This window comes from Ixodes scapularis, unplaced genomic scaffold (genome assembly GCF_016920785.2).
Source record: "Ixodes scapularis isolate PalLabHiFi unplaced genomic scaffold, ASM1692078v2 ptg001087l_1___fragment_2___debris__unscaffolded, whole genome shotgun sequence".
Classification (NCBI taxonomy): domain Eukaryota; kingdom Metazoa; phylum Arthropoda; class Arachnida; order Ixodida; family Ixodidae; genus Ixodes; species Ixodes scapularis.
The window spans coordinates 41,110-112,440 of record NW_024610098.1 but is presented as its reverse complement, the minus strand read 5'-3'; the positions used below and the strand labels follow the sequence as shown (position 1 = coordinate 112,440).

The following is a 71,331-nucleotide window of genomic DNA, read 5'->3' as shown; positions in this document are numbered from 1 at the left end:
TTGTGTTAAACGGTTTATCCGATTGCCCGTTCGCTCGCGTTCGCGATTGTACATCCCCCTCGTCTTCTTTTAGCTCAAGACTAAATGTCTCATGCCAGTGGTGTTCATTGTTAGTTTTTCAACAACATCCTTCAATATATTCGACTGACTCAGTTTTCTCGTCAAATCAAATTGATGCTGTTCTGCGATGCTACACCGAGCCGATGATACCTAGAAATGTAGTGTCCTTCGCCATTGAATTACATGTTCACTTGCTTCCAAGTTCATTGAAACGTCCGAGCAGCCAAAGTGCTCGAGTAGTGGCATGGTTGTTTTTTCGGTGGCCGCAGCAGGACCACCGCGTGAACGCACTAAGTTCACGCGTTCAAGAAGACGAAGAAGCAGACGACGAGGAACCAGACGACAAAGCGATTCTAACGCGATAAGTAGACTGGAACTGCTTTTCAGCGCTTGGTGACGAACTTGAGCATCGCAAACCACACAATCTTTGAAGTGCCAACATGCAGGAGAATCCAAGTTTATACCGGGACGTACTAGACGATGATGTACACTGATGTACGTGTATCACAGCATTATGCAACCGGGATGCCGGAAAGCGACGACTACAGTAGCATGGCGGCAGCACCCCTACCGGATTGCGTTCGCCTGCGCAATTCGCTTGGTGCCATTGGTCTATCCTCCTGATACCTCTTGTACAGCCAGCAGTATACGCAGGTAGATGTAATTTTTAAAAACTTTGCGCGCCTTTAAAATGTTTAAAACCGCATGTCCAGACAACTGTACTCTTTAGAGGAACCGTATAGGCTGTGCTTGCAGAGCCAAAGTATCGTGTTCCTTTTTCCTTTCGCCACCAACTCCGTATTAACGGAGAAGCTATCACGTGCACGTAGCTGGATTCGATCTTCGTGCGGAAGAGCGACCTTGCAGGCGCCGAGCTTCGGGTGGATCATATTTCTCGCTTTGCGTTTGCGAAATATACCATCCTACACTACAATAAAACAAACTGGAGGGTTCCTAGACCATTCAAAATTATGTGTAGCCACTAGATGCATTATAATCACGTTGTTTTATAACGCTAGCGATGCTTTAAAACATGTTTTCAAAGTCTGGGAAGAAAACAACACGGAGGACGATCGCGTAGCTCCCGCCTCCGAGGCTCTTGCAGAAGCGACGGTCGCTTCCCGCAGCGCGGCCTTGGACCCAACATGGCCGCCCTGGAAGCACCATTGCGGTACTAAAAGCAGCAAGAGGAGCATAGACAGGCACTCTAGTGCACTTAGCTCTCCACTCTGTCCAAATGATAACGCAAGCTGTCTGCCGTTTCGAAGAAATAAATGTCGGGAAGGCGACCCACGGGAGTTTCGCCAGGCACGTCTTTTAAGTAACTTTTATGGCTACATCTATTTTGTTTAATAGTTTAATTCGTATTGTATACAGTTAAATACGATGTCTAGCCCACTATGAACATGGCTTTCAAATCCGATAGAAATCTTTCAAAGTGCGCTGATGTTTCAATGTACAGCCGGCTTTACGACATTATTTTCAATAGTTCTTTACTTTGACCGCTGTTTCACCAGTTCATCATTACTGGGTGAGCTCAAGCACAGGGGCTTTGGTGCTACATGCTGAACATAATTCCTGCAGAGGTAAAACGCAAATCGCCTTCGGGCAAAGAGAGTCAGAAAGAGGCTCAGGAACACAGAAGGGGACGAACACAACACAACGTCTCAATTAGCGAGCTTGTGATGATTCATTCCCCTTCTGTGTTCCTGAGTCTCGGGTTTTATTACCATGAATCATCACCAGCTCGCTTGTTTTTTAAGTAATATTGCAGAAAGAGGCATTAATATTGCGTTTGTCAAGGAAGATGATTGCCTCTCACTTGTGAAGTGGCTCGACAAGAAGGGGGCGATTTTAAAGTCCACGGTGGATTCTGCGGAGCTCACTGAATGTTACAAGCGCTGGTCGCAGACTGGTAAACCTTACATTAACGTCCCTCGGCAAGCTTTGATCAAAACTTGCAACGAAAACATGGGTGGACTGGACCTCTGCGACCACCTGCTGAGCTACTTCCCTCTGAGGGCTCGAACCAAGAGGTGGACTGTGAGACTCATGTTTCATTTTTTCGACCTCAACATTGTAAACTCGTAGTTTCAGTATCGTGAAGAGCGTACCCAAACTGAGACCCCCAAGAAAGACTTCCTTCAGTCTCTCGATTTCAAACTCCAAATGGGGAAAAGACTGCTGCAAGGCGCTCTCAACTCCAGAAATGATATCAACCATGCAGGGAAGTATTCATGAGATGTCAACATTTGTATCAACAAAAGAAAAGACAGTCCCGCTACCTGGAATCGTTTTTGTGTTTGGTCGCTCGAAGAAACTGTTTTTCGAATTCCATAAGCGCTAAAAAAAAGCACCTTGCGAAGTTCAACATGGCCCCAATCTAGTCCAGAAAAAGTAGTTTCCATAGCGCTGTACGTTAGCGCGGAAATTGCACGTATTTTTGTTCAAGGAAGCTGAACGCCAAAAAGGCTGCCTTTAGTCACATTCTATTCACCGAAACCCAATGTACGGTATCCTGTATATTCCATAACAACCAATCTAATAAACCGATCGAGCAAAATTAATATTTTTGCTTTCCCCCGGACACACGAAAATTGCACCACTAAACAAATATTCTGCTGCCCAATATTTTTCGGGTCTCAGAAGGATAAAGGTGTACAGTCCATGTGACGTCAATTTTTCCGCTAAATTTAGCGGGAAAACTGATCCGTGTATAGATCACGTGATATCAATTTCCTCGCTAAATTTAGCGGGAAATGCACGACGGACGGACAGTATTTTGGGATTGGGGAGCTAAAAAGCACTTCATGCTTTCAAAGAGCGACCCGATTATCAGCTGTCAAGAGGAAGATGATAAGGCTGATATATGATGGGCGTATTGATGCGTGAAAGGGGACACTCGTTCAGGCAAAAATGCCTGTTAGTAAGATAGCTTGTTAAAATAATTGCCTAGGAAGAATTTTGCCAGCCGTTTACTTCCACTGTTTCTCCCATGTAAATTATTTTGTTCCGACTGATGAAAACGACATTATCACGAGGCCGTGTTTGCTGCGATAATACTATAGACAATTGTTTTCTTGAAGGAGGATCTAAACACAAAATCTAAACGAACGGGCAAAAGTAATTGTGGGCTGATATTGAACGTTCCCATCTATCAAATATCACCTATATAATACATTGCGCCACCTAAAGACTAGTAGTAACCAAAACAACTGAGAGGTATATTGTGCTCCCTCCCTCATTAGAATCGTTTTTTTATTATTTAAGTAAAAAGTGAAAGCCGTTTACAACTCCCTGTAACGCCGAATTCGAGCGCAGCTCTTGAGGAGGAGGAGGGAAGTGTACTGAGGGCCACGTGTTCTCGGGGGGGGAGGGGGGGTCACGTGACCCCCCAGGGCACGTGACCTTGGTGGGGTCACGTGGGGGGAGTCATGAGCACCCCCTCCGAGGTCACGTGACCTCGGGAGGGGGTCACGTGACCGCGGGGTGTCACGTGACTCCCCATGTCACGTGACCCCTCCGGTCACGTGACCAAACTTTTCCCGCTAGATTTAGCGGGGAAAGTTTTGCGCTAGATTTAGCGGGGAAAATTTTTCCACTACATTTAGTGGGGAAATTTTTTCCGCTAGATTTAGCGGGGAAAATTTTCGTCTAGATCTAGCGGGAAATTTTTCCGCTAAATTTAGCGGGGAAAATGTTCCTTTAGGTTTAGCGGGGAAATTTTCCCTCTAGATTTAGCGGGGAAATTTACCCATAATGCACCGCGCGGTTACGCCGACGCCGACGGCGAAGGCGACGGCAACGGCGACGCCGCTCAAGCCGGAAACGGGCGCCTAAGAGCTACGCTCTAAAAGTTATCCTTTGATGATAAACATTCTTAAAACCCAAGACGGAGGCTGCAAAGAGGGGATAAATACCAGATCGCCGGCCTTATTGCGTTATCTTCTTTGATGATGTTTAACGAAAATAAAATTAAAGATTCGGCCATGCTGTTTCAACGACGAGGAAGAACATTCTGGCCAGTCCTGAACGAAAGCTAACCTGCAGTCTACAGCGTGCCAAACAACACGCCAGTTCAATGCCCTTCTATATCCGAACCCGAGAAGACCCTGTTCAAAAGTCCGCGCCCACTCCTGTCCTCCATTGCGTGCTCACATGCTCTGTGCATGTACTTGGCACAAGGCCTGAGTCAGTATTCGGCGTAACTCGGTTCAGCTCGGATTGGACACGAGTGCTGACGTCAGCGTTTCGTCGAAAAGTCGGATCCAATCACGCGCTTGGTGTTTAAGCAAGGGCGGATGCCAATGTAGCTTGATGGGCTTTTGAAAAAGGTATATTCAAGGGAATAAGATCAAGGACTGATACTTGACTCGATGCCTTGGCGTCATTTCTATTCCTGTTTGAGAGGCATTCAGTGGTTGTTTCGTAGTCCATATTACAGCTGAATAAATCATTCCCGTCGCAGACGGCCTGCAGTGAAGATGACTAATTTCGTGTTTCTTCGCGTCACTGTGATTAATTTCCCCATTTCACTTCTGGATGAGACATGCCCTCAGATTGAAGGCCCTCGCACCGGTAATTATGTTTCCGTTTCTGTGAAGAACCCAACGCAAATAAAGTTAACATCAATGTGCAAACAAAGAAATCATACAGCCGATTCATTGACGACGCCTTTTCCAGACTTAGTCGCAACCAATTGGGAAATATCCACAAAATCGGTAGATTTTCCTCTGCAATTCAGTTTACTCGTAAAGCAGACAACAATAATTATTTCCCTTTTCTGGAGATGACCCCATATAATAGCTAGCGAATGTTTAATTTCCGTCTGAGAACATCTCGTCCAATGCAAACTTCCGCACGTCAGTAAAGTTCAATGCCAGTGGTTCCAGCGTAAGATGTGAGTGCAATATACGTTTTGTTTATTACTTATGCGTCACAGTAAAAATAGTAAAAAAAAACAAAGAGTAAATTATTGCCACTAGATATGTTAAGAACGTGTTTGATGTGATTCACCACACCCTCAATTCATCAAAGGCGTGCACGGTGCTCAAAACATACTAAATACTTTGTCATATGCTCTTCAAACGCAAAACCCTAATTCATCAACGTGCCACAGAAGTATAAAATATGTAGTGCAGGATTGCTACCACCACTATGAGACTACACTGAAGCAAAGTTCCGCAGACGTACGTCAAAGGCTCAAAGCACTGAAGTAGAATGATAAAAGGTACATATATACCCAAAAGAAAACGCCGGGATCGTCAACCATTGCTGGTAAACCGAACAGAGCTTTGACTTTGGAAATGCAATGACAATGGCTCGGGAGTCAGGAGGGAGATCGGGCAGAAAATAAATCTAGCTGTCGTGGTAAACCAGGCTGACAGGTGGTATATTCTGTCCCTGTTGGGATCACTGAGGACCAAACAGTTCTCAGCCTGCCATCATTTATAAAAGATGTTTCCAGACGAGGATTAGAGGCATCCCATCAACTTGTTTACTGTATTATTACAATTCAGATTTATTTCCTTATCAGAAAGTTTTGAGTGTTATGTGCAGCTTGAATGCATGTTTAATGTGCTATTTTTCATAATGTGCTCTAACACATCATTTGCAATGATGTGTTTTAATAGTTTCCCCCTTTTCAATAGCGTCACGTTTTAACTTTTTTTTTCTTGAGAAATACCTTATATGTGTGAGCTTTTTACAATATTTGATGTAAGGTTTATCTTAGGTTTGATAAAAATAAGACACAAAATATGGAACTCAAATATACTCAAGTATGCAAGTACAAGTGAAACCATATAGCGCGAAAACGCTTGTTGTCCTTATTATCAGCTTTCTTCCTAACTTCAGATTTCGCGGTCCGTAAATTCAGAAGCTAGGAAAAAAGCTAATAATAAGGACCGCAAAATGTTTGCCATTACCCGGAAGTATTTTTAAACATTACGTTCACCATTGTACGCTGATGCAGAACGTTACGTCTGTGCTGGTTTAAGGACGTTCACTCCATTCAGCGCAGATGTCGGCGTGCTTACAGATGTTTATCTGGAATTGGGCACGCAACGCCGAACATTTATCGTGAGGCAGGGGAACCTATCGAGCACGCTGCGGAGTGCATCACCGTTCATCCTAACACACGCGTTCTGGCTAGTTCGGAACTCAGTTTTTATGCCTCTCCAAAACATCTGTTTGTGACATGTCGTCCCCGCACAGGAGTAGGCCTGTGGTAGTTAACATTTTGTTTATTTGTTCCGAATCATTTCAGAGATTTTCAGGAAGGAGTTCACCATGAACAGCTGCAATCTCCCCCTTTTGTTGGCTTTCCTGGCAACTGGTAAGTCTGTTGTGACATTCTGAAAGTACTCTCAGACAAGAGCATTTGCAGCATAAAATCATACGGGGATGGAATATTGACAGGGTCAAGTCCATTACTTCTGTAGCTAGTGCTGAATTGTTAACCCCCTGTTGCCAGATTCTAAATACGTATGAACTCTTCCATTGCTGCATTCGGGCAGTGTTAAAGAGATTTAACTTGCCAACTAAAGCACCCACAATTTGTCAAACCAATCCCTAGAGATGTGCTCAGCCAGGTATACCTTTCATTGGTTCGGTGCAACCTTGCAGTCCAGCCAAATGATTTTGTGTTTGTTCTTTTATTTTACTTTCTGTTGGGTAAGAGGCGTAAACAAAGTGTGACTACGTTCTTCCCACATAATATGTTTCCGAATTCCGTCGACAGGGAATAGCAATCAATGCTCGCACAGACGGCTTCTTTTTCAAGTATAGTAAAACATGGCTGTCTCTCCTCATGCGCTAACTGTCCATGTCACCGTGTTTAAGGCGTTACTGATTCAATGTGAGATTGACGATAACATAAAATGTTTTTAAGCGCTTTTATGACCTAAAAAAAAGTTCCTTCCAACACGGGATGCACCAAAAATAATCCGAATGCTGAATATTATCACATAAATAACGTCGAAATTACTATCTATTCGAGACAAAGTTCGCACTTCGAAAGTTGAAAACAGTAAATATTTCAAATTTATGTTTCCTGTCAAATCGTCGGGTTGACACCAGAGGCAGAGAAAACACGTGGCTTTTTTTTTTTATTGAACCTAGGGCGCCCAAAGTATTGTTGTAAGCTAAACATCTTGACAGCAGTGGACTAGAAATTATTGTGCTGTAATATAAATTGTCTTCCTACAAGTAGTCCGGCAACTGGTTTTTCCGCTGAAATTCGTCCTTAGACAGTGGTGTGTCAACAACATTGTCATTTTTGTGTACATAGAATCCCCATTGCAATAACCATCATGCATTTTGTGTTCGAAGCTTTAGACGTACCGACTTCTCGGTCGATATGCCGGCGTCCAGGACCACGACATAATATTGGCGACGAGGATGCCTCGGGACCTCAACTAAACAGACAGGGACATTTCGAAGAAAGAAAGTCGAGACTGGCAACGTTTCCTGGAGTGCAGCTTCGCTCAATTTCAGAAAGGTCTCATTAGGGGTCATTTCACAATGAAGAATACTAATGAACTCATGTACATCATCTGTTTACCGAAGCGCTTAATAGTTATCGTGGAATTGTTCTTCAGACATGTCATAAAAACCAAAATCCACATTTGGCTGCAGTTGGCAACGTTGTCTTCGCCCTGTAAAGCTGGCGCACCCGCGTGAGTGTGGTGTCGTTCGGTTGCATCAGATGCCGTCTACAGCATCTACGCCCCTGTAGCCTGCGCTCGCGTAGTTAAAAATGCACTCGAAGCTTGTTAAGGCACGACCACATTGGCGTCGCGGAGGCCTGCGGCGCGACGGTCGGTGGGGCCGGCTGCCGACCAAAACCAGTTTTCGGCTTCAGCGGCGCGACGCAAAGCACCGCAGAGCCAACCGCACCTTGCGCGGTTCAGAGCTCGCCACCGCTCGCCGCAGAAGAAAGGAGCCAATGAGAGGTGGCGTAGATAGTGACGTTGCGATGCCATGCTAAAGCTCAGCCGGTCCTCCGCGCGTCTTTCACGTTCCGAAGGACGTAGCGTGGTTTCGTGTCTTCTGCTATCCCTATTTTCCCCGATGCCTTCCCCAACGTAGCGGTTCCTTGAAACTGTGCGACTGTCTCCCTTTTTATGAGACAGGACGCAGCCAGACTACCTAGATAATGACGCTATGAACAACCGCTGGGAAATTATAGGAGAGGTATCCGGTATTACAAGTTAGTTTCTCCGTGACACTTGTTGCATGTCGTCTGTGTTGGGACGGATGTCGTGTTGATTTGGTGAGACTCTCGAAAGTAACCTTCATCTCTGGCGCGCCGCCGGGGCAGCAAAGCACTGACCTGTCTTTCGGTGCTTCGGTAGAACCAACTCGGCCGGACCCAAAACCTGCGCCTCCTTCCCTTCAGAGCGCGGCGACGTCACAAAATCAACGAGCAGACTGGGATAATCACATTCACGCTGATCATCATGGACCCCTACCATGTAGGCAGCGAGTGCAGTTTCGATGCTGATGTATGCGAAAGATGAGAGCCGAAACGGAAGTGTCTAACGAAGAGCAGACGACGAAAGAGCGGGAAATCCGACGGGAGGCACGATCGCGGGATCCAGTGCTGCCACGTGGCGCCCGCAAAACGGAGGCCAATGTGGACTCCTCGCGTTGGGACGTTGGACGGCGGTGCTGCCCAGAGGCGCCGACCAGCGGCGCCGTTCACGTTAGTGTGGTCAGGCCTTTAGCAAGACGCTATTGAGGCAGACGCCTTGCGTGCCTTGCGTCAAGCTTACGCGCGCGCGCGTATTCCGCGAAGCGCGGATTACGCCACTGGCGCCGTGTGTGAGCTCTACCCTGAAAAGCAAAAATAAATAGTTGTGTATTTTATGTATTGACGACACCGACATCCATCGGGGTCAGCAACTCGCCAAAATGACAAATTTTGTTGACTAGATAGTTTTCAAACTTTGTTGGCTATTTTTAATAAATATTTAAACGGAATTACACTGTATCATTTCAAATTGTGGGCTTTGCACATGATGCTAAAGGCGACTGCATTGTTGCCCTTTAATAGCCTACTCAGCACTGTAAAAAAGCGCACAAATAAAAAATAAAAAAGCTCGCAGCAGGAAATTGAGATATCGAACGAAAGATGAGCGATGATGATGTGACATCCATCTCTGGTGTATCAGAACTGCCTTCATCTTGTATCTCTGAATATGTAATTTAAATTCTAAACAGTAAAATGGTTTCGCCTTCCCGCTTGCCAATGGCGTCCGAAGTACAATTCTCTTGGTTAGAAATTATAATATGAAGGATATTGTCTATATAATCTTCGTTTACGAGTTGGCGATATTTCCCACCTTCAAGCCACCTATTCCACGCGGTCCGATGTATTATCAAACTCAAAATCAGTTCACCTTACCTTATTAGAATCGGTTTATATTCACCCGCCCGCAATCTTGCATGTTTCCAGGGGCTGTGCTCTGTCAACAAAATGATGATCGGGACAACCCTGGCAGTGAAAACGATCAAACCGAGTGCCATTCTCTGGGACTCAGTGGCCGGCTGGCGATCGTTACCGGAGGCGCAAGTGGGATCGGCAGAAGCGTCAGCATGGTACTTGCCCGAGAGGGCGCCACCGTCGTCGTGGCAGACAGGAACAGTACGGGCTCCAATGAAACCCTACAGATGCTCCAAGGTCAGTCAAGTGGCTTATATATTTCCACACGCTTTTCTAGCACTTATTGCCCAGTCAAATAGTCATTGGACTATAAACGATTGCGCGGCATCTGGTAGCCCGAAGAAAAAACCTACTGCGCGTGCTCAGAACGCGTTTGACAGCTTAGTTGATAAAGATGGCGGCGCACGGAAGGCGCTTATTAGAATTGTCTAAAGACGTTCTCAATGTCTAGCACGAGGAGACAAACCAATGGATCGCGCTGAGTTTGATCCCCGCCGCGTCGCGAATAGTTCTGAGTCAGCATCGTACAGACGTATGGTATCGAACTGCCCCCCCCCCCCCCCCCCCCGCGTCATGCATATTAAAAGCCCATGTCGTTTTAAGGTGACTGACTTTTCGCTGTTTAATCATTCATTCAACAAAGTAGGCATTTGATTTTTGAGAAACGGCTCAGTATGGGCATCTCCGTAGTCAAGCACACGCGTGCTCGGCGAGTTTGAAAACGATCAAAACACGCGCTATACGCAAGAGGGTAGAAAGTTGGGCGAGTTGGTGATTCATAATGATTAAAAAGCGTAACAGGACAATGGACACAGAAGGAGACACAGGCACAGCGCTACTTACAACTGAACTTTATTTCCGCTGCAGCTCGGTATATATTACCGGAAACAACACAAAGAAGTTAGGAAGATATAAAATACACATCGTAAAAATCTTTAAAAACAACATAAAAAGTCCAAAAATTCCAGCATCACTCATCGGCATTGCCGATGAGTGATGCAGGAATCAGGAATCACTCATCGGCAATGCCGATGAGTGATGCAGGAACATAAAAAGTCTAAAAATTCCTGCATCACTCATCGGCAATGCTGATGAGTGACGCAGGAATTTTTAGACTTTTTATGTTGTTTATAAAGATTTTTACGATGTGCATTTTATATCTTCCTAACTTCTTTGTGTTGTTGCCGGTAATATATACCGAGCTGCAGTGGAAATAAAGTTCAGTTGTAAGTAGCGCTGTGTCTGTGTCTCCTTCTGTGTCCGTTGTCCTGGTGCGCTTTTTAATCATCGCTATACCCACGCATGATTATTATGGCACCAGAAAACTCTTCTCTGTCATGTCATTTTCTTCCTATATGGCGATTAATTTGTGTATTTTAATGTTTTGTGAAATTTTAAGGCTGTTTTTCAAAACAAGTAGGTATTTATTTAACCATCATTTGAAGATCAAAATTAGTTGCACAATACGATGTTTTGGGTCCATTCCTCTGATATTTCCTTTTCACAGCCTCGTACAAGGGCGATCACCAGGCCATATTTGTGGACGTTTCCAACTCCAACGCTGTCAGCAACCTTTTTGAGGAGATAGAGTCGTCGTTCGTGGGCAGGAAGATCAGCGTTGTGGTGAACAGTGCCGGCATCCCGGAAATAGGAGTGCCGATAGAGGAAACAACCGATACTAAATTTGACGATGTAATTGCCACCAACCTAAGGGTGAGTTACAACAAACTGATGAACCTTCTGCGCCACTTACTTCAATTAAGTCTCGCATACTGCTGTATTGCACTGATCGAAGAAATTGTCATTAGACAAATATTCTGAACATCTTAAGACTACTAGTCATCGCACAAAAACAAAATAGAGTGCAGACCCATCAGAAGGTTGACATGACATTGAGTTGTGTCACTGGTTTTGTTTTATGACGCCTCGGGACATGCAGGAAGTTATGATTTAGGCATCGACGCTTCTTGTGTTCTTAAAGCCACTCCTTTTATGAATATTAGAATACCACCAACCAATCATTACAAACCCCGTACCGCAATCCACGATCTCATTTCTTTACATAGAATATTGCCATGAGGAGACCCAATGTCCGACAAATGTCCATGAGAAGGTCGCTGGGACCACATGCTTGTTCTGGGTACCCGTTTCTGCTACGTGGGCACACATTTGACTTTTTTCACTCGCAGGGAACGTTTCTGATAGACCGAGCGGCAGTGAAGCACATGCTGGCCAACAACGTCACAGACGGCGCCATCGTCAACGTCGCGAGCATCGTCGCCAAAACTGGAGCTCAGCAACTTTCCGCCTATTCTGCATCCAAGGGCGGCGTAGTGTCCCTCACCAAGGCAGTGGCCCTTGAAGTGGCCAACATGGGCATTCGTGTCAACACCATTCTGCCGGGTCCCACGGACACACCCTTCTACGCCAACTTTCCAGCAGAACTTGTGGCCGAAATCGCCAGCTCACCTGCCCTGAAGCGGATGGCGAGACCCGAAGAAATATCTGAGACTATAGCGTTCATGTGCAGTCCGAAGAGCAGCTTCATGACCGGAGCGGCCATTGATGTGGCGGGAGGAATAATTGCATGATCTATCCCTCACAAATAAAAGATCCGTCATGGGCGTGAATATGAGAAACAGTCCATCTGTGTACATCCACCCACCATAGATAAGTTCCGCCTTAAGGTAAGGACACTTGACCCATGGATGGGGGGGGGGGGGGGGGGGGGGATGAATGGATGGATAGATGGATGCATAATAACGGTGTACATTTTTATAACGGCGGTAGTTTGCGCCACTAGCCTAAAAACAAGCAAGAATCCTTATTCCCCCTTTCTCCTTCCCTGCCAGTTCATTTTTGTAACTTTCACAAGGCAACAAAGGTGATCGCCAGAAACACATTCGTTAAATCGTGCAAAACAAAATCAACCACCTTTTTCTTTCCCAGGCAAGGGAGTCGCCAGTTTTCCCCTCCTCATTCCTTGTCGGCGTAAACTAACTCCAATCGCACTGGAGGACTGATTCAAAGCATTGGGCCGGTGCCGCTAGAGTGGCAGTCCTTATTTTCTTCTGTCCCTCCTGACCCCCAGTTGTGCTAGTTAGTTCAACTTTGTTCAATTTTCCCTAGATAATTTCTACCAGCACTTCAACCTCCTCTTCGTTTCCTCTACTCTTTCGATAATCCAACTTTCCATCCTCTCCAATAATACCCAGAGTCACCGATATGTCTGTAACTTTTTCTGCACGGGCAGGACTAATCTTCTTACATTTTAGAATAAGAAGCTCAATTGTTTCCGCCCGCTTTTATTTAAAAAAGCACTGACACATCAAAATCTTTTTTTTTTTTTGTATATTATCCGAAACGATTGAAAACGATGCCTGGACATTACCCTCAAAAATTCGAAACTTGGGAGTTCAGTGTTTGTGAAGTAAAAAAAACAATTTCCGAAGGCTGAATTTGAAGTTCCCGCGCGATCCGCGCCATAGCAGTGACGTCAAATATTGAGTTGTCCTGCGAGTCGGGTTTCTTTCACGCGACCCGGCGTACCGGGAACAACCGGTTTCCTTCGTGTGTGCAGTGCCGCCTATCGCTGCGAGCAGACGACGCTTGATGTTCAAGTTTGAAGTTCTTTTAGGGCACTTTCAGCGATCTCAAATTCTTTGAAACGGTGTGAGGTTGAAGAGAACGAGCAGTGTACTTTTGTGAGCGACGCGAGGGGTCACGTCTCGCCGGTTCTGCGCGAAAGGCTGCCCCGGCGGAGTCACAACCAAAACTACGATTCACAGACACCAAACCCCGTTGTTTTGACCGTTTGACGATTTGCTTTTCGAAGCCTGAGAGGTTGTCGGGCACCTAAAAAAGACCGCTTTGTCCGATTCCCCGACTCACCGATCATTCTCTGTTATGTGCGTCGAGCGCTGCCATGTTTTCTGAGGGAGTATAAAAATCCAGAAGGCGACATGCCGCCATGTTTTCTGAGGGAGTATAAAAATACAGAAGGCGACATCACACCGGACTCCGATTTTCGGTATTTCAAAAAGATGGGTCGTAGTGCGTTCGCAAAAGCATTAAAAAATATGTTTTACGATTGCCATTATAAGTTTTATAGAAATGTCGCCTACGAAGCTTCTAAATTTAATAATATTTGACGTCACAAATCAAAAGAAGCGAGGAGATGAAAAGAGGGAGGGAAAAACGCCAAAAATAAAAAGATGCGCGTCCGTGTGGGAAATATTTGTGTGTGTGTGTCAGTGCCCCTTTAATCCATTTGGTCCTATAAATTTTAGTTTTTAAGAATCCCGCCCTTGCCTCAAACAGCGAAGCGCCTCCTCTTGAATTATTGAATAAACATTCCCTCTTTTCTTTTCTCTTTTTTTTTTTTACTTTTGTGATCTATAAGTCCAAAAGCTCACTTCTCCTGTGTTTTTTTTTCAACCATATCCATCTCTCTGCGTTCTGTATCTTCCTCTGAACGCGCTTGCTCCCCACCCCCTCCATTGCCTATTTGCAGGAATTTCCTTCGAAGCTTTCGTGTCAGTTTCGTTTATTTCGTGTTCAGGCTCCTAATATACCAGTATTTATAAATTATATACACCTACCGCGTGTCATTATGTCTGTTAGTTTTTAGCCGAATTTTATATAACTCACTGCCTCCCTACTTTCGAATCATGGCCAGCCCATATCACCCTGCAATCCCCCGCTTGGAGTGTTCCCAAGTGTACCTAGAGGTATCCTGCCAGAGCTCTTTCGTGCTGTCTCCTATCTCGCCTGAAATTCAGAAATTGTGCACAAAACTGCGTCATCAAAGGTCAGTCCAGGTACTATTATTTATTTCCATACTCCCCGCACAACGTTGTATCTATTAAAGATCCATAAAGCCTTGTGTTCTATAAAGGCCAAAATCCTTTTACCCTATACAATTATATGTCTCTCGTATTTCTCTATGTATTTTTCCTCTGTTTATTCCGAACTCACTTTTATTCGTAGCTATCGCCAATTTCGCCCCCTCTACACTATAAACACCACAATGGCGGCGCCCACAAAAGATAGGAGCAACAAAGTGTCGATAGCCTAAGCGATGGCTTACTTAGTGGTTATATTTGAACCTCGTATTCGAACATTTTGACGTCCAGTGCTGTATGAAAACAAAAACAGTTTCAATTCAAAACTTACTTTAATGTATGTCCTTTGGCGTATTTTAGAACACACTATAGTTAAATTCAAGCCAAAAAAGTAAATAACACCAACGTTAATGTTATCCCAAATGGCGAAGTGCGAGATCCAAGAGTTCGTTAAAAACAAAAGGTGAGCCTTCACGCGATTTGGACAACGAGATGTCCGCAATATATTCCACAAGTTGTTGTCTCGTTACTGTTAATGGTTTGAAACGGCTAAATTACCGAGCTGAAATATCATACTGTCACAACGCGGAACAACTTGTACCATATGAGAAAAGCATAACGAGGTCAGTCGATGATGGTGATGAAAATCATCATTCTTCTGCATGCAAACGAAGTTTCGCTGCTGAGTTGATCTAAAAATGGTGACTTAGTGCTACACAGGTGCTGGCAAGTTTACACGGAATGATCCCAAACCAGGTCTGTATTCGCAGCAGCGGAAATAACATACTGCCGTTTTATTGTACATGCGAGCCCGGCAGCCGTATCTATCGAACAAGATAAGAATAACCTCACATTTTGCCCCAACGCACGTACTCTGTCGAGGTTTAACGAAAAATTACGTTTCGCCTCGCTGAAGCATCTGTTTCTAACATCTGTCCCCCATAGGTAGACTAGACACGTGGAAGCTGGCATTACAGCTATCCTATAGCCTCAAACTATTTGAGATCACTTTCAGGTAGTGCCTCAACAATGAACGGCAGGAGCCTTAGCTTCTTCGTGGCCTTTCTGGCAGTCGGTAAGTCTATCTTGGTACTCATTCTGACACTTCAGAGAGTAGACACAACAAAGTGCACACGGAGGGTGAAAACACCCTAGAATAATCAACGCCCGTGCACTAGTGTTGCACGTCCCTACAAGGCGATTGATTGCAGACGCAGCTTGTACACATGTGCTTCGTTGGCGTTCAATAGACCGATCTCACCAGCTAGTTTGAGTACGCCACCGCTGCCGATATGCATCGTGGGAGCTGTAGTCTTTCTGCACGCGCCTGCACGCGCGAAAACTCTGCTGGAGGTTTGCGCGAGCAGACCACGAGGCGGCATGAGCTGTCGCGTGGACTGGCGTCTGCCTCCTACGAACTACAGTTATGGTGGCGTCACGCATGCGTGGAACGCTTGGTGAGATCGGTCTATTGGGCCGCGTGTCTAGTCAATGGGGAGTTTGAAAAAGCCGTTTTTTCACGCCCGGTGTGGTTCGATAGGCCCTTCGGTACGAACTGCGCATGCGTGTGCTAACGCAGAAGACTCGCACAAGGGTATTTCGTATACCAGACGGCCCATTGTACCCTATTATATGTGCAAAAACGGTTCCTTAAAACTCACTCATCAGTCGAAGGGCGCTCGGCATCGGTCTCGGGCCCAGTACTCCTCCTGCACGATCGAAGCGATCCTACACTTTATTTCAGCTTAAGCCCAGACGCAGCCGATGCTCAAGCGCTTGCACTTGCAAGTGCTTGAGCTTGCAAGACAGGGATGGCCGCCCTGTCTTGCAAGCGCTTGTAAGACAAGGATGGCCGACGTCAGGGATTGAAAAACCATGCTAATTAACAGAATAATTACTTAAAATTCCATAATCAACCCTTAGATGCTTAAGCATTTATCGCCTTGGCGCAAGCTGCCGTTTATAATTTGGGATGGTTTGGATTGGACCGTGGGCTAGGTTCCGTGAGGTCGCGGAGCTGTTTCCGCCGGACCCTTCTGCTCCTCTCCGTTCGTTCGCTCGTCACGTGCACTTTCCCTCTAATACGCAAGAGGGAAAGAGCCTTCTCCCACGCTTCCAATGACGAGCAGCTGCTGGCGCGTTCTGCTCTTACGATGGCACCTGGGCATATAGGCACATGGTTTCGTTTCTCCCGTATGCACAGCGCAAGTAAGATCGTAAAGGCCCGTTCACACTCTTGCGACCGAGTAAGACCGAGAGAGACCAGACCGGTTTTTAAGCCTCTTGCGACTTCTTACGACCAGCTCCGTTGCATCACATCCGGTCCTAAGAAGTCGCAAAAGGCTTAAAAACCGGTCTGGTCTCTCTCGGTCGTTCTCGGTTCCAAGTGTGTGAACAAGCCTTTAAACCAGGCGCGGCGACGGCCTTGTTTGCGCGAAACCGCCGGCATTCGAGAGGAAAGCATGGCTCTTCGAAGACAAAAGTTTGCGGACCGTTACGAAGTTGGAATTGCCATCTTTCGTTGAGTCGGCAACCCCCGCGTTAAACGCTAACGCATTTACTCGAGAATCAGCGTAACGACAGTCGCGATTTCGCCATCCTTCTTTTCTTTCTCACCTCAGAAATAAAATATGCATCGCCGAACGTTGAGTCTCCACTCAAATGTAACGCTAGTGGGGCGGACTGGAGGTCAAAGTTTTAAAACAAACAGTTATCTTATTCAAGTGTTATAAGTGATTTCCTCAAACGTTCAATTGGAAAGTGGGGCCCACTCCTGATATTTTGCGCCATTCAACACCATGAATTTGCGACCTCCGTCGGCACCCCCTTGCCCGTTGAAAATTTTCTAAACTCGCTTATAACATTTTAAATCCAAAAGTTTATCCTGAAAGTTTGACATCGCTCTTCTCCACCGCCTCCCCCCGGGAAATTTAAAACTTCCCGCCGATGCGTGCAGAAATTTCTGGAAGTATTCTAACGATCACTTGGAGCCACCTTAGCATGATGACGTTACCTGGAGGTAGAGGAGGCTCTTCACCGGCTTTCATTATTCTAGGTGGTGTTGAGATAACTCGGAGCTTTTTATCGGTGGCTAGTGTCGGACCGTTGATGCCCCGATGCCGGGCCGGTCAAGCTGCCGCGTACCCAGAGGTCGGCATTTTAGGTCGCTCTCACTGACCTTCATCCTCACAGCCAAACTCACTTAGGCCCCTCACTCAACCTCACCCTCGCAGCTACACTCTACCTCAGCCCCTCACTCACCCTCACCCTCATAGCCACATTTACCTCAGCCCCTTACTCACTCTCACAGCTATACTCACCTTCAGCCCCTCACACACCCTCACCCTCACAGTCACACTCACCTTCAGCCCTCCACTGAATCTCACACCCTTACGCACTCATGGCCCTCGAGCCCATGACGCCCCTCAGGCACTCACCGCCCTCATGCCCTCACACCCCTCACGGCACTCACGCACTCATCGCGCGCGCTTGGAAGAGACGCTGAAAGTCCGGAGCTCGCTCTTGCGGCTTTTCTCACGTTTGACACTGAAAAAAAGAAAGGGAGTACTAACTTCCGTCTGCTTTCTTCCTCCACTGCACTCTAGCTGCCTTTCCGTTGTTGTTGTTGTTGTTTTCTTTTTTTTTTTTTTTTCTTTTGGGGCTTTTAATGTTAGCGCCCATTATTCGCCGCGTTCTGCTTCCGTCTCCATCCTCCTGGTTGACGAAGCCAAGGACGCACTGCATTGGTGAGCTCTTCACCGGACCCGAACCGCAATACCATTCAGATGTTCCTTTGTCTTAGGGAATAGCCAGAACTATGATGGTGCGAGATCCGGGCAGAAAGGCGGGTAAAGCGAAACATCTTGGAATTGCAGCTTCTCCTGCGCGGCGTTGGTCTCGCGAACAGCCGCCCTCATTCTTCTACAACGGCATGCAGGGAGTGGTGAATCGGAGGCGGAACTGTCGCTGGAGGGGACTATATCGAAAATGGAGGTTTTCCTACAAAAGAATAGATTCTAATCCTTCGTTTGATTGTAGAATCTTCAAATATATGATTGAATAAAAACGCTAGAACCCAGAAAAACATACTAACTGAACACACTTCGTACAATCAGTTCCTATCTCCCTTCCCTCGTGTTAATTGTCTTTTACATTTTCAGAAACTGTGATCAGCCAAACAAACGGTGATTGGGACAACCCTGGCAGTGCAAGTCACCAGACCGAGTGCCGGTCTCTCGGACTCGACGGCCGTCTGGCTCTTGTTACCGGCGGTGCCAGTGGGATCGGCAGAAGCGTCTGCATGGTGCTCGCTCGAGAGGGCGCCACCGTCGTCGTAGCGGACAGGAACAGAACGGGCTCTGATGAAACCATACAGATGCTGCAAGGTTAGGTGTATCTCTCACAATGCTCTTACTGTGCAGAATATTCAACTTACACTTTAGAGAGAAACGAACGGTTCTTTACTCTCTCGAAGATTCATTACCTTCTTTGCAGACGGAACATTATTTTGATTACCAACATTTCAGCTAAATATCGGCTTCTTTCTTGCAAATTGTCAGGCAGAGGGCTGTTGATTAAAAATCTTAAAGAGCGATGACCGGTAGTTGCAAAGTCTTTACTTTAAGACCAGGGAGACTTGCGGCCGTTTGAAAAAACGATGAAATGTCAGAGTGATCGGGATCGGCTAAACGTGCGATAGTATCATATGATTCTACCTTATTCCAGGAAAATGTCGTTTCAGTCAAAACCTCCTGACAGGTGCCATATTCATGGTAACAAAGCATGGCGCCTGCTTTCCTTGTTTTTGAAACTACGAACATGCTCATGCCCAGCTGCAGAAATCGCACGTGGGGCTGTGGATTTGTAAGCATTAAAACGTTTGCAGCACGCCATTGATCCAGCAAAGGACTTTAGACTGCAAACTGCTATGGCTGGGTTCTATTTGTATGCCATTTTTTCACAGCCTCATACGAAGGCGATCACCGGGCCATCTACGTAGACGTTTCCAATCCGACCGCCGTAAGCAAGCTCTTCGAAGAGATCGAGTCGTCGTTTCCGGGCAGAAATATCAGCGTCGTGGTCAACAGCGCCGGCATCCCTGGAGTGGTAGCGCCGATCGAAGAAATAAGCGACGCCGAGTTTGACGATGTAATCTTAACCAACCTAAGGGTGAGTCCGGGCAAACCGATGACCGGTGTGCTGCACATGACTCAGAATAGGTTCTGCGCCTTCCTCCTAACGCGCAGACTGAATAAAGAACAAGCAGGCAAAATATCTTCGGGTCATCTCGTAAGTATCAGGCACGAGAGAACAAAGAAAACGGACTGTCAGAACGCAAGGGTAATTGCCCCGAGCTATATTGTAAGTTCTATTTTTTCAATGCTTGTGAAGATGCAGGGTGTCATCGCTTTACACATATACGCCGCTTTTTGTTTTGTTGGCGCAGTTATTGGATATGGGTGTTATAATATCCGCTTTTACAGCCCACCGTTAGGCACACCTATCGCAAGCTACGATCTCGTTAAAGAAACGGACATATCGCCCTAAGAAATATCTATGGGAAGTATCAATGCCGCACGGATGTCTAAGATAAAATTGGCGCTAACCATATGATTCGCTTGTATACGGGCTAAACCTAAAAAATAAAGTGGTAGTGCTGAATATTTGCCGTCCTTTTCACAAAATGTACAGGAGCGCTGTGTCAGTGTTCAACTGCCACTAGTTCTCTGATGGGAATTACGGTAGTTTCAGCCGAACGCTGAGACAGCAGTCGTGTTTAATCTGTGCCGGTATTCGCCTTGTTTAAGCGACAACAAAAATTCAGTGCTGCTGGTCTGTTCTCAAAGGGGTGACTGTAATGGAAACTCATTCGATTTCTCTCACACGCAGGGAACGTTCCTCATAGACCGAGCGTCGGTGAGGCACATGCTGTCTAACAACGTCACGGACGGCGCCATCGTCAACATCGCGAGCAGCCTAGCAGACACTGGCTTTGCCACACTCCCCGTCTATTCAGCCTCCAAGGGCGGCGTCGTGTCCCTCACCAAAGCTGTGGCTCTTGAAGTTGCCAGCAAAGGAATCCGCGTCAACGCTATGCTGCCGGGCCCCGTCGACACGCCCTTCTACGCCAACTTTTCTGCAGAGCTGGTGGCCAAAGTTGCCCAGTCATCTCCCCTGAAGCGCATGGCACGGCCTGAGGAAATATCTGAGACGATTGGGTTCATGTGCAGCCCCAAGAGCAGTTTCATGACGGGCGCGGCTGTCGAAGTCACCGGAGGAATAACATCATCGGCCTCTATACCCTGATAAACAAAAACAGTACACCTCATCTTCTGATATTTTTCAGCACTGTCAAACAACATTAAAATAAAAACTGAGATGCGCATCCCGACGCCTTCGCTCGTGTCCACGAGAATATGGTGAAAGGGAGTGCAACAGCAGGACCAAGTATGACTTACGGGAGCCAGCAGCAGTAGTCAACTGTCGGCGTGCGCAGCTCGCTCTCGAATGACAAACCGTAGCTCCCCTCATGATCTTACGTCACGTGGCAGTTTATAATGCAACAGAAAAGAGCGTAGTTCTAGTCGATGTATGGCGACACTACTTCGCACAGCGGCCAATAGATACCGTGGCTGTGACGAATACAGATGTTTTCAGTTTTACGAGAGTTCATGGTGAAAGCTCACAAACATTGCGTCCCGTATCAGCGCGAGAATACGAGCCCTCATTCTGGTTCCTTGTTATTTTGGTGATGATGATGCTACAAAGAGATGAAGGGACCAAAAAGGTCAAGCTGGTTCGTAACACTCTTTCTCACCGTTCCCCGGCTGGAAGAAGATGTAATATAAGAGGGGGAACGAGAGAGGTGATGTTGGAGGGCAGGGTGGCGCAACACAAAACATAGTCATACAAGAAAACTCTGCCATGGCTGTTGGCTGGTCTCCCATAGGAGGCACCTGGAAGTTGATTGTCCGGGAGTGAGATTCAGGCGAAACGTATGTCTTTAGGCGGCTCATATGAACTATGTTACTCTGTCGCATGCGGTAACCGTGTGGCGGAAGTAGAGCTAGGTGAAAGGTGTCAGTTTTCTAGTGATGTGATATAGCCCTATACATTTACGTTTAAACTTATCTGCTATTCCTTGTTTTCAAATGAGCACCTACACCCACACAAGATTCCAAGCTTACGCATATGCTAAGAAGGGTGTAGCACGATTGCCCGGCGTGAAAATTCCCTGCCGCAAAAGCCCCACGTCATTAGCCCCACGTATCAGAAACCCCAAGTTCGATTACACCGTCCCGCATATTTCCCGCATGCTCGCCAACAGCTCCATCCTCAATGTCCCCGTCCGACCCTCTTCGCGCTTCAACTAGCGTTGTTTCCTTTCTTATCATAATTAATATTTCTAGGATCTACAAAGGGTCCCTTAATCGAAATGAACAACAAAATGAGGCTACCATGAAGCGCCGAAAAACTTAAAATGACGTACAAGTGGTCAATTGCATAAATCGCATCGCTAGCAAAGCACTCCGCTGTCATGGAGGTGTACTTGGACGTAGAAGTGCAGATTTTGTCTACCTAGGTGGATAAACTTTTTCAGACTGACGTAAGAAGAATGAAACTGGTGTTCTGTGCTGTGATGAGTAAGACGCCATGAGCTCCGGGTTAAAAGTTTCTGCAGAACCTACTTCGTCGGAACTGTGAATCCGCGCGTGCTTCAGAGTCGACGGCCGTTTTGGTTCAATATTTATTAATAAAAGCTGTACCTTCAAATGTTTTGCCATTGACCGATATGTCCTACTTGTTTTCAGTTCTAACGTCGCAGGACACGAATGTGCTTAACGCAGGCCTAAAAAACGGAAAGCTTTATCCAGTACGGCATGATTGCGTTACGCAGGCTCGCGTGCACACTTACTGTCTTTTAGTTAAAAGAAGAATGCTCCGCCATCACGGTGTAGACCCGGTCACCTGACACGGGAGATTCGTGTCATGGGCTTCTGAAATTGGAGCTTTTGAAAGCGGGGCAAATTAAAGGGGCGTTTGCTGCGGGGCATTTAACACGGGGCTTTTGACCTCGGGTACTTTCGTGCACCACACGTTGAGAAGTATGTGCTGAATCGTAGAATCGTAGCGAGTCTTTAGGGTGTAATGTTAGTGAGCAGTTTGCAGTCGTGGAAGCTGGCGGTTCTTTTCCGTACGGCATGGCAAGGGCATCACTAGGGTCAGCGGCACCTGGAGTGGTGGCCCGCAGCGACAACCAGCACCCCTTCCCTTTCCACTGCCCAACTGCACTCTTGCCGCATCACCCCCCCCCCTTTTTTTGTGACGCCACTGCAACATGGTTTCTGATAAAGGTGTCCCTATCGATTGTTGCATACACAAATATGGTGTCTGCAAAAATGTTCCAAAAGCAAGGATTCCTAATGATAAAGAAAACTACACCGCCTTACCTATATTAACAATTAAATTAGACGCTTCGTCTCCCATGCGCGAGACATCAGTACGTGTTCAGGGTCACGAATGAGGGGAGCACAGAAACCAGAAGGCTATTTAAGGATATCCGCGTACACCTCGAAGGGGGCCTCGGTGTGCATTGCTGGCGGATGCGCCACTACGATTGCGGTTTCGTGGGCCCCACCTGTGTTCTCGCACCGAGGTCACTGCACTCTGAGAATCAAAGCTGTGACCCATTTTCCAGCAGTGATCTTCTAAGTGCAGTTTTTGACTTCGTTGCATCTGTGACCTTTTCCACGTCCCTCTTGTGTTCCTTAAAGTGACACCGGCCGGAAACAGAATACCGGCTTTATTTGAAGCCGGCATTCCGTTTCCGGCCGGTGTCACCGAATCTAAAATTAGTCACAATCGCGGCGGTTCACTTTATACTCCACGCCACACTGGGACTCTGGAGGGGTTGTGAACCTTTGTTTTTGATATGAGGTCACGCAGCTTGAGGTGGGGCTTAAAAGTTGTTCCTACGCCTAGAGGGAGGCGGACGAACACCTTTCAAGCAACCACCTCAAGCTGTTTCAGATTTGTTTGTTTAAAAAGAAGTGGTTTCAATTCTTACCTAATTCAAACGGAAAACAAAAGGGTCGTATTTCCTCTATCCCAGCTAGTGGGAGGAGGGGGGGGGGGGGGGGGGGGGGATAGGAAAAAATGTCCCCGGAAAATGTCCCCGGAAAAAAAATCTCCGGACAAAATGTCCCCGCAAAAAAAGGTCCCAAGTGAGAAGTAGGAAAAAGTGTCCCCAAAGGATTCTCTATCTCTGGGTTTCCCTGATCCTCATGGCCTTCGGGCGGTCCGGTCATATGTCCTTGGGAAAAAACGCACCCAGTGACAAGTAGGGAAAAACGGCCCCAACACATAAGGAAATATACGATTCCACGAGGTACACATCGCGACACTGTTAGCGCGAACACGACATCGGCGCATTTTCACCTTTTACTTAGAGTACTAGTGGAAACAAAATTTTACCGTATATCCCCATGTGAGCACTTTCAGTACCCCTGATAACCTTAATGACGACCTTTCGTTTCTATGAGAAAAATATTAAAAAAAAAACTACCAATCGCTTGTCCGTGCTAACAGTGTCGCGCTTTTTAACTATTTGGAAATGGTACACAAGTACCAATCAAATTTCCCCAAACACAATAATTTGGTTTTGGCTAGAATTGTTATAATTAAAAAACACAAAAAGAACAATATTTGGTTTTGGCCGACCAATAATTTGGCTTCCAAAATTCCCCACAATAGATTACTTCGGTTGCTTAGTGTGACTTCCAGTCTCCCTTTCTACCTCTAGGTGGGTCAGCTCATTTGTGACCGGATAATGCCAGGACCACCTCAAGGCCTGGAAAATCGGGAAAACCCAGCATAGAGAACCCTGTGGGGACATTTTTTCCTACTTTCCACCTGGGGTCTTTTCTTGGGGGGCATTTTTTCCGGGGCCGTTTTTTTTTCTGGGGACATTTCTTCCGGAACCCAGCAAGGGGATCCGGCCAACTCGCCGAAGCCAACTCGTCCACAGCCAATTCATCGAAGAGGTCAATTCCTAATAGGTCAATTCGAATAGGTCAATTCCTAATAGGGCAATTCGTCAAAGGGCAACATGTAGAAAGGGGCAGTCTGTCGAAGGGCGATTTGTCGACACGGTTTAATGACGGTCCGAGGTGAAAGCTCGTGGTTTTTTTGTTATCTTTTGACCTAAACTTTGATTTGTGTTTGGGCTACGGACAGCGTTCTTTATTACTTTATTACTTACTATTACAGCACTCTTTCTCAACTTATTACTTCTAAGCTGCAAGTTATCTTCGACAAGAAAGATCACACTCGAGTTTAATTACCGTGCGGATATTTTACGAATTACTATAGTGCAGTATTTGCTTTAAAATTTCAGGACAAAATTTTATATTTTGTCTTTGAAAAAGCGGCGACGAATTGGCCTCTTTGAGGAGTTTTCCTTGGACGAGTTGTCCTATGACGAATAGGCCTATTTGACGAATGGGCCGCTGACGAATTGGCCGTCGACGAAATGGCTTTCGATGTATGAACCTAAGCCAGACTTAAACATGGTAAAAGTCCGTTCCCACACTTGCGACCGACTAGGACTGAGACGACACCGGTTTTTAAGACTCTTCTGACAGCTTACGACCGACTGTGCTGCTGCGGAGACGGTCCTAAGCAGCAGCAAGCGGCAGAAAAACCGATCTTGCCTCATTCGGTCGTAGTCAGACGCAAGTGTGTGAACTGAACGCAGTCGGAGCACGTGGAGGCTCGCTCTGCAAAGAGTTGGGTTGTGTGTATACGTTTATACAGCCTAGAACTTGGTCTGCCTCACAGGGGCGACGAGCCTCCCAGCTGTAGATGAGAAATTTAGCCAGTGCGGTACAACCGCTAGCCTGGGGTCTTTAACGTGCACCACGCAGTAGTGATACATGACCGCACGCCGGTACGATGCTCATCCAGATCGAAACGGGCAGGGGTGGGGCTCGAGGCTCGCTCTGCACAACACAGATATCCTGTGTTCACTTCCCACCCCTGCCCATTTCGGTCTGGATGAGCATCGTAGCGTCATGCGGTCGTGTATCACTACTGCGTGGTGCCCATTAAAGACCCCAGGCTAGCAGTCATATTGAACTGTTCATTGCTTATCTAAAACGTAAACCAGTGTCGCCGCAGCTCAAAAGCATACCGATTACAGTTTACGATTTATGAACACGAACATCTTTTTATTTGTACACAATAGCCTTGATCATGACCCAGTTGTCTTCTTTCAAAAGCCCTAAAGGTGCCATCCACACTCCATCGCGTATGCCGCGCATGCGCGATGGGGGTTTGGGCAAGAAGCTCGCCGTCGCCCATGAACAAACCATTGGAATACGATGTTGTCGGTATGAGTCCCGGTGTCCTTTTTCGCGTTGCAATTGGCGATTCCATGTCTTCCTGGCCATGCTTGATTAATTTAGTGGCCTCGACAAAATTAACGAGGCTGGTTACACTGCAAACCATCGCGTGAATAATGTGACATGCGGCGATTCATTCAGCTTGGACACTGCAGAATGGAAACTAAAGCCAGATTCGCATGAGGAGATTCTGCTCGCTACTTTCGGTCGCGACATCGCTCGGGCTGCAATATCGTGAACCGTAGCTGAGACGGTCGACGTCGATACTAAAAATCATAGGCAGAACCGGACAAAGTGAATTAGGCATAACAAGTCGGTGATGTGCCACGGGTAAACAATGATAAACATCTCCTTCTATCTACTGTTTACACCGAGCTTACTTATCAAAACGAACCTTCAAACTTAAAAGTCTTTCGAGGCCTGCACTTACTTCTGATCGAAATTACCGGGTCAACGTTCCGTCTACGAACGCTGTCGTTTGAACGAGCAGAATACAACCGCGCGGGTGTTCGGCAACGCTATATGCCAAACATGCAAGCAGAAACGTTTGAAAAAACAGACGACAGGTCGATCAATCAGGCGTCCGTTTTAACTTGCAGACGACCTGAACGTAGTCCGCAGGTGGTCCGTACAACTTGGTGGTTTTTCTGCCTTTATGTAGGTGCAAAACAAATAAAAATGACGACCACAAGTATCCGTGAATTCAACCCCAAGCTGGTTCCTGCACAAGTAATCCTGGTCCGACGGCGTCTGGTTTTCCTTTTTCACGGCACCCATTCACGTTCTCGGACGAACCGAGTAGACAGAAAACACATGAAAACTGACCTTCAAAACTTTCCTGGCACTTTTGGTACAACCCCAGCCACGGCGTTTTGACGAGAATGCGAGTTTTTGTATGGTTTCTTCCAAAAGAACACAGGAACGCACGTCCCGCATGGTGATTTCTGGTGATTTCCTCCCACAGAGTCCAGACCGGAAGTGCGCCAGACGCACCACCACCGCGCCGTGACGTAACAGAGCTGAGTTCGTGTATAATTAAAACGTACTCTTCACACATTCAACTCCTCAATAAATTGAAACTTTTCTTTATCATTCTTATACACCCATGGAGCACAAAAGGGTGTCGTGTGTGGAAAGCATTCGAAACCACTTGAAGCTCTCTCTATTCAAGCATGACAAATCGTAACGCACGCAATGTGCACGCACGACCCACTTTGTGTTCCCCAGGTTTATCAGAATGGTCTATACCAGTTAAAGCTTCTCAGTTTTAAGTGCTTCCCTTCAGTAAGTCGCCAAATTGAAGGGCTGCAAATATTAGTTACTTCAGTTAGCATGTTGGCAATTCGCCCTAACCTACAAAGGTGGTGGGTATTGCTCATCAATTTTCAAAGGAAGCGGCGTTCTGGGCAGAACCTTTAAAAGTTCCTATATCTCTAGGCCAGGGGTCGTTTTGCACAACTAGATGCGCCTATATATATATATATACAGACTTGTACGTAATCCGTTACAAGTAACGAAATTACTTGTAATCCCTTACATTTATCGGTAATTTTGTAACGGAATGATTACATATTTTCTAGAGTAATTTTAAAGTAATTCCCTTACATTTTTGACGTAACGGATTTCTTGTAATCCGTTACATTTTTTTTTTTTGTCAGAACCAACCCCCCCCCGGCCCCCACTCTTAATAAGGTTTCTTTTTTCTGTTTTTCATTTTTGTAATGTCGAACACTGTCGCGCGAATCGACCAGCGCAAAGGGAGGCTTGGCACTCTTCAGTTCCGCAAAGCCTTTTTTTTTTTTTTTTTTTGCAACACCAAGCCCGTGAACCTATCATTTTTTTAGACCATAATATCAATGTCAAAAAATGCAAATGAACAATTCACGAAAAAAAAAAGGAGGGGGGGGGGGGGCAAGTATTTTCGCTTTTTTTTTTGAGTCCCCTTATTTTTTTCTTTGCGATCGAAGACGGAGAGAGGAAGACACCAAGTGATTGTGCGCCTCTTCGAGAAGCTCGAGGCGTTAAGTGCACTGAAAAGAATTAACAATGTACTTCTCGGATATAGTGACTACGACCATTTTCATAATGTCACAACAGGAGACAACGCTCCGTCTACCCTACCCTTTTTGTGAGTCAGCTTTTTGCGAGCACTTAGAAAATGGTAACGGTTTTTTGTTTTTTTTTTCCTGTTTTGCCGGGCTCTGGTTTTGCCCCAGCAGGACGCATCTTATCTCAAGCAGATAGTTTTACAAATAAAACATAATGGTAGCTGACGTAGACTTGATATTATGGGCTTGAGGAGAGAGTGAAACACGTGAGTGGGGCCATAGCGCGGCTTACTTAGTATTCTACACTTTGCTGCCCGTGGCATCAGTGGACGCCTATCTGGAGGTACACACGACCAACGTGCGTTTACATTTCCCTGTTGTAACCGACGTTCTAATTAATTGTTGTTATGAGTGTCCTTCTTTTTCTTTTATTACTTATATTTATATACTGGAAACTTTGTTTTATTCATCGACGTCTCAAGTGAGGCTCGAACCGTTCAGAACCAAAGGAAGAAGAATATCGAGCCAAACCTTATTTATTATTTAATTATCACCTTACTGTTGCAACTATGTTTTGCTAGTGATGACTTCTACAGCTTCGCGATTTAGAGAATGGAGAATTTTAGTAGATCGGACCGATGACTCCGATAACGATATCCGATACTTCGCCGCCGTCTTTGCGTATGCATCATATCGTTATCGGGTACCGTTATCGCGGGTATCGGAGGTATCGGAAGGATCTACTAAATTTCTCGAATAGCAGGCAACGGCTGCAACAACGAAGCTTTGCTCTACATTCGAGGTAAATAGTACTTCCCTTGCTTCGCTGAAAAAGCTCAATGCAGAGCATGAAGCATTTGTGAGGAACAATATGGCACTCCCATCCAGTGCCTCAGCTCAAATGGTGTTCAACGTAGCAGTCGACATATTGAGTAAGAGATAATGCAAAATGTCTGACGAGGCATTCGAGAGCCAGCTGTTGCTCAAAATACTCAAGGCCATTAAATGGAACAGGTGGCAAGAATAAGAACTTGAATAACCCTCTTCCCTTTGTTTCTTACTTGATAACAATAATGTTAAAAGTAACGCCACGAAAGTAACGGATTACTTTTTGGGGTAACGGTCAGTTACTTTCATGGGAGGGTAATTGTAATTGTAAAAAATTACAATTTAGCCTTGAGTAGTTGTAAATGTAATTCCTTACTATTTTTCAGTAACGCGTACAAGTCTGTAATATATATATATATATATATATATATATATATATAGGCGCATCTAGTTGTGCAAAACGACCCCTGGCCTAGGGATATAGACCGACACGCGGAGCGGCTCTGTTTACCAACACGGCCGGAAGGCCGCGCATGCGCGGTAGCTATGTGGGCAAAAGCATCCCGGCTCTCCGTGTTTTCGCCATTGCGCTCTATGGCGTGCGCTCGTTGTTGACGTTGCAGGGACGCTTGTATCTTTATTTGTGCGTCGTATTTCCTCATAACGTATGTCGTATGCTATGCCCGACTATTTGAGCTCGTTGCCCAAGCCTGAACGGTAGCGGTATCGAAACAAACTGTGCGTGGACGGCGTTGCCTACGAGGATCCGTACGCCGTAAACAAGGCCTAGGTGTTGGACTTCCGACGTAAAGTTGCTGCCACGGAAGTCGACGGCTCAGGTCGTCGTTTATTTAGTTTTCGCCAAGTCAGTTCACGGCCGACAGGGTGCAGGCCTACAAGTCTCTCAAGGCCTACGATTACATCGAGTCGGTCTCCGCACTGCCGGCGGGATCAGCAGACTGTGGGTCTGCGGAAGTGTGTGTATTCATTAATTGATTAAATACACAGAGCGTCTTCAAGTCAAGGTATGATATTTTTCATACCCTCGTGACCACAAGGCATTACAACCAGTAAAGGTTTGTCCGTTCTGCAGTTTTGGCGGTAACAGGTTACAAGTAACGGCGTTACCAGGAACGCGTTACTTTTTTCAGTAACGTAGTTCCCTACTCGCTACGTTTTTGACACAGTAACGGGTAACGTACTTATGCTACTATTTCAAATAACGTAGTTACGTTAGTCGTTGCTACTTCCCATGTCTTAAAGAAATCGCACTTCAATTGTTTCCGTGTTTTAGGCGTGAAGCCATGTTTTCTTTGCGATTTTTCTCGTAAGTATTTAGGTGAAACCGTAAAAAGAGATAAAGTATTTATGTTCAGCTTCTGCTTGATATATGACCTGTATCGTCAAAACCGTAAAATGTGTTAAATCATAATTTAAAAAAGGAACGCAGAAGTAACGTGCCTTACTTTTCATCGGTAGCGGTAACGCGTTTCTTTTATATTTAGGTAACGTAGCTCAGTAACGCGTACCTTTTATTTGCAAGTAACGAGTGACGTATTTCGTTACTTTTTTTCGGTAACGCCTACAACTCTGCCGTTCTGTCGCCGATCCCCTTCTGCTCGGTAGCACGTGCGTAGCGAGCCCCCGACGAGCGCTTGGCCGGTGCGTTGTGCGCGAACACCGTGGGAACAAAATCCGGGTGGTCTTGATCAGACGACGGTTTCCCTGCACATAAGCAAGCCTCGCGACGGAGATTGAAATGGAAGCCGCACTTGCCTCCAAGAAAGTGTTTGCCGCACAAACGGTCGTTCGCGCGAGGCGACCATTCTTTTCGATCCACGGATATTATCCACCTTCTATGCCTTTCAGAGTCTGCTGGGAACTTGTGGAAACTCACTCCGCTGCTTTTCTTGTACATTTCGGTGCAATTAACGACAACACAGCTTCGCTACATGCTGAAATGCTATGACGCCCATGCGAAACGTGCGCGCTTTTGCCCACACCCCCCGGCTCCGGCGCGATCGCAGCGCCGCCGCAGCTCCGTGACGTCAAACCCGCGTGTCGGTGTATAGGAACTTTTAAAGGTTCTGCCCAGAACGCCGCTTCCTTTGAAAATTGATGAGCAATAACCACCACCTTTGTAGGTTAGGGCGAACTGCCAACATGATAACTGAAGTAACTAATATTTGCAGCCCTTCAATTGGGCGACTTACTGAAGGGAAAACTTAAAACTGGCTTTCGGCGGGTTCCTGAAAAACTTGGATTCTTTAATTCATTGGATTAAGTACGGTTCATTCATCTGCACATATTCGTTCATATCCTCCTCGGAGACCACGTACGATGACGTGAAGTGCCCATGTTGTATATTCAATAACGTGGCTCTTGATTCTCGCAGATGATGATGATACCGTGTCTCTAAAGCTCATAAACAAAGAATACTACTACATGTACACGGGGCGAGACAAACAGTGGGAGGATTTCTGGAGCACAAACGAGCACGTACCACGTGACACTAAGCGTCGTACCGCGTTCCACGCGGCGGCGTGTGTTTCCAGAACACCTCCGATTGGATACATTTCGTTTCTTGTGCATTAATAAGATAGGTAGGAAACGCCAGAAAGCAAAGGTGGAGTGGTGTAGTGGTTAGCACACCCGACCGGACATTGGGAGGCCCAGAGTTCAAATCCTGGCTCCGCCGTTTTTTGGCTTTCGGCTGAAAAACTTGGATTCTTTAATTCATTGGATTAAGTACGGTTCATTCATCTGCACATATTCGTTCATATATATATATATATTAAACAACATTAAACTCCATTAAACATTAATGTTTAATGGAGTTAGAATATATATATATATATATATAGTTTAATGACAGTTTAATGGAGTTAGAATAATTAGTGCTCCTACCGTCTCAGGGTTTCGATAAAATAAGGAAACCCTCCTGTATGTTTATTTTCCCGAATAAATGCCTTACAGAGGCAATAGTAACGTAGCTTTATACATCTTGTCTGTAACTCAGGTACCTCTGCACGCTCAAATATTAAAAAAAAAGCATGTCCCCCGTGGCTTATACGGCTTTTGGCAAAGAATAATACCGATCAGGATCAATCAAATAATTTCTTGTTAATCACTGGCATCTGCGGCAGAATAGCATTAATTATCATTCATCGTCTATCGGAAATTACCTCCGAAACCTTCTTCAAATATATTTCCATCTCGTCGACCAAATAAGCTGCCAACAAACCGTTGCGAGTTATTTCCTTTTCCTCCCTGAAGCTTCCCTCTTCTCATCTACGAGGAAACAGCGTATTGTCCACGCCGCTGCCCGTTAACCCTATCATGGACGCCAGCGAAGACTCGGGCTGCACGGCAGTCTGCAGCCTGGGCTGTGGCTGCTTGCCGCCCATGACGCGGTTCAAGATGGCGTCGGTGAACTCGGCCGGCAGCACTTCTAGAAGTGTCCAGAGCAGCACGTCGCCGGACGCTGCCGAGTTGTAGCTGAGGAGCGGATACCTGCGAGTAGTGTGCCTGGATTTCAGAGCGTCTCCAACTGTGTCATCCAGGTCACGTAGTTCATGGACCGCGTTTGCAATACGAGCTGCGACGATCTGACAACAGCGTTGTTCGTCTGCGAGCGGCTCCGTCTAATGCGCCCACTTTCCCCCTCTCCACGCGACAACGCAACGCATGCGCACTTGCGACCAATCTGCCCAGGAGGCGTTCGCCATTAAATTGCAAACGCTCTCTGTAGTTTGAGTTGCTGCCTCTCTTGTACCTAGGCTCTTTACCTGTGAGTCAAGGCGTCGACGATGTCCTCTACAACCGCCCTGTGGGGCTGCCTGGCAAAGAGCAGCAGCCGGCGTTCGGCGTTCAGCTTGAAGTTGAGCAGGTACTCGTCACCGTAGGCGTTCAGGTGGGCCTGGGACAACTGACTCAGAGACGACCTCCGCCGCCCGAGTGGTGGTGGGGGAGGCGACGGGGTGTCCACTGTCCTGCGACGGCGGTAAGGTTCGTGAGTCTCCTAGAAGAGACGGCGATTTTCAAAATGCATAGAAGGTTCCACGAACGCATGACACGCTGGTGTATCCGCCATGGCCGAACATGGCGGCCGATCAGTTCAGCTTATACCCTATTCACACGAGCATAAAGGTCCCTTTAGCTAAGGGACCTTAATGGCCAGCGGCGAATGAGGTCGCGATCCGCCGCGCGTGGCATGTGCTTGCGATCCATCAGCGCGGGATGATTCGCCGATTGCAAAGGGACCTACCTTTATGCTGGTCGTGTGAATAGGGTATTAGAAAGCAAACCCTGGCCGTTATCAGGAAGGAAGACCTATTAACGCGCAGAAGCGAACCCTCGATGTCCACTAGGGGGCTGAATGGCGCCTCGAGTTAATATATAGGTATGAAGCCACCAGAAGTGAGTGGCCTGTCTCGGAAGTGAGTGTTGCTTTCCTCATTCTTCCGAGCGTTAGTTCGAACAGCGTTCAATATGAATGCTGGATATTTTCCCTTTATCTCGAGAGATCCTGTTTGCTTCCCGGTAACAGCGCATGCAGACGCGAGAAGTCTTCTGGGAAGCAGTGCGATTTGTGACAATTTCGAGATTTATAGTTGATCAAATGTGCATGCCCCATGTTCGAATGCCTAATTCTAAGGATTTCATGCTAAAGGAGATTATTAAAGCACAGTTTCGAAAAGCAAGAAAACGTGGACTCGGGCATCGACTGCATGCGTGAACCAAGAAGCCCAGGAGATGCCCGACTTCCGGGCCAAACATTGAACTTCCGGTGGCTTCAATCGCACCCGGCTCAGTGCCAAGGACGCCATGCTATTGACCCCTTTCGAACGTCTATTATGCAACATTGGCGGTCGCCATTGTTTGGACACGAAGCGCCTGACTGGGACCGAGTCCTCTCCGAACATTGACGCAGCCCTCGTGTCAAATACATGCTCGGGGGGATCGGTGGCCGAGAGGTCCAGTGCACACCAGCTCGGACCACGCGGAGCAAAAGCTCGCGCTCCAGGAGCCAGGGATCCTGGCTTCAACACCCCCCACCCCTGCCCGTTTCGATCAGGAGGAGCATCGTACCGGCGTGCGGTCGTGTATCACCACTGTGTGGTGCGCGTTAAACAACCCAGGGTAGTGGTTGCACTGCACTGGCTAAACTGCTCATCTACAGACGAGAGACAAGTCGCCTGTTGAAGGCAGACTAACTTCGAGGCTTTATAGACATACACAAAAACACAATCATTATTATTATTACATGTTCGGAGTACGTCAGCAAACAGTCTAGGACAGGCGATTACGAGGACTTTTCAAAGGGGTCTATTCTCTACTTTTGGAGACCTTCAATCAATATAGCTCTCTATTTTTTTTTTATCTCCGGAGCTTAAAATACGCTTACTTATCATTGGTCGGGAAACGTTTCTGATCAATAATAGCGCCGTTTGTGCGCGTGCGTCGATTTTGAACGAACATATAACGAGGCAACCGGGCATTTCCATACAAAAATGTCATATGGTCGGCTATAGAAAATTCTTTGTATGGTCGGCTTTAGCTATTTGGCCCAATCAGCTAAAGAATTTTCTATGGCTGTCTTTAGCATCTTTTATGTTCGTCTTTATACACCAATTCATGTTTACAAGCAAACCTAGCGCCCCTAGCGGACGCCACCGGCGCCACGCATGCGCGATGGGGGTGTGGGCAAGAAGCTCGCCGTCGCCCCATAAACAAACCATTGAACTGCGATGTTGACGGCGTCGGTGTGAGTCCCCCTGCCCTTTTTCGCGTTAGAATTGTTGATTCTACGTCTTCCTGGCGATGTCTGACTATCTTGAGCGGCGTCAGCGAAATTACTGAGGTTCGTTACACCGGAAAACTTCGCGTGAATAATGTGACATGTGGCGATTCATTCCGCATGGACTTTCCGCAGGCTTTAGCGTATGTACGCTAAAGCCTGATTTGCATGATGAGATTTCGCTTGCAATTTTCAGTCACGACGCAACACGGGATGCAAAAGCGTGAACCAAAGCTAAGATGGTCGACGTCGATACTGAATATCGCAAGCAGAATCGGACCAAGTGAATTAGGCATAACCATTCGGTGATGGTCACTAGTAACAATGATCAACATCTCCTTGCGTCTACTGTTGAAATCAAGCCTGCTTGCCAACCTTCAAATTTAAGTCTTTTGAAGCCTGCACTTACTTCTTATCTCAAGTACCGAGCCAACATTTGGTCTACGGGCCGCCGTCGTCTAAGAGAGCAGACGACAAGCAAGAACGTTTGAAACAGCAGACGACAGTTCGAACGATCAGGCGGCCGTTTGAACTTGAAGACGCACTGAACGTAGTCCGCAGCTGGTCCGCACAACTTGACCGTTTTTGCGGGCGTTAATGTTGGAACAAAAATAAATAAAACTGATGACCACAAGTATCCGTGAATTCAACCCGAAGTGCTTCCCGCCCAAGCAATTGTAGTCCGACGGCGTCTGCTTTTCCCTTTTCACGGCACATATCAAGATTTTCGGACGAGCCGAGCAAGTGAAAACTGACTTTCAAACCTTTCTCGACACTTTTGGTACGGCCCCACTCGCGGCGTTTTGACGAGAAGGCAGGTTTTTGTCTGGTTCCTTTCAAAACAACGCAGGAATACACGTCTGGCACGGGGACTTCTGCCCACAGCCCCAGACCGGAAGTGCGACCGACGCGCCACCACCGCGCCGTGACGTCACAGAGTTGAGTTTGTGTAAAGGCCTCTTTAGCTTTGTCTGTGGCCCTATCACTGTCCAGCCATAGCGCTCTTTAGCTTCTATAATGGCTGACTCTCTATAACCAGCATGCTAGAGCTCCTTATGGCTCTTCCTTTGGTGTCTTTAGCCATCTATAGGATCAGGTAAAAAAGGTTGTATGGGTTTTCCTATGGCTCTCTTTAGCCAGGACACTCTAAAAAAATATTTCTTTTCAACTTTTGAACGCTACATGGTAGATACACATACATCACTAAACACACATAATACACAGAACACAAGAACGGCCCCCACACAACATCAACGACGCAGCCGACACCTAATTTTGTTTTTCTTTATTGCAAGATTTTGACAGTGAACAAAAACAAAGACCCCTCTCTACGTGCGCTAAGTTCGCACTACCACCATATATGGTCTTATTTTTTAATCCGACTTGACCGGTGACTGCCGTCATTTGTTGCATAAACACGGAAAGGCGGATCAAATATACTTGTACTTAATACATATATTTCAATTGTCTCTTGTATTAGCCCCCATCTCTTAGTTCAACACCCTAAAAAAGCAAATGTAGATCATTAGGCTAATTAACTAAAATTTAATAATTATATTTTAATAAGTTTGATGAATTATGTTCACAATGCAGTGATGAAACGCAATACACTGCAATCAAGCTATTGTTGATTGCAGTGTGCGGTGCCAGTGTATTCTTTTTTCACTCTTGGGGGTAATGACTAATTTTAATTGTTGCACAAGTATGTCGATGGATTTTCCAAACAAACAATATTACTGGTTTCCACGACCCGTTGCAAGATCAGAGAACATATCTTGTTTCATGCTTTGTCACCGGTATTACCTCAATTTAGTATTGCTTTAATATCCTAACCTTTAACGTTTTTCCTAAAAAGTAGGTGCCGGTAGTGATTACCAAAAGGCGTGTAAAGAAAATGCATGCCTTCCTAGTCCTTACACTCGGGTTCATAAATTTTTCTATAGGCGGTCTTTAGACTCGTGGCCCTGTGGCCCAGTCTTTACACTTCCGGCCACAGAGCTTTCTATGGGCGGGTAAAGTAAATTTATTGATTTCCAGTCTTTAGACACAGGGCAATAGATATTTCTATAGCTGGCTGTAGCTGTATTTATGGATTTTTTTGGCCAACCATAGAGGGCCATAGGGGGCGATAGCCTGCCATATAAATTTTCCATAGACGACCATAGACCATTTGTGTATGGGTTCAAACTAGTGCCACTAAATAGGCTACGCTTCAGAGTGACGACACTTGGCCATATTTTGTCTTAAAATCATGGTTGCTAGTTATCTTAAGCTTTATCTAAAATCACAGGAAACGCATTTCCGCCTTCCACAAATATTTAAACAGTTCGCGACAGAGCAAGGCAATATTACATGAGCTTCCTAACACCGAATCTAATGCTGAGGAAGTCACACTTTTGAATCATGACGATCGGCAGTTTGGTCTGCTCTGCATACGAGCCAAAATGGCGGCGCCCACAACAATGTTGGGGAACGGTGTGCCGATACTCTAAGCGCAGCTCATTTAGTGACTCTAGTTCAAACCACCGCCAAGGACGGTCGCGCGAAAGGGCTACATACCTTCATGACCGCGGGTAAGTCTGTGGAGAGCTGGCCAATATGTAGTCAGACATACGATCTAGTGCATTACGAGGTGCGAAAACCGATACGGCACAGAAACAATGTACGTATTCGCGTCTCCGGCTCCCTGCTCGCCCTCTCGCGGCGGAAACGGGTCTCCTTGTCAGCGGACGTGGCAGAACTGCGTGCGATCATGGCTCGCGAACAGGCATTTCTGAATTCAAACAACACTCTTCACTGTCCGAGTGTAGTGTTGCAGCACCTATGGGACTAAACCATGCGGTTTCACCGGTTTTCGAACGCCAACAAAATGGGACGCTGTGAACGTACGTGCAAGTGAGTAGGTGTTACTTGGAGCTCAGGTTGAGATTGGCGAAACGACGGCGCGCATAATTCAAAGAAAAAAAATAAATGTTCTAAGAATTTTTGAAAATAAATAAAAACAAAAAACGAATTTTTTTTTTTTTCTTTTTTCTTTGTGTGTGCGCATTTATGCAAATAAATTCGCTGAAAATTTTGAAGTTTTACCTAGGTAGCGACTTTAATAGCACCATATGCTTTACCAACATTTAATGTCATTTTATATAGTATTGTTATGGAGACCTAAAGGGTTTCAGTGATTTTGGACTAGTTTACTTTATACCTTTTTAATAAAAAATGCTACACTTGACACACGTGTTGATAATTAGCCACCTTTGGATTGCCACAGTTTTTTATCGGTGTTGAGATTAGATCATTAACAAGAAATTATATTAGAGCTCGAAAAATTATGTACTTTATTAATACAAATTTCAACAACGTAGATTCCCAATAAACACCGTAATCATAGGCAATTTAACCATACTATACTCTGTTTCACTTTGCGTTGTACCGCAGGAAAGGCTACAAGCGCGAGCTCCTTGCTCTATATGGCACACCTCGGCGGCACAAGCTTTCGTGCACCAAGGGCAGCTGCCAACGCTATGAGCTCGCGCTTCTAGCCTTCGCTGCGGTACAACATAACGTGAAACGGAGTATAGTCTTTACAAGATCTCATTTTCCTCTCAGCATTTGAAAAACTCTTACGTCGTTGATCCACAAACACGCGAATAATATACGCAGTAATTACTTTTCTAAACAAATTACTTGCTCTATTAAACTGTTTTATGATTACCGTGTTTCATACCACGTTAATTGCAACCTTCGTGATAGTGCCTTAGTTTTATCTTAATCTCATCCCGGTGCCCTGACTATCTGATGAAACTTAACGTTGCTTAATCTAAAAGCATGCGTGTACCCCGACTTTTTTTTATAAACATTCACCTTGCCGCATACCTTCTGAACAATTTCACGTTAACATCTGTGGATTCATACAGGCATTTTCGTATCAACATAACAAATAACCTTTTTTGAAAAATGGGCATTGACTATGTATTGAACAATGCTAATTGCATGCTGGGATTTCTACGCCGCCACTTTATGTGTACTACTGTCCCTGGTAAAGAACTTCATAAAGCGCTAGTTAGTCCTAAACTTCAGTACTCATGTCCCATTTGCAATTCTGGGCATGTTACATTATGAATCATTCTAGATTTACATTATCAAACATCCTATAAAGTTATTCCCGTACAGCCAGCGTTTCATCAATGAAATCAACCTATGGTTTATACGACTTCACCTTAAGTCGCAAATATCTTCGACTTTGTCTTCTTCAAAATATCTATCATTCTAACCCATTTTTAAAGATCAATTGCTTCTTCACCGGTCATACGTGTCATCTCGCACCGATCATCAGTTATTAAACCAGTTTGTTGAACAAACGTTTCTTTTGACTCCTTCACGCTGAAAACATCAAACGACTGGAACCCCTCCATGCCTCCATATCGCTGCCATCTCTGAAGTCACAAACTTCAAGAAACATTGCAGCGAGTTCATTTGCAACAACCCTTCGTCTGTGTAATGTCCCCGGGTATTGAGAGTGTGGAAAACAAATAAATAAATACCGCGACGTGTCTCTGACCATCATTATGTCCGCCATCTTGAAAAATGAGTGGCACCACCTATAGACAGCTGGAGTCGCAAATAGGCCAAATATTCTGAACTCCTGTGCATCATATCTTTGTACTATATTCGCTCTTGAGCCAAATTGTTTTTAAGTATAATTATAATGCAATTAAATGCAAAGGTGCAAGCGAGCTGGACAAGAATGACGAAAATAATCCCTGGAGAAGCGGAACAAGAGGGACAAAGGACAAACATAAATCTCCAAACACAGCTAGGTGACTGGTGAGCGACCGAAAAAATCCGCCTGGTCCGGGTATCGAACCCGGGACCTCTCCATTACAGGTGGAGCGCTTCGTAATATTTTTAGCCTTCGTCCTATCAGTATATCGCACATGACGTTATCACATCATAACGGCGGCCACTCGTTGTTCTTGTTGCGAAAACCAAACTCGGTGTTGCGAAATGAATGTCGAAAAATTACGCGCTCAGCAGCAAGGCCGCTACAATGGTTCGCAGATGTGACGTAAGTGCAAACAGTGTAAACACGTTTGCAAGGAGCCACAGTCCAGAAGCTGGTCTGGCCACCATAAACTAAAATGCTCCATGGTCTATCGTCTAGCAGCCGTGGACACGCCTTAACGCTCGGTTATACTCTGAAGATAAGCGATAGCAAACGCCGCGCGCAGAGCACGCAGATACTGATTGGTCGCAGATGTCGAGTTCCTCCTCGCCGGCCAATGAAACGCGCGCGTTCTGCGCTATCCAACGTTCCTTGTGCACCGTCCAAGTATAACAGGCGTCAGCGACGTTTGATTATCAAACTATCCACAACCGCAATCAGCGAGATAGCGACGCCCAGATGCCGCAGCTGCAAGTCTGGCAGCCGTGGGCTTGCTTTAGCAAGACTATCAGACCACTACACACGCCAGCAGCAAGGTGGCGGTGTCTAGATGCCGCAGCTGCAAGTCTGGCAGCCTTGCGAACTGCCAGGCTATCAGAGGGTATGCACGCCAGCAACAAAATGGCGGCGCTCAGATGCCGCACCTAGAAGTCTGTCAGTCTTGGACACGGCTTAGCCAGGCTATCAGGCAATCTGCACAAGCCAGCAGCAAGATGGCAGCATCCGGAGGCCGCACTTCTGGCCCCGAGATTGACCTAGACGTGGCGCTACCGTCGCGATATCATCATCATCTAAATGGGGAAAGAGATATTGTCACGTGCGGTGATTAGAAGAACAATAAATCAACAGGAGGAAATTAACGTTTACTGGGGCGAACTTGTGCCTATACAAAAAGAACACAAAGAATAAGAACAAAGCGTCGCGGGCGTCGAGGTCGACGTAACAGCAGGTTCGAGCGCTGGGGCGAGACTGACCCCGGGTCACCATGCGGAGCTCCTTATGTAAAAGCTTGGTCTGCTGGGCAAGTTGGTAGTGGACATTCATATTAAAAATAGCGCAAAAGAGACGGGACAAAAAGACGAAGAAGCACACAGGACAAACGCTAGCGTTTGTCCTGTGTGCTTCTTCGTCTTTTTGTCCCGTCTCTTTTGCGCTATTTTTAATATGCGTTTGTCCTGTGTGCTTCTTCGTCTTTTTGTCCCGTCTCTTTTGCGCTATTTTAAATATGAATGTCCCCTTATGTACACGCGTTGGCATCTGGAACAATCGACGTAGGAGATTCGGCGCGAAGAACATTCTGACCACGAATGAGCAAGGCGGTTCTCAAATTCACAAGAACATCGCAGTACAGAGTCAACAAAAATGTGTAGCCGCGGCAAGGAATCCAGCCCTGGCCTCCTGCGTCGAAGGCAAGCGCGATAACCGTTAGGCCACGAGCACGCTGCCTACTTGGTCAGCTGCGCCCGCAGCAATATGGCTACCCCATAGGCTCTCCACGTTTGCGTGAGATATGCTGTAGATTCTTGAGCTTATTTGACCGCATAGTATCGGCGGGAAAGAAAAAAAACTCTAGCGGAAAATAGAGTAGTACTGTTCGGTGCTTCAATGAAGATCGTATGATGTTGCCAGCGCAAGGCCTAAATTTAAATAATTCCTTGTGCGGATGCGTCGTCTGCTCTAGGCAGACCTTGGGAAGCATAGATGCCCACGATGCATTCCCGTTTTCAGGTGAACTGCACACTTTATGTCAAATACTTGTTTCATTTAAAATAAGATGTATCGGTTCACCAGCGTGGAAACCCAACACAACAATGGCAACACACCAATGGATTTCATGCCGGATACTTACATAACGCGGGCACTGTGAGCTGTCAAATCGCAGGTTCAATTCGTTTTTTTGTGTAACTTTTAGTTTTTGTGAGAATACAAATACAGCGCATTCAGAGAGTCATCGCTGCATTCGAAATTACCGTGCTATCGCTAACTTACAGCCATTATTTCCCTTTGCTGCGCTATGGTGTGTGTAGGAAAGTTCGAAAACGGAACAATTTTACTACGTTGCGATGAGGAAAGAGTTTTTCTCCTACTTTCGATCCGCAAAATGTTATTTGGCCGGACATCTGAGACAAATGAAACAAACTGTTCCAATATATTTGCCGCGAGTGGAATAAACCTGTGGAATCGAGCAACCCAGCAGCGTGTGCGATGCTCTTCTCGTTAGTGTGGGTAAACCCGCTTAATTTTCTCTAGAAGGGCCATGGATGTCAAGAAGCTAATATTATAATTTCTGGCTAAATCCTCTTCTATTGAAACGTAGTGCACTCTGCGACTTGAACAAACGACCCGCACTAATATACAGGCAGCGTCGCCCGCAGAGACACTCTTCGATGACCCTCCGCCCCAACCTGACGCAAATTAGAACAAGGCAGTTTATTGATTGGTCTTCAAATTATTCAAGTGATGCCTTAATTGCGATAAAATTTGCATCCGTTTCGTCCGAGCCATTGCTAGAGAAAGTAAACACAAACAAAGTAAAGAATTCCTTCTTTAATATCTCTGAAGTATTTCTTTTTTTTTAGGATCCAAGGCCTCCAAGGTGAAGCACTTCGGCATGCTAGTGTTTGTCATCGAGGGTGAATATGCTGTTTGAATAATAACTTAAAGATGGTTTTACTATTAAAAGGCTTCCCGTGTTCATTCTTTTGTAAGCGTCACAACGTGAAGTTTGAAATACGACGGTATTACGCCATTTACAAGATATAAAAATAGCAAAAAAGTGTGCAGTTGTATTGCCTTGGCATATGCATAGGGTTTCGTGTTTTTGGATATATCCGAGGAACTTTGAAAAACACCTGCCGATAAAATTTTGGTAAACTCCGAATTTTTATGTGCCAAACAAGAAGAAACAAGGACGGTATTTTTTTTAAATTAAGTTTGATCACCGCAGAGGGTCAGTGGTCTTGGGAATATGTCACATCAGTTATCTTTCAAATCTCGGACCATTGTAACAAAAGGGGTTTTACCGTTTATCTCGTCAAGGTTCGTTCAGGACAATAGGTCATTGTACTTTCTGGTTACAACAGAAGCCACTGTTTCGGTATTATTTATCATTTAGAAGATGGGGAGGTTGTGTTTTTGCAACAGTGAAAGCTATGGACCATAGAGATTGCATGAAATCGGAAACTTCTCTATTACCTGGTTTACCACTCCACCTCGCGCGGCCACGGGGTAGGTTGATGGAATAGGATGGAATGAATACAATCTCTCTAGCGACTGCCTCCAATAGTTTATTGATTTTAAGGTATCGACGTTTATCGAAACAACACTTGTGTTCAACATTTGTCGAGGAACAAATGAGGACTGTCGATGGCAATGACACGAATTCCAAATACAGCTGAAGAAATATTAATTTATGCAAGCACTCTTTTTTTCTTCTAGCATATATTTACACCTGGATATTAGTTATTTGTTTATTCATTTTTAATTAAAAAATACTGCGATAAACTTTGACGAATTTCTGAGAGCTTGGAATCAAGCAGGATATAAACTTCAATATACTCGAAATTTTCTGCAAAAAAAAATACGCAAAAAAAAAAAAAATTCCGAATTTGACGAAAAATAAACTCCGAAAACACGGAATTCTACATATATATGAATGGGGAAAAATCAACACACGCATTCGTCGATTCATTATTTCATAAAAGTAATAAATTGTGCGACATAACAAAAATATATAAGAGCAGCGTTTTCTACAAACCACGACACCAAGATTATGGAACCATCCAACTTTAAATATATCACTCTGCTGAATTTCCGCCCGCGCGAAACGATTCAACAGAACCTTCAGTAAAAAGAAAGAACCTAAAAAAACAAGCAATAAGGAAGTCCAGCTCAGCGGGAAACAGTCGCGCGGCATCGATAGCCATGCTTTTCTACGTGCTCTCGTGGCAGACGACGCAGGGTGGTATCCCCGCTTTCGCATGTTTCCAATTTCGGCCGCGCGGTGGCGACGCGGTTCGATCCCATGCTGACGACACACCGCTGTGATGACGATGCTGTCAGCATGGCGCATGCGTAGAATCTTCGCTTCCCAAGAATCTGGCTTCTTCGCACTCGCAGTGACAACATCGGCTCTGGGTGCCAACGCCTACTTGTTTGTAAATAGCGTGTTGACTAGGTTGGCTCGTAGATATTAGTTTCGGGTTTAGCGTTGGGAGACTTTGAGTCCCTCATTTAGTGAACGACCCCCTCGCCCACCTCTGCCTCCGTCCTCTCCTCAACGTGCTTTTGCTTTCGATTTCCCTGCCTATGGTGATAAAATATACGTAGAAAATGAAACGTACGGCGCGCGACAGGTTAATGCCTCACTTGTAGTGGAACGGGTTAATGGTGCAGACAATAATCCCCCACTTGGCGCACTCCCGGCGAAGTCCGTCAGAGAGTGAGATGAGAGCCGCCTTCGTCATGCAGTACGGCACCAGGCCCGGGAAGGACAGGCGCCCTGCGTCAAGCAGAGAGCCGAGAGGCATATTTAGCGAGCTTATGTTTAGCGGCTCCCGTGCGAGAGCAGGACCGAACGACTATTTCAATGTGTTTGTTATGTTTCTATTGTGCTATTCGCCTTTTAGACGGTTCAGTATGCCGGCCAACTAAATTGATTTTCGGTTAAAGGACATTATTTGGTTTCGTAATACAGACAGTTAAAACTAGAGAACACAATTGAAGCGGGAACACTTCTCATGCGAATCTGAAATGGGTCATGGCGCAGAAATTTAAAGAGTGAGATCATTCTCGGTACGAAATCTGTATAGACTATACATAAAAGGACGCAGGCAGGGTATTTATGTTCGACGAGGCATTTATTTGAACATGATTAATGAGAGCCCAGCCACCCAGAACACAATTTGAGGCTCCAAAATCGTTTTCTTTCCGCCCGAAAACCGGCCGCCGCTTGAGAATTGACCCGTCCGAGGCGCGCTTACTCTCTTTCCACGGTCAAGCGCCTTTTAAACTAGCATGCCAAATATATTCGAAGACGTGGGTCATCTTAGCACACGTTTAACATTAAAAATAAAAGCAAATATGACAGCCACTTTGTGGCTTCCAAAAACTGTAACCCCTCCCCTACCCCTTTCACAGACCTGGTGACCCACTAAACACACACTTGGTGAAAGTGTGAGCTTATTACGCGGAAGCGACGATCTTTCCGAACACTTCTAAGGCAAATCTCTCAATCCAGAATATACAATTACTAGCCTTAACCGGGTGGATTAATTTTCGTACGGAGCAGTTCGTAGCGTCATAGCGTAATAGCGCACCAGTTTTAACGTAGGGCACTACAAAACACTATAGTCAGTTACAGGTTAAAGGGGCCCTCCGGAGCGTTCTGCGATGGTCTATTTATGGCGGTAACTCAATCTACGGGCCCTAAGGATCCTAAAAATCATAAAATTACGGTAATGCGCGGCGGATTTCCCTACTAAAATTGCTATCAAAGTCCCCGGCACGCCCCCCTTTCTGAGATGAGCCCGGAAAACGGGAGGGGCATCTCTTTACGCGTCAGCCAATAGCAAGCGAAAGATTCCGGCGTCACTGCGCGTCACAACGCGGCCGACCGCCGACCCGCGGAGGAATCTCTCGAACACGCGCGGACCGTCGTCAAGGAACCCGGACTTTGTGCTCGGCAGTCGTCGTTCGTCGCACCGCACCGTCGCGCTGCTACTGCAATACGCAGTCATATCCCACAGATGACAAGGAAAAGTTTGACTCGTTGACGTAGAAGGATCGCAAAGCTGGCTTCGGAGTCGGGATCCATGGGAAGAAGGAACATGTGTCCCGCAAACGCGCGCCTGCAGACGCCCCGGGAAGCAGACAAGCCGACGCGCCGACGCATCACCCCCTAGCAACAAGCTTGCGGGGAGAAAACATAGTTCGCTGGTTTTGGAGCGATAATTGCGGACTATGTTTCCCGCACTACAATCAGCTTACGTTTTTCTCAAACTCTAATTTACCACAAGCTTAAAAAGTGATGCAATAATAACGTTCGCATTCACCGCGAGATGCAGCATTTCCATTGGTCAAGTTTTAGCGATGGGCAGGGAATGGGGGATTGTCTTCCAAGAGAAAATAGTGCCGATATATTTCTTCTGCCATCTGCTTAATAAACGGTTTTGTAATCTAAAACTTTGTATACATATTAACTTGGACCTACTACGCAATATAACAACATAAACAGACGATCGCAGAAAGCTCCGGAGGGCCCCTTTAAGAAGGTAGCGGCAAATGCCCCTCAAAGGGAATCAGATATCCCTCCGCCACCTCCGTATCCAATAGCGTCCCACCGTTTCCGTGACGTCGCGGCCAACGCGCGAGGAGGGTCTTGCCCTTCTGTACATATTTGCTTTATCTTTCGACTTTGACTTAGCATTGTGGAAGCCACGAGAGGGAGATTAGAGTTCTCCCCCACCGACGGAAACAAATACGACTTTCGGGGATTACCTTCCCCCCCGATGGATACAAAGGCTGCTTTCAGGGGCTCGGTTCCCTCTCCGATGAATAGAAAGGTCGCTTTCTTAAAAAGTGGGATCGGAGACAAGTGGGAATCCATGGAAGCGGAACAAGGAGCGTTTCCAGTGAACTCTTCTTTCGACTGCGGAGAGATTTGAAACAGGCGCATCACACTTGTGGGAGGAGCTTCTCCTACCTTCTTGACTTGTAACCGACTATAGAGGCGAAAGTTTTCCGCTTCGTACCGGCAAAGCCTCCGATGGTGATGATCCTTCCCTTGCTCTCGCGGAGAAGAGGCAGGAAGGCACGCACCGCCCTGAACGGGCCGGCCACGTGGGCCTCGTGCATCTGTTCCAGGTGCTGGGCGACGTCCCACTCCACCTCGCCGATGAAGCCCAGGCTCTCGGCAAGAACGATGGCCCAGAGCACTGTACGGTAGCAGAGGTATCGAGGGAAGAGCGCAACACCGCTTCGTTAGGGTCTAGTCTTAAGCTAAGTAATCCTCTACACTAGAGTGTAGAGTAACAACACGCTAGCCATATTGGTGCGTAGAATCGATGTTGCCGTTTGTCACCAACTTCCGGCTATGTGCCCGAAGGAAGATGCAAAACAGACCAAAACGACTACCGCGACATAGAGTCACTAGAAAGGTATGGCTCGCAGTAGCAACACGTAAGACATTTTGTTGCTTAAAATCATTGTTGCCAGTTATCACAAGCTTTTTAATACGTTTTTCTTCTGAAATCATAAGAATCTGAAATTTTTCGTCCTCGAGGAATATAACGACAGTCCGCGACAAAGCAGAAGTGTACCACCTCGGTATTGACAGTAGAGTGGACGCTATGCTTGTTTTAGGCCAATCGGGTCTCCGGGTAGGATCACGTGACTACAGTCTCCAAACTAGAGATAAGGCAGAGCACGGCACCTGCCTGAAGGCCAAGGCCACGGATAGCATAAGCACTGCACTATTAACTTTGGGTCGAACTTTCAAGAGGATATAAGCGACAAATCCTTTCATTGTTGGGTTGCCCCTGAAGATAAGCCTTTGCGATGGCGCTCCCTTTGGCCTTGAATGAGCTTCGATTTTCATTCTCATTTCTTTTTCTTTCTCCACCTAAGCTGAAAGCGTGGAAGAAGGCACGCAGTTGCCGGACCAATGAACCGGAGGCTTTTTTTATGCCTCGACCCCTCTGTCTGAGCGCGGATAGCAGCAGGAGCGGGATCATGTGGTAAAGGTTTCACGGATGACGTAGTAGCTTTTTTTCGACCTCGAAATGTCTGCTTCCCGCTCCGTTTCACCTTCCGTCCGAGCACAGCGGACGCTAGGGGCCATCCCAGCCAATGCGGCGTTGAGGGAGTGTCATGCGACCTTGAGCTCCCTGTATCGCCCCGCCCCACCGGCAGGTCACGCGCCTTTCTCCCGACGCTGGATCGGCTGGGATGGCTCGTGGCGTCCACTGCGCTCGGACTGAAGATGGAACGGAGTGTGTGCTGTGCTGCAACCAGCGGGGCTGCCGTAGATTTCGCCCGCGACAACGTATTCGAGTGTACCAAGATTTCCAGTGTTTGAAAAGTCCTACGCGTATATCGGCAACAGGGGACTTCTTCAAAAAAGCCCAAGGAATTCATATGATGTGTTTAGTGTTCCGTTCGGCAAATTACTACTTCCTCCACATCGTGTTGAATCTTCACAGACCCTTTTCTTTTCGTTTTTGTGTTTGTGTGGTTCTGCAGTGCCCGTGTCGACATATAGATCGGATTACATATTTCAAGTCCGGTATTTTCAACGTAAGTGCACTGCAACCTACTCCTTTGCAACGATTGACCGTTCCGTTCCGGATTACCTCTAGAATTAGGCAGTGTCTATTTTCTAGGCGCCGGGAGAATAATTTCCCCGAAATTCTATCGGCAGTCGCCTGCCATTAGCTGTCCACAACCATGTGACAACTGCAGGTGGAATACTAACTTTCTTATTCTCCAGTCGTTTTGTGAAAACGCGTTTTTGTCGATACACGTTTTGTAGACACGTTTCATCGACACTAAAGCGCCGTTCACACTCTTGTGACCGAGTAAGACCGAGAGAGACCAGATCGGCTTTTAAGCATTTTGCGACTTCTTAGGACCGGATGCGATGCTGCCGAGCTGGTCCTAAGAGATCGCAACAGGCTTAAAAACCGGTCTGGTATCTCTCGGTCTTACTCGGTCGCAAGAGTGTCACGTGACTTCGCGGATACATTATGGGGCGGCTCATTACAAGAAAAGAAAGGACAGAAGTTAATATGGAAAAGCTAATCTGAGCTGTCGATGAAACGTCGTTCGGTGAATTAATGGCGACTGCCGGTGGAATTTTGTGGAAATAATTTTACCGGCTGCTGGCAGAATGGACACTACATAAGACTCACCCCCGGTTCTTGTTTGCTTAGTAATCTTTTCAGTTGTGTAAAAGCTTCTTTGTGCGTCTTCACATATCACGGATTGCTTGCAAGTTTGTACTTGTTTACGAAATAGGCTGTCTAATAAACTTCTATGAGATTTGAAAACAATACAGTGTGTCCGTTTACCTGCCTTTTTGCAATCACCGGGGCGCATACATTTTTTTCTGTTTTCCTTGATGTCTTAAATAGGTTTATGAAGTTATGAAACGGGTGCATAAAGTGGTGTGACCATGCACCTTTGAATCGGGTGCATCTGTGTTCTCTCCGAATTTAGTGAGTGTATAGAAAGAGGTGTAACAGTACACTATTGAACGGGGTGCTCCCGTGTTCCCTTTGAGAGCAGTAGGTGTAGTAAGTGGAGTAATGGTACACTATTGAGCGGGGTGCATCTGTGTCCCCTTTGAGTGAGGCGGGTGTATGAAGCGGTGCAATGGTACACCATCGAATGGGGTGCATCTGTGTTTCCTTTCATTTCATTGGGTGTAGAAAGAGGTGTAGCCGTACACCATTGAATGGGGTGCACCTGTTTCCCTTCGAGTGAGACTTCTGTAGAAAAGGGTGTACATGTGCACCACACCAACGGGTGTACATGTGCACCACACCAACGGGTGTACACGTACTCCCATATTTGAGGTGCACATGTATTCCCCCAAAGGGTGTAGTATATGTGACAAACACTTACACCCCCTATGGGTGTACCCCATGACACCCCTTTTTTTAGAGTGTATATATAAAGCCATGAAAGTTACACTTCAGCGCTTTGTGCAGAGGAGTTATACGGCCAGGGAGACATTATGTGGGTGGCTCATCTTTGCGATAAGTTACCTAATTAATTAAAATTCTTTCATTAACTTTTGTAATTAGTGAACATAGACATATGGTTCCAATTCGAAACTTAGAGAGCGCCATCGAAAACTATTAAATCAACTCTTTTTAGAACGTCGGAAACTCGGGGGCGCACAAACATTACCACGCGTGAAGCAGGCACAAAGCTGGCAGTGGCAAAACGCGGATGATTAGATTATCATCGCCTTATATATAAATGCCCGTTTTTATCGTTTTTTTTAATATTATTCTTTCAGATTTGTTAAAAAAAAAGCCACGAGAGCTACAGTTACGCGGTTTCTGCAGGTGAGTTATACGGCCAGGGGGACATAGTATAGGGAGATAGTCGCCACTATCAGTCGGCTAATTAAGTAATATTTGTTAATTAACTTTTTAATTATTACAAATAGGCATATAGATTCAATTAGAAACTTGCCGAGCATTATCGAGAACCACTAAATCAACTATTTTTAGAAGAATATAATGCCAGGGCAGCATTTCACGGAGTTCTGTAAAAACGCTCCATTTGGACGCGTTTCTAAATTTCGGTTTCTTATCGGAGCGCATCTACGCGCCCGCCGTCCTGCTCCCAGTGGCTGAGACGCGCAACACATGGGCGCCCTACTTCCCTCCATGCTACGAGGGAGGCGAGGAGCGAGGACGTGGCTTCGCGCTGTGACCACCGTGAACCAGCACCGCGGGCGCAAAGATGCGCTCCGATAAAAAACCGAAATCTAGAAACGCGTTCAAATGGAGCGTTTTTACAGAAGGCCGTAAAATGATGCCCTGGCATTATATTCTTCTAGAAAAAGTTGATTCAGTGGTTTTCGGAGATGCTGAGCGAGTTTCTAATTGGCACCAACTAAAAAGTTAATTAACAAATTTTACTTAATTAGCCTACGAATAGTTGCGACTTTTTTCCTATACTATGTCCTCGTTGACGTATAACTCACCTGTACAAACCGCATTAGTGTAGGTTTCACGGCTTTTTTTAAAACAAATCTGAAAGAATAAAAAAAAAAAAACACCCTGTATATATATATACACAGATGTTTTACGAAAGGTGGAAAATTCGACATTCCGAAAACTACGCATCGCACCAGAAAAAAAAAAAAAAGGCTTGTGTCGTTTTGGTACTAGGCCAGGGACCTATTTAAGAAAAGTATTGAAGTTCGGGTAACTAAGTTGTTAATCACTTTCGCGTAATATTTCCTTTTTAATAGTGAGTTTAAGGGCATGGTTTGAATTAGAATCTTGCTGCGCATCATCGAAAAAAACTAAATCAACAAATTGCAGACCGATAAAAGGCACGCGCAGTATTTTACAGCTTTCTGAAAAAACGCACTATGTCGACGGGTTTTTAAGTTTCGGTTTGCAATCGAAGCGCATCTCGGCCCCGACGGCACCGCGCCCCGTGGAGAAATAGTGCAACCAACCTCTGCTGCGCTGTCCTCGCGCAAAGCAGCAGAGGCTGGTTGCACTATCTCTCCCCGTGGTGCGGTGCCGTCGGTGCCGAGAAGCATTCCGATTGCAAACCGAAACTCAAAAACCCGTCCAAGTTCTGCGGTTTTCTAGAAAGCGAAGGGGATCGGTGACCGAGTGGGCTAGCGCACACCAGCTCGGAGCACGTGGAGCGAAAGCTCGCGCTGCAGAACCCAGGGATCCTGAATTCAATCCCCACCCCTGCCCGTTTCGATCTGGATTAGCATCGCACCGGTGTGCGGTCGTGTATCACTACTGCGTGGTGCACGCTAAAGACCCCAGGTTACCGGTTGTACTACACTGGCTAAATTGCTCATCTTAGGCGAGTGACTCGTCGCAACTTTAAAATGGCTGACCGACCACACGCTGTATAAATATCCCCAAAACCCCGATTATCTAGAAAGCCGTAAAATACGGCGCGTGCTTCCTATCGTTCTGCAATTTGTTGGTTTACTGTTCTTCGATGATGCTCAGCAAGATCCTAATTAAAACTATGCCCTTAAACCCGACATCTGAAAAATTAGTAGCGCGAAAATAATTAAAATTTAATTATCTCGAACTTCAATAACTTTCCTAAATAGGTCCCTGGCCTAGGACCAAAACGACATAACTCGTTTTTTTTAATGCAATGCGTAGTTTTCGCCAAATAGAATTTGTCCACCTTTCGTGAAACACCCTGTGTGTATATATATATATTGTGAACAAAGAGGGGAAAAAGTGATTACTGGAATTTATTGCGTTAAAGTTGGAGAAAGGGATGATTTTGCCAATTTCGAACGCGTTAGCGTACGCACGTGGAATGGATCGCTCCGCTGTGAGCTCGATGACGGCGGCTCCGAGTCGCGGTGATGCCGTACGCGACGATGTTCCAAATGACAACGCAGTGATACTGCCTACTCTGCCGACAGGAGAAGCCATGAAATGCAGCGTTGTGCTGCACGCTGATACCCGGGGGCGGCCGTATACCGTGCTGAAGACTTCGTATGGCCTCTGAACCAGGTGGGAGTTCGGGAAGACGTAGCAGGACTTGGCGCGTTTCAAATGGGGCACGTCTGGCTGCTGAAGCTACACACCCCCTCCGCCAAAGAGAAGCTTGTGCGAGAGGGGACCACGCTGGTGAAGGGGCGACCATGCCTGGTCATTGATCCAGACAAACGAGAGCTGAAGGTAAAATTCCACTGGGTGGCATTCGACGTGTCTGCAGACGCCCTTCGACGGGCCTTCGAGCCATACGGGGAGGTCAAGGGTGTCACCCGCGAGAAGTGGAGAATCGAGGGCCTAGCTGACGTGGATTCCACTACCGTCATCGTACGCATGGTGCTCCGGGAAGACTTAACACCGGAGTCCCTGCCACATCAGCTCCGCCCCTACGGAGGCCCGCTCCTGGTTGTCGTCCCCGGACGCGCACCGGTGTGCCTCCGCTGTCGACGCACGGGACACATACGGCGCGACTGTAGAGTACCGAGGTACTAGGAGTGTCGAGCCTTCGGGCATGAGGCCTCGGATTGTGTACGGTCATACGCTCGAGCTGCTGCCAGCAAAACCACCGACAGCCAGGACAGAAACCTCGTAAGGGACGAGGAAGAGGCCGAGGCGGCGGCGACTCCAACCGCGAGGATATCTTCGCAAGACCCTCAAGCGTTCGGTGAGCAGAAACAGGAGCAGTTAGCGATGCCAAAAGGTCAGGTCTCCGCCGTAACACTGACGGCAGGAGGCACTGTTGGTGAAAATGAGCCTAACGCGAAGAACACCAGTGAGACGACACCGGCAGCAAAGGACGCGACTGACGCACTGGACCCCGGAGATGGTACAGCAATCGACTTCGCGACCGAAGCGATCAAGCGGCGGCTCAGCGACCCGGAGCAGGGAGCCGACCAGACGCTCCAGCAGAGTGAGGGTCCCTGGTTCGTAGTGACGAGCAAGAGGGGATGACGCGTTGGCGGCAGCCGTTCTTCGTCTCTTCTCAGGTAGAGCGAGAGATGAGCCCAGCATGCGAGGCCTGAGACTCGCTTTCCGATGGTTTCCCTTGAAAACGCCTTGCGCGTGGCTACGTTGAACGTTCGAGGACTTGCAGCCAGACGATGGCAACAACAGCTCTACCGGCTGTTCACCGAGCATGACCTGGACATTGTCGCAATTCAGGAAACCAAAGTCGAGAGCGAGGACCAGACCGACTACATGGTGTGGCCTTTTCTGGCGCGGTATGAAGTTTGCGTGAGTCATGCTGTTGGTTTCTCGGCTGGCTGCTGCCTGTTCCTCGAAAATTTTCTAGGTGCTTCCGTGCAAACCGTCACGACCTGCCCATCTGGGAGGTTTGTCATGTGTGATTTCTCTGTTATGGGAAATGAATGGCGTGTAGTTTGTGTTTATGCACCTAATGAGGCTGAGGAGCGCCGGGTTTTTTTCCAAAACGTTTACCAACATTGCCAGTCCGATCGTTTTCTGATTATTTTGGATGACTTTAATTGTATTTGCCGAGCTGAAGACAGGTCCAACCGAACGCGCTATAGGGATATAGGGATGCCAGTACCCTAGAATTAAATAACATTATTGAAGATTTTGTTCTGGAAGACGTCGCATGTTGTGTGCCTAGGTCAAACTGTCAGTCACGCTAGACTGGACCGGGCGTATATCTCATTCGATCTTGTATATTTATGTCGGAGTTATTCTGTAGACTACGTTGCTTTTAGCGATCACTGCCTTGTAACATTCCAATTAGATAAAAAGAAAGAGGGGGCCAATTTCTTTTGGGAATTATGGCAAATTAATGCGAAACTTTTAAAGGATGAATCGTTTATTTTCTGTATTAAGACAATCTGGAATGACGTGCAGCTGAAAGGAGGCACTGCAAGCGAGCGCTGGGAAACATTTAAACAGGAGATGAAATTAACTGCACTTGAAAGGACATGTCTCCTCAAGTCTCAGGAGAAGAATCAAGAATTGGAGCACCGAAAAAACTTAGACAGGTTGCTACAGGAAGAATGCCGAGCACCTGGCGTTTTCATTGAGGATATGAACCACTTGAAAGTTAAACTCGAAAGTCTCGGTCGCGACCGATACAGGGGGCGGCAATACGCGCTCGTTCAGAGCGTTTCTTGGTGGGAGAGCAGCCGACAAAAAGGATGGTGGCGGCGGAAAAGAAATACGCGCGAGCTAATGATGTAGTTAAAATAGAACGCCTGGGGGTTTTGTCTAGCGATAAAACGCATATCGAAGAGGCGTTTGTTGCGCTAATGTAGCGCTTCTCACGTGTCGTCTGCTACTTATTTTCTGCCATGAACAGCAGAATTGACGGTGCGACACAAAACTGGGTAGCGCCCCACCACTGTCAGGATTTAAAGACGACTTTCTGCCTCTACTGCCGAAGGTTGACGGTAACGATAAGGACTTTTTTGAGGAACCAATCAGCGTGTCAGAGGTAACAAAAGCGATAGATGACTTAAAACCAGAAAAATCACTTGGCCCAGATGGCTTAATTGCTAGTTTTTACAAAGCATTTAAACATAAAATTTTATCCGTGTTACTCGAAGTCTTCACCGAGGCATATGAAAGAAAAGTCCCCCCCCTCCTTTTCACGCACATACACACACAGTGTTAATCTCAAAATGTGACGACCCCGTTAAGCTTCGCAGTGTTAACTCCTACCGTCCAATAACCATTACTAATGTTGATTATAAAATATTAATGAAAGTCCTCGCTCGCCGTTTGCAGCGTGTGATAACGAGTGTTGTTGGGCCTCATCAGACATGCAGCATACAGGGTCGGACTACTTTGACCAACATTCATGTTGCGCGCAGTATCTTGCAGTGTTGTGACGGTGAGCTGCGCAAAGTCGCCATGTTACAAGTTGACTTGGAAAATGCCTTCGACCGGGTGTCCCATGACGTTTTAAGCCAAATTGTGAGGCATATCGACATAGGACCTATTATTTTTGAAGGTGTGCAAATGGCATATTATAATTGTACAACGAGTCTTATTGTAAATAAGCGAGTCAGTGAACGAATTCCTTTAAAATCTTCTGTTCGACAAGGCTGTCCGCTCTCGCCATTACTGTTTGCACTGTATGTTGAACCGAACTGCTTGAGTATCATTCAGAGTGAGCATGTTCGCGGTTTTACCTTGAATGCGCGCGAGGTTCGCATTTTGGCTTATGCGGACGACATTGCTATTTTTTGCACAGATAGCGCGAGTATTGAAAAAGCCATCGAAATCACAAAAACACTTTGTTCTCGGACCGAATGTTCCGTGAACTGGTCAAAATGTTCGGGTTTCTGGCACGGCCGAAGGGCATCGAAGCCCAACTTTCTCGCTCACATTGCCTGAACAACCCTTCCCACACGTTATCTTGGCGTACCATTGGGGCCCTAAACTCGTGAAACACGAAGTTGGGGCCGAAGTTGAGGGAGCGCACCGATTGGACAATCACAACGATGACTTGGCGCTTTTCTCGCCAACATCCAATCGGCGCGCTCCGCGAACTTTCGGCTCCAACTTTGTGTTTCACGAGTTTAGGGCCCTTGGAATACTATCGTGACAGCGCAGGTCTGTAGAGTGAAGAGACAGATAAGGTGCGCGAGAAAGCGGCCCCCAGTGCAAGCCGCCATTTGTCTATTTTCGCGAGAGCTACAGTGTGTAGTTCATTTTTTGTTGCTAAGCAGGGGTATCTTCTACAGGTCTTGCATTGTTCTCGATTTCAAATTCAGAAGTTGCATCGTGTGTTCGCTGTATATGTTTGGGCGTCCAGCTGGGAGCGTGTCAGCCGAATGAAGTTGTTTCGGCGCGTACGGCATGGCGTTCTTTCTATATCACACCTTTTCATACGCCAAGTTGTTAACCGTTTTCTTTACCAGCGAGATCAAGAAGACCCCTTTCTGCGTACTGTTCTTCAGGTTCAATTGTCGGGTGTCTTACCCAATTTCATCGTTTCATCCAGTGATGGTGCTACGGGACCACTGAGTGCTTATTTGAAGGAAGTTGTCGGTGCATACAAATTTTTAACCGCGCGTTTCTCTTTGGAATAATCTGAGTACTGTCTCCCGAAAGCGACTTACAAGAAATCTGATAGAAACGTCATTTCCAACCCCTTTGTATCGAGCTATTTACAGCGCGACTTCAGGACAGGATGTACTTCGTCGCGTTAAGAAAATGCTGGTCCCGACCACAATGAAAACCTTTTTCTTTTAACTTCACAGCGGAACACTTCCGGTTAAAACATGGTTGGACGAAAAGGGCATATTTGTTCCCTGGACTGTGAACTGTATCTTGTGCAAAAGACCCGAGTCGATAGAGCATGTGTTTTTAGATTGTTGGGACGCGGTGTTCTACTGGGATGCACTGCAGCGAACTCTGAAAAAGGCACTTCCCTTAAGCGCACACCGGATCCGTCTTCTGCCTGTTGCCCCAACCGACTGTGTACCGTATGATTTACTTATGGTTATTGGCTTACACAGTAACTGGAAGAGCCGCATGGCAGTGCGGCATGCTGATGTAGATGCTCGACCAGTAAGTCACTATTTTACCCAGAGCATTAGTCAGATTAGAGAAGTGTATAAGGTTTTGGGAGATGGGCCTGATTGGTTGCCAGTCTTAGACGGACTGGTCACATTAACATCATGTTAATCAGTGTGCGTCAGTCGTGAGTCAGCTTGAACCTTTTTACAAGTGCTTCTGAATGTGTATTTTGTGAACGAATAATGCCTGACAATAAAGAAAAAAACAAAACAAAAAAGAAAGGGATGGTTTAATCGGTTAAGGCGTCGTCCCGGAAAGGCGAAGGTTTCGGGTTCGATCCCCGCTCGTGGCCCAATTTTTCGCCAGCTCTCTTTTTCTTTCCCTTTTTCTAACTTCAATGCAATAAATTCATTCATCACTTTCTCCCCTCTTCGTTCACAAAATTACTACGGCTACACTTGTCAAACTTGGCTCATTCCCATTATAGATAGGTAGATAGATATCGCACCGTGGTATAGACGCAAAGCTCGCTGTCTTTGTCTCTATTCCTGTTCGGCGTTCAAGCACGATCGGCTGGAAAGTGAGCAGAGACATTCAATGAGAAAATGACGGTCGACGAAGCCCACGAATGCATGGAGATGGATGGCGTTAGGTACCGCGATTGGGCTTCATTTTCTCAAAGAAATTTCGAGACAATAAACTATAGCTTTGAATTAGATATCAGCGCCCTCTGTAACTTTGGCATCCCAGCCGGACTGCTAGCGCTACATTTAGGCAGAGACAAAGTTTTTGGTGATCCGTAGTTTATTTCTAAGCAAGGTTCCCCATTTTCCTCGCTTATTTTTCGCTAAAATCGAAGGGTGTCCCAGACTTTATATTTTGCTAAGAATTAGGAATTCATCCGTATTTGTTTTCCGCTATGATCAATTCTCCGAAATGTGAAGTTTAACTTTGCTGTGCTCACAATTCTCCTTTATTTAAAATAACGATAAAAAAACAAAACATACCTTAAATTCACCTGTATCAAACGAAATGTTCTAGCTGGATTTGGCTTGGAACCCTTGCCGTTAGAAATACCAACTCTGCCATGACAAAAATTCCAAACAAATGCTGCTTAAGCAAACGTCGTTATTTTGGCAGCTATGCTCCACTGCCTCGCCCCCTCCTACGAAACTGATGGGTTTATAATTTTTTTCCGTTATAAGAACGCGAACCCTTCGCCTCTAACAAGCCCAAATAGTATGACCCAAACTCAAAACCTGAACAGTGGCTTTTGCCTAGAGCCGCTTTGGTTACTATGGTCCGATATTTGAAAGTAAACCTGAAGTCTACCTCTCCTTGGGACCACTGAACTTACGCACTAACAAAACACGCAGTCCTTTTCTTTTTCTCTTTTTTTCTTGCAATTGTGAAATAACATTTGTTTTGTATTTTCGGATGAATTTGAATTGACAAAATTTGTACCGGTGTGGGCTTTTCGAGTTTTATCGGATTGATCCGAAAACTCGGAACCCAATTAAATTATAAAATAAACCCAAACTTTTTTTCTTTTTTTGCAGACGTTGTACGTGAAGGCGCGAGGGCCCGGAAACTCTTTAGGTTCATCAACTCGTATGGCAAGCAGGCCGTCTTACCCGATGGATGATTGGTGACCGCCTTGACGGCGTTGCTGAGGTCTTCTGTGTTCAGGACGCTCAAACTTAGCACCGTTACGTTGGGCGTTCTCTTGAGAAAGTCAACGTACGGATCGTTCAGCGTAGCGCAGGCGGCGAACACGGTGAATCCCCGGTGGGCCAACTCGATTGCCGCATCGCGACCAAAGCCCACCTCGCAGCCTGAAAAAATCCATTCATTATTCTTCCATTTCGTTTGTTTCACCGTGTTCAAAAAATATCCCGTTCGGGGAAGCTTTTGAATGAACTGCGCACTAGAGGGTGCACAAGCGAGCACGACCACGTCATTCAAAGGAGTACCCGTGCAGAAGGGCGAAATCGGGAGATGGTCGATTGTGCTCATGTGCGCAGTGAAGTTCATAGTGTGGTGGCTAGAAGGGGAAGTGTGGCCGTCGGGATCGAGAGGCTGCACAGTATTGCGTTACCTTTCGACACGCGCAGGGGGCAGCGCATATGTTCTAAATGTAAGTGGGAAGCAGATTTTTTTTCCCCTTCCTGCTGAGTAACAGAACTTCAGACATTCCAACCCCGGAGCGGCAGCTCCGCAACACTGGTAGATATCATATTAAAGCAGCGTCATTAGCCTGCTCTTTTTGACAGAATGCGGAGGGCAAGTTCGTCTTCTTTTTTTACAGGGGGTAGCGGTGACGTCAGAATGCCGAGCCCTGGTTGGCTGACCGCGACCCCCTATCCGAGCGTCGTCTGCTCCTTTGCAACGTCGTCTGCTCGCAACGTCGTCTGCGTCTGTCTTACCTTTCCTGCGACTTTCGGAAGTGAAGGTCTTTACGACCGAGCTCGACTTCGCCTTTCAGAGAGGGCAGAAGAAATAACTCGAGCAGTACGTTGTTTTTGCCTAACAACTAGCGGACGCGCATCAAGGAGAGAAGTCAAAGGACTCACTGGCAAGGTGTCCCGAGGCGCCGAGGTTTGTTTGCTAAGAACCGAGAGTGAGCGTGTTAGTGTCCCACAAGTTCCCTCCCAAATACTTTTTTTCCCTCCTTTCGTGTGCGGCGAGACTCCTCACTTTTTAACGGCATCGGCGGGTTTGCGTGGCTGGCGCAGTTAACGTCGTCTGCTTTATGTCTGCTAGTCAAAGCCATGGCTGCTTTACCTTTCCTGCGTCTGTCGGAGATTCACCGCTCTCCTTGATGCGCGTCTGCTAGTTGTTAGACAAAAACAACGTACCGCTCGAGTTACTTCGTCTGCCCTCTCTGAAAGGCGAAGTCGAGCCTGCTCGTAAAGACCTGCACTTTTGAAAGTCGCAGGAAAGGTAAGACTGACGCAGACGACGTTGCAAAGGAGCAGACGACGTTGCAAAGGAGCAGACGACGCTCAGATAGGGGGTCGCGATCAGCCAATCAGGGCTCGGCGTTCTGACGTCACCACTACTCTCTGCGCAAGAAGCAGACAAACTTGCCCTCCGCATAGGCAGCTATTCAAGATACAACAGCTCATGTAGCAAACCCTCCTAAACATGAACGTACCGGTGATGAAGACACTTTTGTTGACGGTCTGAATCCGGCCGGCCTTGATCATTCGCACCAGCATGCGGCTCACGTGGCTGGCCCAGACGAAGCTGGCAATCAACGCCGCCACCAAGACGAAGAGATCCCAAACGACGTCCACGGCTCGTAGGAGCAAGAAGCCGGCGAAGGTGAAGGCGAGCACCAGTTTGAAGTACATGGTTGGATTAGTCCAAGGCCCCGGAGGCAACTGGAGTGCTGGCCGAGGGGCCCACTCCGTTCTCCTCCTTGTCTTCTTTTATTTTTCTGCGCCAATGCAAAGCCCCTGGATGAATGGCTCACGTGTGAACTTTGCATATTACGCGGTAGCTTGCGCCACCTAGCCTGACAACAAGAAACACATGGTTCTTCCCCCACTCTACTAAGCTAATTTCCTTCTCTGCATTTTTATAGCTATCACCAGGCAGTAGGGTACATCGCCAGAATAACCTTGGAAGATCGTCAAAACCAATACCCCCCCCCCCCCCTTCTTCTTCCTTGCCGTCAAGAAAGTCGCCAATTTTCCTTTGGCCAAACCTTGTCGGCGTTGCCCTAACGCTGGATCCATTGGGAGATAGGGTTGAATCTTTGGGCCAGAGCCATGCTGGAGAGAGTCCAAATTATCTTATGTCCCACCTGTCCCCCTGCTGTGCTAGTTAGTTGTGTTTAATTCAATTTTCCTCAGATAATGTTCACCAATCTTCCAACCTCATCTTTGTGTAATAAGTTTCACTAGATAATTTACATATTTTCTTCCCCTAATTTTCCCCTAGATAATTGCTACCAATGGTTCTAAACCTCAGAAGGTTTGAAAGGAACGGGCGGGCGGCGACAGCGCATAATAGACTAGAACCCCGAGACCATGCAGCTAGAAAGAGGGGCGACACAACACAGAAGTCTCACTTTTTTCCGAATAATCTTAACCTACCCTTGATTAGAGCGCCTCAACGTTGCTGGGCTGGCGGCCATCCCAGAATGGTGACAACTCTGTTGTCTGCTAGCGGATCCACCATCTTGCCCCCCACTCATATGAAGCAGTTTATGAGCTGTTTGCGGAGTTATTGAGTATTACCAGTGAAATGACGCGGGATGACTTTAAGACGCATTCCATTAAGAAACCGTATGTTTTCGGCGCCGCGGCCTAATGATAACGCGATACAATTACACGGATGACAGCATTTGTGGCGCTCCATTGCATTCCCTAATCAAGAAAGCCTCTACTTGGAATAAGTCAACCCAGCCTTACGAAGAACATCCTAATTTGGTATTACATTTCCTAATTCGGCACAAAAGATCAACCGGTCTCACGTACATGGGGCCAAAAGCACATCGCGGGAGACGAAATGATGGGCGCGCACGGGAAGGGTGGCACTTTCCTTCCAAGAGAATGTCGCCACTCTGTGCGCAGCCAACAAGCAACATTGAGGTACTCCACCCTTCGTACGAAGGTATTCACTGGACGCCATATTTGAGGGCGATGTTTTGAGCGTATGCTCAGAACGAGCTCACATTAATAGCCTGCTAAGACCGACAACCTTGATGGTGCTAAATGCACGCTCCAAAAGGACTGCGGAAGCTCGCCGTCAGCATGCGCTCAGCAGCAGCGCACACGAATATGGCCCGCCAGTGAATACTCCCTATAACCTTCATACCCTTGATGCATTTGCGTTCGTTTTACAAGTAGCGACAAATTTGCCAATGCACGGGTCACGTGCCCGATGCGGCCCTTAATTGTAGGATCTAGTAAAAGGGTTGATAACTGGGCTAGTTGGTAGTTGAACACACGCTAATGCCGTTAATATGTGTAGGATCTAGTTATACTTCGTCTCACCTTAGCATGGACTAACTGCGAAGGCTGTGCAAGCGCGAGCGGGTTGCCTTGTCTGCCTTGACTGGAGCACTCGCTGCACGAGCGCTCGTGCAGCCGCCGAGGCTTCATCCAAAGCGAATAGCTCGCGCTTTTAGCATGCGCGGCTAACAGTAGTCCATGCTAAGGTGAGATGAAGTTTATAGACGCTTTCAGCGCGCGCCAAATTGAGCCGCCATAGCCGACCTTCTCTTGTCTTGCCGCCATGCCGAGCCACTGAAGCGGGCGTTGACGAGGCTGTACAAGGGCCTATGCAGGAAACAAGGACACGGTAGAATCTAAAATGGCAATGACCTGTCCTGCTGTGGTAATGATGAAGTAGAGCGAACGGAATAAGAGGAAACAAAAACTGAAGGTCGGTTATGGCGGCGCCCATGCGCAGCTGCCTGAAAGCGTCTATAGAGGGTGCTTTACTTACAAACGGCAAGAATCAAAAGATACAAAAAATATTGCATAATCATACCTTGCACTTTGTGGCTTATTTACTTGTTCGTAGCCTTTTCCTCATATATGGCGCAGAATTTTTCCGGAACAAAGGAGTTGCATGCTCTTAGCTGCGCATGCAGATCGGGCGATTGAGCTGGGCTCGGGCCACGGGCTGTTCGCCGCCGATCTCGATCTAGATCTTCTTCGCCGTGCGTCCGCCCCTGCAGGAGGCGGCCAACGGGCGGCGCGAGATACGAGCCAGTCGAGAGGTAGATTATGGTGGCTTACATAACGTAGTTGTTGTTGTTGTTGAAAACTTTATTCGTACATTCAGAAGGGAAAAATGATGGGATCAGGCGACCGGGAGCCCTTGGGCCCCGGCGGCCTCCGCAGCCCATTCACAGGCCGCCGCTTGAACGACCGGATCTGAGCTACACATCATTGCGTCCCGCTGCTCCATAGTTTCGACGTTTCCATATCTCTTCGGGAGGTTGGGGCACCCCCACATCATGTGGGTGAGGTTGGCTGGCTAAGGACAAAATTTGCATATGCCCGTGTACCTATCGGGATAAATGTGCGAATATATTGTGGGATGAGGATATGTGTTTGTCTGCAATCGGCGCCAGGTATGTTCCTGGGCCTTGCTTAAGGATTTGTGGCCGGCGGGGTATCGTTTGCGAGCGAGACGGTATGCCTGCGTAATTTCCTGATACGTGGTCACTACATCCTTGTGGAGGGTCAAACCACTTTCCCTATCTCCCGGTGCCCGGTAGGCAAGTTCTCGGGCGGTGTTGTGGGCAAAGTCGTTGCCTGGGAGAGAGGAGTGGGCGGGTGCCCAGACAATGCTGACCGTGTCAGTAGGGACGATGTCCCGGAAGATCCTGGCCGCGAACCTCAATATGCGGCCCCGGGCGTAATTTTGAACTGCGCGCTTGGAGTCCGAAATGATGGTGGTAGCGTTAGGTAGCGTGAGGGCTAGAGCTATGGCTGTCTCTTCCGCATCTTCAGTACTGGTGGTGGCGATGGATCCACCGCTGAGAAGTACCCCCTGGGAGTTCGTGACGACCATCGTCATTGCCGGATTCGTGGCATGGTCGGCCGCGTCCGTATAAACTGCACCGAGATCCTGATGGTATCGTTCGTGAAGATGCTTGCAGCGGTCTCGGCGACGTGCATCGTGGTATTCCGGGTGCATGTTTTTCGGCAGTGGGGAGACCAGAAGGTGCTTCCGGACTTCCCTTGGGAGGTTCATTTTGGGCTGCGTCGTTCCCTCGTGTTGAATGCCTAGCGCGGCAAGAATATGTCGGCCCGTCGCCGTGGTGGTGAGGCGAGTATATTGAGAGTGAAGGTGTCCTTCAATGAGTTCTTCCACGGTGTTATGAACTCCGAGCGCTCGTAGTTTGTCAGTGGATGTGCCAATAGGGAGCCCTAAGGCCGTCTTGTACGCTCCTCGGATGATCGTGTTTAATTTGTTGCGTTCCACTGCGTAGGGTTTCATGTATGGGGCGACGTAGTTGATGCGACTAAGCACAAAAGCTTGTACGAGCCGAATTAAATCATTTTCCTTCATTCCGTGATGCTTGTTTGATATTCGCTTGATGAGGCGGGATGTTTGATGTGTGACACTATCCAGTTTGCGGATCATTTCGCTGTTATGACCGTTGTCCTGGAACAACATACCCAAAATGCGAATGGTGTCGACCTCATTTATTTCTGTGCCTTGTAGAGTCAGCTTCAGTCTGCAAGGTTGTTCACGCGTCGCTTTGCCTCTCCGTACTGGTCTGAGCACCATGTACTCCGACTTCTCTGTGGAGCAGGCCATGTCTCGGATGCCTGCGTACTTTTGTACAGCGTCAATGCCTTCTTGCAATATACCTTCGAGACTTCCAGCCGTGCCTGCCTCCGCCCAAAGTGTGACGTCATCGGCGTAGAGACTGTGTTTGAGCCCGGGTATTTGATTTAACTGCTCTGGCAATCGACAGAGAGCAACGTTAAACAGGAAGGGGGAGAGGACTGCCCCCTGTGGGGTGCCTCGGCCACCCATGAATATCGTCTGAGAGGTGGTGTCTCCGACCCTTAGTGTGGCTGTACGACCTGTCAGAAACGCCTTCACGTAATTATAGGTCTTCGGTCCGACTTGGAGATATTCAAGATTTTCCATGATAGCCATATGGGACACGTTGTCGAAGGCTTTTTTAATGTCTAGGCCCACTACTGCTCGGTGGTTCTGTTGGTTGAGCGTGCAAATTGCTTGATGATGTATTTGAAGGAGGACGTCTTGAGTGGATAACCCCGGCCTGAATCCTATCATGGTGTGTGGGAGGAGGTCTTGATCATCGACATAGGCGTGCAGGCGAGCGAGTATGATATGTTCAAATAACTTTCCGATGCACGATGTGAGGGATATGGGCCTTAGATTTTCAAGTTGCAGAGGTTTCCCCGGCTTGGGTATGAACACCACTGTGCCATGCTTCCATTGCTCAGGAAGAGTGCCTTCCTCCCAGCACTGGTTAAAGTATTGGGTTAACGCCTCTATCGAGTTGTCGTCGAGGTTCCGTAGAGTCTTGTTTCGCACTCCATCGGCTCCCGGTGCCGAGGTGGTTTTGAGCTTCTGAAGGGCGGCTCTTACCTCGTATTCTAGTATCGGGGAGTCGAGTTCTTCATTAGGTGATCCACAGTAATCGGGGACGGTGGTGGGTATCTGGTTCCCTATGTACCGGGTTTGCAGTTCTTGTAGGAATGCGTCCATGTCACCGCGATGGTGATGTATGAGACGGCTCATGTTGCGGCGATGTTCTGCCTTCGTATTTTCTTGGTCAAGCAGGTGTTTGAGAAGGTGCCAGGTCTTGGCCATTCCCAAGCTACCCTGCATGTTGTCGCATATTTGATGCCATTGTTGATGGGTGAGGTTTGTCGCGTACTCCTCGATATCTTGATCTAGTCTCGCTATTCTAAGTTTGAGCGTTCGGTTATGCTTTTGTCGTAGCCATCGGTTGTGGAGGCTCTGTCTTGCCTGCCACATATGTAGCAGTCGATTGTCAATTTCCGTAATACCCGCTTCCTCTGGGATATCCTGTGTATACGTTTCAGCGTCGTCCTGCAGTTGCTGCGTCCATTCCTCGATATTATCGATGGTGGTGGGCGCTATTTCCTGTCGGATTTTACGCAAGCGATCCCATTCCGTGATCCGCACGCCTCTTTTCTTATGTTTGTATCCCGAGGTTGGGATTGTCGTGCTTAATATATAATGGTCGCTGCCGAGACACGCCTGAGTGTTAAACCACTCGCAACTTGCCATGTTTTTAACAAGAGTGAGGTCTGGACATGTGTCAGCACTAATACTGTTACCTATTCTCGTGGGGTGTTGTGGATCCGTTAGGAGGGTAAGCCCTTCCTGTTGTATCGCCATCCATAGATGCCTTCCTTTGGGTGTTTCGGTGCGATACCCCCAGGCAGCATGGGCGGCGTTAAAATCTCCCACAATTAGCAAGGGGTTCTGCTTAGCCCGGAGTAGCGTATCATGGAAGAGTGAGTGAAACCGATGCTGTTTGAACTTGGGGCTACTGTATATATTAAGCACAAATAGGCTCGGCTCCGCTGGTCTGCGTGGGACAATTTCTAGTAAGACGTGATCGATTTCTGATTGTGCGATGTCATGTCGAAGAGCAATAGAGTTCCGGTGTACGAGGGTGGCCGTACAACTATCTGGCATTGCGCCCTGGTACGTTTTGTAACTGGCGAGTTTAGGTGTCCCCCCAGTTTCCTGTAGGCAGATGATGGCGGGTGGAGTTTGTTGGGAGATTAAGTGTTGTTGCAGGTTTCCTCTTTTCCGTTGGTAGCTTCGGCAATTCCACTGCCAGACCGTATATTTATCGTTGGTCATCTTGGTGGGATATATTTCTGGTGGAGTACATAGGTTCCGATAGCCTCATGGGGTCCACGCCTTGTGGTGTTGTACTTCGGGAGGGCGACTCGAAACGAGACGGACGGCATTGCTGCTGCATCTGCTGCACAGTCCCTTCTAGTGGCGTGAGACGCGTTTCAAGTTTCTTCATGTTCTTTTCTAGGTCGAGAGTGTTATCGGTAAGTGTTTGCAACTGCGCTGTCGTTTCTTGATGCCGGACAGTATTTTCTCGATGCTGAGTCTGGATGGCTGTCATTATGTTTTGTATCATAGTTTCCAGTCTCGCTATGTCCTGTGGTTTCACAGCGGGTGCAAGTTCTGTGTGTGGAGCAGTAGTGTTCGGGTTTTCATGTGGCCCTTCGGCTGTCTCTACCGCTTTGCGTTTAGGGGCTGACCTCGGAACGTCCATCTGTTCTCTATCTGCCAGTGCGTTAACTTGTACAGGATTTGGGGATGCCAATGGTTGACGTTCGCGTTGAAGTTGCTCAATTAGAGCATTTTGTCGCTGTAACATTTGTCGGAGCTGCATGATTTCTGCGCGTAGCATTTGATTTTCATTATCTCTATTAGCTCGTTGGTCAGTAGAGGGATCAGTTACCGATGCCCAGGTCACCTTAGTGGTTATTGAGCCTCTGGAGGGTCTCTGGTTTTCCTCGCCGCCGACGGAGTTACTGTCACCTCGATCAGTTTTCTGCCCGATCAGTCCTCGCCCACCGCCGGCACTGCGACTGCTGCCACGCGCACTCTGACTACGTCTTCGCGCACTGCGACTGCGAGAGGTCCCTTGACTTGCGTATGCTGATTCAGCGGCAGAGCGCCGGTCCTTGGAGCGGCTTTGCCTTCCGATGCTAGGTCTTGAAGTGGGTGCTATAGCTTCTTCGTTTGCAGTTTGTTGCCTGCGTGCGGCCCTCTGTGGGGCGTGGAAGCGGTGCTGGCACGCTTTCGAACCAGACATATGCTCCCCACCACATATTGCGCAGCGCATCGTACATTCGTGGCTTCCCTCTGGGGCGAGGGTTCCGCATTTTGAGCAGCGTTTGTCGTCTGGTGTGGGGCAGATATCCTTCCTGTGTCCTACCTTGTAGCAGTTTTCACAGACTTCAATCTTTCTTCTATACAGCAAGCACCTGTATGTTGTGTTACGGTAGTTTACGTAGTAGGGCACCGATTTTCCTTCGAAGACGATGAGCACCGATGCCGTCTCTCCGAGACGTCGCGCTTGTAGTACCCTGGGCGTATTTTGTTCTAGGCTTCGTTCAATGTCCGCCGGGCTATCGTACGAGGGGATGTTGTGGATGACCCCTTTTGCCGAGTTGTCCGGCGCCGTAACGTAAGTAGTCGAGGAGTACGTTCTGGCACCGATCTTAACTTCCTTAAGGCTGCAGTAGGCGACCGCGTTATCTTCCTCAGGCGTACTGGCAATAACGATATTTTGTTCAGGCATGGTGCGGATGATATCTTTGTCCGCCCCACTTCGAAGCTGGGCGCAATGTTGGATGCTGTCGGAAATCTATGCAGCGCTCCATGATTTGGCGTTGAATCCTCCTTGGAGACGAATGACAACTTTGTAGTCTTCCGCAGGTAGTTGAGGTAGCGGTGGTAACTTTCGGGGTCTGAACTTGCTGCTCGGCGTTGACTGTTGCCGCGTGGCGGGTGTAGTTTCGGCGTCCGGGCTCTTGTGCCTGTGCTTCCGGTGCGCCGGAAGCCAACCAGGTTCTCGGAGCGTCTCCGGAGTAATTTCAGTGCCCTCGACAGTCACTTCCATGTCGTGGAGCTTGGGTCTTCGCCCTTCGAGCGGCCTCGCCCAGTGTTAGGCCTAGCTCCACCGGCGTGGTCTAACACACGTCTCGTAAAGCGAAAAAATCCCCACACAGATGAAATAGAAAATTCACACTGCGCTGAAACATTTGCCCAACTTTTGGTAACGTTGGAAGGGGTGGATAGCGAGGATTATTAGTCAGCCGGGATGAATTGAGACGGAGCTCATACAGAGCACTGCTCTAACTTTGTCGCTTCTTCTTCCTTCCTAACGTAGAACAAGCTCTGATTTCCGACTGGATTAGAAGTTACAACCACGTTCGAAATTATCGGAAGTGCAGGGTGAGGCTGTGCGGCCGTAAGGATCAGCACATTTGGCACGCCTCACAAAATTCGAATTCCAAACGTACGTACTTGATACAGACCACGCAAACGTCGTTTCGCAAAACAAATATATATATATATATATATATATATATATATATATATATATATATATTTGTTTTGCGAAACGACGTTTGCGTGGTCTGTATCAAGTACGTACGTTTGGAATTCGAATTTTGTGAGGCGTGCCAAATGTGCTGATCCTTACGGCCGCACAGCCTCACCCTGCACTAATACTTTAGAACCGAAGGGCCTTAACAGTTCGAAAGGATCATTGCCGTCTTTTTTTATGGACATTTAATTGAGATCTTCTAATCGGTACCGCACTGTTTTTTTTTGTTTTTTTTTTTCTCGCTTCATCGTTTAATGTGACACGAGCAAACGCGTAACATTGGGCCTCTCATTGGCTTCACATGACACCAGGTATAGTTGGGTTATACCCAACCACATGTCCCAAAAACTGGTTTTATGATAAGAATGGCAGTAATAATATTATATTTAATTATTTCCATAGTATTTATTGCATCGGTATCGAGATATATTAAACTTTTAAGCGAGAATTTAGTTGAGTAGGCACCCGCTAAACGGTAAGCATTTTTCCAATTAACTTCTTCTTTTTTCCGGCCGTTTTTTCTTTGATTGAAAGAAAAGGATAACGAAGTCTCCTTTTCTTTCTGACTGACGAAGAGCCTACCAGGCCCGAAACGTTTCACTGATCTCTTTTTTGGCAACCTCCTCGGCTAACTCCTTTAAGGGCTGATATTGTGTTGAGCATATTTCTCTCGAGTGCCGTCTTTTGTTCCCAGGTGCTGTTCCGTTGATCATGGCCTCGGGACGTGCCCCTGCCCTCCTAGGCCTGGAGACCGTTGCCATCGTGGGGACCTCCATCATTAAGTATTTGCACACTCTTGTTATTTTTAACGGTAGTGGCCCGACGGTTGTTTCGAAATCTGGTGGTGTAATTTCGGATTTTTTTTCTATCGTAGACAGTCTCCCCCGTCACGTCAATTCCATTTTTTTACAAATCGGGTCAAATGATATTTGCCGTTTACCGCCTTTCCAGTGCGCCATTTTATTTAATAATCTTATTTTACACATTCGGCAAAAACGACCGGACGTGACTATAATTATCTCTAGCGTTCCTCCCCGGTTGGAGGATAATTTTAGGCCCCGTGGACCAGGCTACATACGATGGATTAACGAAAAAATCTTTGAATTAAACTTTTTTCTGAGGGAGTTCTCTTTTATTTACGAAAATGTAGTATTCTTAAATCACCGTTCTTTTTTTGAGACCCCTCATCGTTTTTTGTCTTTCGATGGGTTACACCTAAGTAGGGAGGGTATAGCTGAATTGGCCAACCATTTCAAAGATTTTTTAGTTACTCACTTGCTGTGCAAGTGTCCCTTTACACCTAGGTCCCCTGAATTTGAAGATGTTGCCCGAGGGAGGAGGGTACATAGTGGGCAGGTTTCAGGGGTTGTTCCTCCTTCTTTCGGCACGCCTTCAGATTCTGTTCTATTATCGTTGCCGGAGTCATTCCCGCAGCTTTCACGGCAAAGTGTGAGGGATGGCTCCGCACGTAATAGAAATCCCTTAGCGGGTCGTTTTCGACGCGCTCCTCAATGTAAACGCCGACGTTCGTCGGATTCACATTGACTCCCACAGGCTTTTCTCCAACCCTTTTTTAATCTTCGCGTTGGTTTCGATAAATTAATTCGATATGAATCCCATAAACTTTTTTTGCAAAACTGCCGCACACAAAAAAAGATTCCGTTCGGTTTTTATAACACATATACAGCTCCAACCATACAGTTATCCCATGTAAATGTACAGACATGGGATAGCGCTATTTTTAATTTTAGAATGTCTTTACTGGACATTACAATACAGCAGTCAATGGAAAATATTCGTGCTTTAGAGTCTCAGATCGATATTATTTTAAAAACTTCCCCTGGTTTACCTTTAATAATATTAAAAGAATTGCAGCATTACATACATAAAAAGGAGCGAGAAGTAATTAATACTAAACGACGTAAGGCACTTAGAGATAATGTACTCTTGGATTTTTTCTCGCCCCTAATAGAAAAATGGAAAAACTTCTTTTCACGCCTAATTAATAGAACACAGCATACTAATCCATGTAACTCAGAACATTCTACAGATTTGGGTGGAGAAAAGTCCGAAATATTCAATTATTCTTCCTATATAATTTCTAAACACGAAGAGATAGTTCTCAAGAAAGGATTAAAGTTTTGCCCCACTCCTCGCAACAATAGTGATGATTTGGACTTGCACAAAGGTTTAAATGAATTTGCACGGCAATTGCACTGTAAAGTTTTTTTCAAAGGAGCTCCTTATCAAGAGCCTTTATATAAACACAAATCCTATTGGATTCCGCCGTTAAATAAACAAAATGTTAATGTCATAAAATACATAGAGGCGGTCCAGAAAGATATTTTATCAGCGTATAAAAAAGACAGACCACTTAGTAATAATTTAACTTATAAGGATAGGCAATGCTTAAAAAACCTGACGGATAACAGAGATATCATAATAGCCCAGGCTGACAAAGGGGGAGGTATATGCATAGTTAACACAGCCGACTATGTATCGGAAGCAATTAAACAACTGAACGACACTAAGTTCTATAAAAAACTAGATTATGATCCAACACTTAAGTTTCGAGAGACAATAAAAACACAATTAAAATACCTAGTAGATAATAAGAAAATAGAGAAAAACATTTCCACGTATCTCATTCAGGAAAATCCGAGACCAGGACAGTTCTATATGCTAATGAAAGTACATAAGCAAAATCACCCAGGTAGACCAATTATTTCGGGAATAGGTACTAATACAGAAAATATTTCCGCCTTTATTGACGAACAAATTAAAAGTACTGCAGCCGGTGCCCCGTCCTACGTAAAAGACTCCTCTCATTTTCTCAATTTGATTAATGATATCCAAATAGATTTTAGGACTAATACTACGTTGCTTGTCACAATGGACGTAGTGTCTCTTTACACTAATATACCGCATGATGAAGGTATTCAAGCAGTTCTTAATATTGTTAATGAGAACGACCTCACTGTTAGTAAAAGCGTCTTAAATGTTTTTATGCACTTAGCTTTAGAGCTTAATAACTTCACATTTATGAATGAGCATTATTTACAAATACATGGCGCAGCAATGGGATCTCGCTTCTCTCCCTCCTATGCAAATATATATATGATGTCTTTAGAGGAGCGGCTATTTAACTCTTTCCCGCATAAACCCCTTTTTTATAAACGTTTCCTAGACGACATATTTATAATTTGGAATAATGGGGAAGATAAGCTCTTTGAATTTATTAATTTTGCCAACAATTTTAATCCACATATTAAATTTACGTATAAATACTCTGATACAGAAATAGAGTTTCTAGATATTAAGGTAAGACTTACTGAAAATGGTTTGAAAACAACCTTATATCGAAAACCTACAGATAGACGTCAATTTCTACATTATAAAAGCTGTCATCCAATACAAAACAAAAAAGGTATACCATACAGTCAAATGCTACGCTTAAGACGCTTATGTTCAGAAGATAATGATTTTGATATAAAAGCTAGAGCACTAGGAGAGGATTTCATTAACCGTGGATACCCCTTACCGCTAATAAATAATTCTATATCAAAAAGTCGAACGATCTCTCGGAACGCGTGTTTAGTAGAGCGGCCGAAAAGAAATAATCATGAATTACGA

At 46.6% G+C, this 71,331-nt stretch overlaps 3 protein-coding genes across 3 annotated transcripts; 2 read left to right on the top strand and 1 right to left on the bottom strand.

Annotated features, from left to right (window-relative positions):
- Positions 1-6,351: 6,351 nt before the first annotated feature.
- Positions 6,352-12,099, top strand: LOC115311901 ((3R)-3-hydroxyacyl-CoA dehydrogenase-like). The gene is made up of 4 exons (XM_029970762.3): positions 6,352-6,397; positions 9,521-9,745; positions 11,016-11,221; positions 11,698-12,099. Exons 1-4 carry the CDS (start codon positions 6,352-6,354, stop codon positions 12,097-12,099), a joined length of 879 nt encoding a protein of 292 aa, XP_029826622.3.
- A 2,675-nt stretch (positions 12,100-14,774) lies between these two features.
- LOC8039140 ((3R)-3-hydroxyacyl-CoA dehydrogenase-like) lies at positions 14,775-20,658 on the top strand. Its single transcript, XM_042288087.1, has 6 exons — positions 14,775-14,815; positions 15,109-15,221; positions 15,368-15,427; positions 18,513-18,737; positions 19,316-19,521; positions 20,242-20,658. Exons 1-6 carry the CDS (start codon positions 14,775-14,777, stop codon positions 20,656-20,658), a joined length of 1,062 nt encoding a protein of 353 aa, XP_042144021.1.
- A 10,894-nt stretch (positions 20,659-31,552) lies between these two features.
- Positions 31,553-59,474, bottom strand: LOC8051056. The gene is made up of 4 exons (XM_042288086.1): positions 59,230-59,474; positions 57,613-57,907; positions 32,419-32,622; positions 31,553-32,143 (listed from the first exon to the last, which is right to left on the bottom strand). The coding sequence occupies exons 1-4, from the start codon at positions 59,426-59,428 to the stop codon at positions 31,918-31,920; spliced, it is 924 nt and encodes a 307-aa protein (XP_042144020.1). The 5' UTR covers positions 59,429-59,474; the 3' UTR covers positions 31,553-31,917.
- Positions 59,475-71,331: the final 11,857 nt, after the last annotated feature.

What these genes read in the sequence shown, in the direction of transcription:
- LOC8051056 (XM_042288086.1), bottom strand. Translation starts at nt 59,428, where the DNA reads ATGTACTTCAAACTGGTGCTCGCCTTCACCTTCGCCGGCTTCTTGCTC. An exon ending in CAAAAGTGTCTTCATCACCG is followed by an intron (nt 57,908 to 59,229) that starts GTACGTTCATGT and finishes GGATTTTTTCAG; the next exon opens with GCTGCGAGGTGGGCTTTGGT. An exon ending in TCTGCAAAAAAAGAAAAAAA is followed by an intron (nt 32,623 to 57,612) that starts GTTTGGGTTTAT and finishes CCGCCGTCGCAG; the next exon opens with GACAGTGGACACCCCGTCGC.
- LOC115311901 (XM_029970762.3), top strand. Translation starts at nt 6,352, where the DNA reads ATGAACAGCTGCAATCTCCCCCTTTTGTTGGCTTTCCTGGCAACTG. An exon ending in AACCCTACAGATGCTCCAAG is followed by an intron (nt 9,746 to 11,015) that starts GTCAGTCAAGTG and finishes TCCTTTTCACAG; the next exon opens with CCTCGTACAAGGGCGATCAC. An exon ending in TAATTGCCACCAACCTAAGG is followed by an intron (nt 11,222 to 11,697) that starts GTGAGTTACAAC and finishes TTTCACTCGCAG; the next exon opens with GGAACGTTTCTGATAGACCG.
- LOC8039140 (XM_042288087.1), top strand. Translation starts at nt 14,775, where the DNA reads ATGGCGAAGTGCGAGATCCAAGAGTTCGTTAAAAACAAAAG. An exon ending in GAGTTCGTTAAAAACAAAAG is followed by an intron (nt 14,816 to 15,108) that starts GTGAGCCTTCAC and finishes ATCCCAAACCAG; the next exon opens with GTCTGTATTCGCAGCAGCGG. An exon ending in AACCATACAGATGCTGCAAG is followed by an intron (nt 18,738 to 19,315) that starts GTTAGGTGTATC and finishes ATTTTTTCACAG; the next exon opens with CCTCATACGAAGGCGATCAC.